Source organism: Uranotaenia lowii, chromosome 2 (genome assembly GCF_029784155.1).
Source record: "Uranotaenia lowii strain MFRU-FL chromosome 2, ASM2978415v1, whole genome shotgun sequence".
Lineage (NCBI taxonomy): Eukaryota > Metazoa > Arthropoda > Insecta > Diptera > Culicidae > Uranotaenia > Uranotaenia lowii.
The window spans coordinates 203,109,437-203,181,525 of record NC_073692.1 but is presented as its reverse complement, the minus strand read 5'-3'; the positions used below and the strand labels follow the sequence as shown (position 1 = coordinate 203,181,525).

General features: G+C 34.3%; 1 protein-coding gene across 3 annotated transcripts; it reads right to left on the bottom strand.

Annotated features, from left to right (window-relative positions):
- Positions 1-35,280: 35,280 nt before the first annotated feature.
- Positions 35,281-65,579, bottom strand: LOC129745044 (glucose 1,6-bisphosphate synthase). 3 transcript variants are annotated; one of them, XM_055737867.1, is made up of 8 exons: positions 65,416-65,579; positions 56,440-56,733; positions 56,086-56,348; positions 43,754-43,999; positions 43,273-43,683; positions 43,009-43,217; positions 42,412-42,943; positions 35,281-35,821 (listed from the first exon to the last, which is right to left on the bottom strand). In XM_055737867.1, the coding sequence occupies exons 2-8, from the start codon at positions 56,521-56,523 to the stop codon at positions 35,719-35,721; spliced, it is 1,848 nt and encodes a 615-aa protein (XP_055593842.1). In that variant the 5' UTR covers positions 56,524-56,733; positions 65,416-65,579; the 3' UTR covers positions 35,281-35,718. The 3 variants fall into 3 exon arrangements, with proteins under 3 accessions (XP_055593842.1, XP_055593843.1, XP_055593844.1); XM_055737868.1 differs by having other exon boundaries at positions 56,440-56,761; positions 65,416-65,573; XM_055737869.1 differs by having other exon boundaries at positions 65,473-65,555.
- Between the last annotated feature and the right edge of the window lie 6,510 nt (positions 65,580-72,089).

Below are 72,089 nucleotides of genomic sequence, written 5' to 3'. Positions count from 1 at the left end.
TGTACATTTGTTGCTCGATTTTAGAAATTAGCGAAAAAATTGAACAGTGATAAAATCTAAATACTACTGTAATAATGTGGAATGTTTTTGTTAACTCAGTTCATGGTGGTTTTAGCATTCGTAAGATGCTAGCCATCATATCCTCGATAGTTGTATTTACGCTTACGGAGAGTTAAGAAAAAGGAATCTCTTCGAGGAAACATCAAGTTTCATTGAGATCCTGTATGTGTTTGTGTTCGTTTAAAAAGAAATCATTTGAATTTAGGATTTCAAGTTATGTTTCTATTGAATATTTCTATCGCGCCAGCACTAAATTTAAAATTATGTTTGTACTAAATGCCGGAAGTTTATGTTCTACTATCAGTTCCCAAGCGACGCACAATATTTGTTTGATTGAGTTTAGTGGCAACTTGTAGCAAAGCTGTTTGACACGGTGTTGGTTTTTACTTTATATTGAAATGTTTAATAATATGGATTATTTTTTTTAATCGATTGTTGTGTACGTGTAAGAAAAGAAATCGTGTAAAAAAAGTTCAAATCATACGGGCAAAAATCATTGGTCATATCGTGTAAAGTGGCCAACTTCAACTGTAAATTGATCATATCCAAATTGGCAGACCTTTCTGAGGTGATTTTAATAAAATCGGGATGCTCAAATATTTGTTTTAGATACTATTTTCTGCTACTGTTGCTCCGGAACTTCCGCAGAGTCTCAAATTCCGGTCAAAGCTTCCGTCGAAAAGCTATGGCCGAATCAATTGACAACCCAAGAATAGTTTGTAAAAACAGCGGGAATTTCTAGGGCCAGTTTTTGACATGGACGAAAATCGTCTAATTTCGAAAAAATCGTTTACAATAAAATTGTGTTAAACAAGATAGTTTAAAAATGAATCCAGTGTATTTTAAAGCTATAAAAAAATTTTTATAGGAAAATAATTTTTTAATCTTAAAATAAACATGAAAAAATACTATATAATCTTTAACGTTGTATTTATGTCAGCATGCATTTTTAAGACGGTTTTCTGAGATTTTCATTCGAAAGGATGTTTCATCTCAAGATTTTTCAATCGCTATTTTTTGGTTGGTTTTATACTTCCACTTCTGGGATCAATGGTAAATGGACTGCTGGATGGAAACTGCTGAAATGTACCTAATCATCACACAATATATTATTTTGACTCAGCTCTAAACATATCGAGATTTACTACGGTAAATTAAAACTGGGGAAATGTATTTGAAAGAAATTGTTAAATAAATTAATTTTTTTAAATATTATCAAAACTATACTCTGGAAAAGTTTTTGACAATTTGTTCAGGACACAAAATTATGGCAAAAAAAGTTTGATAGAAAAAAAAATCCTTTTAGTATATATCAATCCTTTGATTTGACGAAAAAAAAAACAATTCGAAATTAACCTTGCATTTTTTAAAGTCAAGTTAAACTAAGTGCTTGAGGTAAACAATATTTCAATCAAAACGCTAGTTGCTTTAAAATTTAAAACCATGTGCAGTTTAATTATTTATTTTGAATGGATTGAAATGTTACTGAAATATTGATATTGTTGTTGATTCTGAAACATGATGTTGGGGAGATAAGGGCATAATGGCCACCTTAAGGAAAACGCTCATTTAACCGTAGAAAATAGCTATAATATGGAGGTTAAATTATTTTTTGTGTTCAGACACTTGAAAAGCCTATTTTCTAACGGGCTGAAACTTGAAAAACTAGATGAAAACGTTAAAAAATGCATTTTAAAATGTTTTTTTCCAAAAGCTGAAAACCAGTCACTGTAGGGGCATAATGAGAACCCCACCTGAGGTAGTATAAGCACCATTAATCAGGGCACGATGAGCGTTTTCTACCGGGAAATTTAGCAGCGAATTCAACTCAATGAAGTCAGGTGAGTCGTAGATTCATCAAACAAAGCAATAACAAAATAATCTAGATCTGTTTGTAGAATACAAACAATTCACACACGCTCATACATTATGTTTCTGGTGCTTTGTTTGGCGGATGATACTACTAGCCGAATAATGTAACAATAAAAAAAAATCGATCAATTACCTCGAACAGAAATCGAACTCTAATTTTTTGATTACCTCTCCGACACCTTACCAATAGGCTAAATCGTAATGTAAACTAGTCTTTTTTTTTTCTTTTTCTCGGGATTTTCATCCCGAAGATGTAAACTAGTCAAGTTGTGGCTCTATAAATCAATTTTAATCCAGTGCTAGATTCTACGGCAGAAAATGCTCATCGTGCCTCGATCAGTGGTGCTCACATTTAAATAAAAACTTGTTTTAAAATTGATAAAACTGAAAAATCAAAAATTTTATTAAGGTAAAAATTGAGAAACAATTTGTAAATCATGTTGCTGTGCGTACATTATAGATCAAGGTTATTTTAAGATCATAAGACCTTATTTCGCGATGCTAAAAAATTATAATATTCTCGTTACTTGAGAACCTAGCTGATTTTTTTAAATATCCCTGTAAAGATGATAAGGAGATTACTGGTTTTGTGAAAAATTAATGCTAATAAATTTATTTAAGGAAAATACGCACTTTGGTAGAAAAGAGTAGTGCTTATTATGCCCTGGGTGCTCGTTATGCCCTTATCTCCCCTTTTTCTAAGAAAAAGAAACACATGAAAGTGTTTTGAAGATTAAATTCAGTTTCAAAGTTGAGTTTCCATGTTTGAAGTTTGTGGTAGAGCTTCTTCTTCTTCTTCTTCAGGAAGAGTTGAGAAAATCCATAATAAATCTAAACGAGCAATATATGTGTGATGTATGTACACTCAAAATTATCTGCACGTCGTGGCTACGTGAAAAACTTCATAATTTCAACTGATTAGAATGTCAACGTGCCTCTATAAGAATTGGAGCATTATGAGAATCACCAACAACTTATGTGAATTTTTAGTTACTTCAAGGCTATGTGATGATGAATGCTGCATAAAATGTGTTCAGTATTGACATGATATTTCCTCGTGAATAATTTTTAATTTCCTCGTGGATAATTTTTTCCTTTTTTTTTACACTTTAAAATAAATAATATACATATTTTACTGTCGAAAAATCCTCAATTCCGGGAGATCTTTTCAGCTTAGCTTAGCTTAGCATGGTTGACTACTCATATCCACCTTAAATCATTGAACTTGAAATGCTGTATAGTCAATTCCGGGAGATCTTTTCAAAGGATTAACTCACAAAGTTCTGTAAAATGTAAATAAGAATATATTGATATACAACAAATTAATATCTAAATGATAAATAATTAAATTACCTCCATCCAATTCAGAAAGCTCCACCCAAGAAAGGTTGATTGTGACCGGTACCAGCACCCTTTTCATCAAGAAAAGCACACATTTTTGCAGCCCTCAATGATCAGCAAAGCATATCGACATAACCTAGATACTATCAAAGAAATTCGTAAATCGATAAGTTCTGTGCTTCAAAAAATAATTTTAAATCTTATAGATATATAAAAATGGAGGCGTTTTCTCTGTAACATCATCACGCATGGCCGTAGGAACGGGGGGGGGGGGGGGTTTTGGGGGTTAAACCCCCCCTATGAAGGTCCAAAAATGCCAAGTGATTTTTTTTCCAAGCATAAAATTTGACATTTCTAATAAAATTTTGAAGAACAACTAAAATGATTCAAGAGTAACAATAGTGTTACAATCTCAACTCCAAAACCTCGAAATCTCATTCCAGGACCACAATTCTACAACAGTTTTTAAAAAAATTTCTCACTCGTTGATAGTAATTGAGTCCCAAATATTGAATCCCACCAAAGTTAGACTAAGCTTACCGTATTGTCCGGATTTTGACCAGATTTTGACCAGATTTGCTCACTATTTGCAAAATCAAACGATAATTTCAAATGAGTTCTTAAAATTGTATGAAGCGTCCAAATATTTTTTTAAACAATTTTTTTGGCAACCTTAGTATGATTCAGAATTGGCTGATGTGTTTCGATAAAATAAAAACAGTTTTCCACGTGTTTGTCATCTTTATTATAATGGAATAGCTCCGAAATTTGCCTGCATATTGACTGAATTTTTCCGGAAAATTTTGAAACAATATGCCATTATTTCACCAGGTTTTGAGATAAAATTGCCTGAATTTGCCCAGCCTGGAAACTTGAGGAAAAATATCCAGGAAATATCCAGTATATTGTTCTTGATTATAAGTTTGGATCAATTTCAATATTTATAATTCGAACTATTTCTAAGATTTTGATCTCAAAAATTAATCCTCAAATTATATACAGATTTGAAACATAAGAAAAATTGATGAGTCCAGAATTGAAAAATGTGAAACAATTTCATCATTCACACATTTATTTATATTTACAAATTCAATTGCGAATTATTAATTGAAAAAATCATATTAAAAACCACAAATTAAGGTTAAGGGTTCTGTACAAATTTCACTTTTTTGGTTTTAAATTCATTGGATTTTTTATCTGGAATTTAGATTCAGGTTTTGAATTAAGGTTTATAATTCAGAATTCAGACTTGGCACAATAATTCAAAAATGACATTCAATTAAGCTCAAATTTAAGTTTTATAATTCATTTTTAAATATCATTGTTAGAATTTAATTAAGGATTGAAATTGAAGGAAATTATTAAATCTGAAATTAAATTAAATTAAAATTTTGAATGCAATCAGAGTCAGTTTAGAAACACAAACTTGGTTAAAATCACATTTAAAAGATAAGATCTAGATAAATATCAAAGATTTTTTTTTGAAAAATCTCTTTTTTAATTTTGTAAACTTTTATCACAGGATTTCAATAAATGATAATAAATGATGGTTTCGAATTTGTCTTTTATCCTCAGGTAAAAATTCAGCTGGAAAATTTATTTAACATTATTTACACATATAGCAGATTCTTTAAAATCAAAGGTTCTAACTAAAATCTTAAATTTTAAACGAGTTTACAAGAGTAGGAAATAAACCTTATTTGAACCGTTACCCTTATTTTTTACTTTTATTTCAGAATATTTGATACTTTTTCACCCATGTTTTAAATCGTAATGCTTGTGGTTCGAAAGAACTTACTTGCTCATTTGAATGAGTAAAAAAAAGTTTTTTCTTAATGAAGCGTTCAAAACCCTTTTTTTTTTGTTTCGACTATAGTCGTTTATACATCATTGTATCACTCGCGACTTTTATCAACGATGCAGTTGGCACACCAGTCATTGAAAAACTTTTCTGGGGGCAACTGACATATATTTAAAAGCTACATGAAAAAAATTTAAACTTTTAGGACTTATTTTTAAAATTAAATAACTTTTAATGCAAAAAAAAACTTTAATCTGAATAATTTGTACTCAGTACATATACATTTTTAAATTTTTTTCACTTGTACATGCATTGTTCAAGCAAAAATGTTCTAGGAAAAAAAATGTCATCACCCCCCCTGCCCCTCCCCCCCCCCCCCCAATAGCCGGTTCTTCCTACGGCCCTGTCATCACGTATAAACGAATGGTCGGAACGAAGTGAAATTTGGTATCCAAGGGCTTTTCGGGTCAGAGTTGGTTTGTTTAATAGCCTCGAGAATGACGGCACATTTAATGGAAGGGGAGTTCCCATACAAAATAAACTTGAAATGCGACACAACTCGAACAATTTTATGACGATTCTCATACAAATTGATTCATGAACACGAAGAAGTTAAAGACGTGCAGATGAAGTTAAACATTTTCTAACAATTTATTAAAAAAAGGTAAAACAAAGTTAACCGGTTGAGCTAGTATAATTCAAAAATCTCAACACTTACGTCATCAGCCAACAAATTGACTCCATGTGCACTAGAGTGCCCCAAATGACCCGACTTTTGAATAAGTTACTAGGAATAGGAACGGGTCGCTCAACGAGCCTATAGTTTGTATGGGATTTTGAGACATTTTGTTCGAGAGAAACATGAATTTTTCTATGAAAAATATTTCATCCGAAGACTGCATTTCGATAAGAGTTAAGTTAAAAAAGTTATTAGACTTCAAAAATGTGATAACTTTTTTAACGGTGGTATTCATCACTGTTAATGAGGTGTCAATATGTTCGACCGCTCCAACTCATTAACAGTGATGAATACTTGAAGCCTAATAACCTTTTTATCTTAACTCTGATCGATATGCAGTTTTCATAAATTAGGCTTTAAGAAAACTCGGCCGACGAAAACCAAAGTTATTGATGAAAAACTGATTTTTCATGTTTCTCCCAAACAAAATGTCTGAAAATCCCATACAAACTTCAGGCTCGTTGAGCGACCCCTTCACGTAATCCAATCTGGCCCAAATTTGGCATGAGATCTTGTACTAGGCCTAGGATCAATTTTAGCCTGCAGCGCATAACATTTCACAGGTTTTGAATTTCCCATACACATTTGGGGCCGTCTAATATTCACGGAATGATCACAAAGAAGTTAGCAAAAACGAATACAAAGCCCTTAAAAATTTTCACACAAGTCAAAAAAGTTTTAAAGACAATTCCTTTTTCTAACAAGAATTTACCATCAGACGCTTGAGAAAAAAAATGCAAAAAAAGCTTTCACTTAGAATTTACATGAAATTCACGAGCTATTTACGTAGAAAAGAATGAATTATCACAAGCCACTCGAATCGATGTAATGCAACTTAAGCCTAGTTTACGTGAAAAATGCCGTTAAATTAATTTCCCAAGAAATTGGAGAACGGTTGCCATGAACCGAGTGCATTTTAGAAATTTTGTTCATCAAGTTATGTCGTGAGAAGCAAAACTAAGGTAAATAAATAAAACTAACATGTATTTAAGCAAAAAATTTTTTTCTAGAAAACCATAAGCTTTTTTGTATGTTTGTATACAAACCTTTATTGCTGGGCCAAAAATATTTAACATCAGAGTTTTGATAAGTTTCGAATGAAACAATGAATGAATCTGTGCATAAATGTTATCATCAGTATGTTACACACATTATTGTTAAATTTTAGATTTTGTTTAAACAACTTAAAATTCCGGTATTTTATGCAACCTGTGCCATGATTGACAGGCAGCAGCCTGTGAATCCTTGAAGACATAGTAGATCGGCACCATGTGAATCCTTGAAGATGTCACGGATTGCTTGTCAATGATTTTGCAACCATTTATTAAAGAAATACGAGCTGATGATGATGATGATAATGATGATGCTGACGAGGATGACATAGCCGAAGCTGATGTTCGAATCCTTATCGAGTGTCGATATGTGTTCCACCACCAAAGTCAACCTTGACTCGCATCTCCAAGACTATCTGCGATTTTTTCTCGTTTTTTTTCATTTTGGTTCATCTTTCACTGACTCGTGTCCCATTCCGTCTCTCTTGTCTCGTTTGCAGGCATCCAAAGAAATCCGAATAGAAAGTGGCCAGGGAATCGCTGGCTACGTGGCACAAACCGGGAAACTGCTCAACATAAGAAACGCTTATCAGCATCCCCTTTTCTACAAGGGCGTCGACGAATCGACGGGATTTAAGACGCGGTAAGTGGAGTTTATTGTTTTGCCCTACAAAAGACAAAAGAGCGGCGGAAACGTGCACGGAAATCCGGCGCTGCTGGCTGACTGCTGTCACGGGCACAAAACTAGTGACTGAGTACGTGCCCGTACTGCCTTGTCCCGGATATCGCTGACTGGACTATGCTCCCTACTAAAAGCAAACTATTTCCCCCCCTTCTTTGCTATCGTCCTTCTGTATCTCGTAGGAACATCCTCTGCTTTCCCATCTGCGATGAGGCTGGCGTTATCGGTGTAGCACAACTCTGTAATAAGGTGAGTAGGTATATGGAAAACCATTCGAAGATCCTTCGGGGAGTTATAAGTATTTGTTAAGTTTATATTGGTCGGGGAATTTTATTTGCGAATGCTACAGGAATGTTGCTATTTATTCCACTTACAGGATTGTGTATAGGGTAATGGACTTATTTTCGACCAGAGGACTTATTTTGGATCACCTTATCTAGCTCTCTTGTAATGCTACTAATTATTGAAAAAATTAACATATATCATTGAAGCACTAAATATTTTTATGATAAGTTACTTTATAAGAGCGCCAGACAATGTGGTTCAACATAAGTCCGTTGCCCTATTTGTACTTGCAAATCTTATGAGGACCTTATAAGAGGAATTTAGCCTCCCCAACTTAAGAATGTGGTTCAGTAGAAATCATACTTTTGTTCTATCCTAAAGAGAAGATGAGTTCAACTATGGTAATCAAAATTGTATTAGAAAGCGGTATTTTGCCTTAACTAAATACGTATTTGTTGCTATCTTAATTTGTTCACCCTCTTTCTTTCTAGTTTCAAAATCAATACAAACCATAGCGAAGATGAAAAAAATTATTTCAAATTGATTGCTCAACACTGTTTAAGCATGTAAACAAACTTTAGCTTGCATGCACACAGAAAAAAGTTCACCCATTTTTAGGTAAACTTGTTTTAAAAGTTGCTAATGACTTTTCGACAGTTCTTACTGCATGAATTATGAATCCATTCAAAATCTTCGATCGATCTCATCACTATTGGTCACCCTGACATCATTCTTAAACGCCTGAAATGAGACTATCTACTTGAGATCTTCAACCACCGCTATAATGATGCCAAATTATTTGTTTTCCTAACCAGAGCAGTATAAATTTCCTGACGGTCCACTAAATCAACCAGGTTTCAACATTGTTGCAAAGATCCAATGTACCTACCTATCCAGTGTAACATTTGAGTTTAGTTTGATAATTTGTTGCTAAAATATTCGTTGCGTGTACCTGTCATCATCGTCATTTGAGTAATTTTTACAATTTATGGCTATGATATTCCTTGCGTGTACCGGTCATCATCGTCCAGCAGCAGAAAATAATAACAAGACAAAAAAAGACGTCATCATCCTGTTCACCATCGCATTTTTCCCTCGGTTTTCGCGCAAGTTTGTTGCTATTTCCCGTGAGTTTGCCGTTCCGTTGGGAGCATTGCAAAGATTCTTCGGGAGCTACCGTTGGATGAACCAGCAGAAGAACCAGCAATCGAAGGAATCCACAGGTCCCAAAGGATCGGGTGAAATCTTCGGATTCTGAGAGCTGACATTGTTAGATGACGGTTTGTTGGGTGAAGCCACACCTTCCGGACGAGTAAATAGAAACTGGCATATGAGCGTAAGCACACCCGCCTGAAAAGCAAAGCCTCAACCGCTCCCAGACCTCACATAGGGGTCTTTCTTCCGGAGCCGAAAGTTGTTCCGTTCGGGAACTGGTGCCGTATCCTCCTGGAAGCTGAAGCTGGATGCCACGTCGGCTGCCAGTGGTGCTCAACTGGGTTGGTCATCGGATGACAACATCGGTCGCTGTAAAGAAAAAGGTGAAGAAGAAAAAGAAACAAAGTAAGTACTAGCGCTAGTCAGAAGAAAAAGAAGAAGCTTAAGTAAAGCAAGAAGAAAATAAGAAGCAGGCAAGCAGGAAGAAGAAGCAGCAGTACAGAAGGAAGAAAAGAAGAGGCGGAATGGAAGAAGAAGAGTAGAAGCAGAATGAAAGAAGAAGAGTAGAAGCAGAATGGAAGAAGAAGAAGAAGAAGAAGAGGGTGATGATGAGCGGGGGGAGAAGAAGAAGGAGATCGAAAGAAAGTATGCGGTCTGAAAAAACAAGAAAACAATGATTGGAAATAGAAATAAGCAACAAATTTGTTTTGGTTTTGTTTTGTGGCGTAGTTTTATGTATGTTTTGGTGATTTGTGTTTCCTCCCCCATTGCTAGCCGGGAGAGAAGCAAAAGAACTTCAACACCAGCATTGAATAATCCGGCTCGTCTGATTATTTTCTCGTTATTCTGCAGTGGAAGAACATCTCATCTCAGGAACAAGTTGCGACCCATCCTATCCAGCGAAACGATTTATTTCTTTGACAAAGTTTGATCAATTTGCTGACAGACAGAATCAAAACGAAATAGTGCTAAGGTTATCAATTCTAAAACAGTCGTTTTAGGTGACCGGTATGATCGATCGATCATTCGATCTCATCACTATTGGTAACCCTCACATCATTCCTAAACGCCTGAAATAAGACTATCTAGCTAAGATCTTCATCCACCGCTATGATTTTTTTGTGTTTTCATTGTTTCTATTTATATTGTTCAAATTAGCGGCTGAAGTTTGAATGGAAAATGAATAAGAAATAAAATCTCTCTTTAGTTTTCTGAATTTCAACATAAAGGTTGTTCTTCAATTGTATCCGCATTCCTGAAATAAACAGTCTTATTTAGTTTAAAATTGCAACGATTCCTTTTGTATTATATTCGAAAATTACATAATTTTAGCATAGCTCAGATTTTTGTTGTTAACATACAATTGCGTAATATGACAATACTACAAAGGTACGGCTAGATAAAAAAAGAGACGACAGATCTTGCACCTCATGTCTAAGGAACTACTGAACTGATTTCTATAAACTTTACACTATTGAATTACTTGTAGTTTCAAGATTCTTTTTGCCATGCATTTTCATTGGGTTTCAGCATTTTGAACTAGATATCGAAATGTAGTGATAACTTTTTAAGTTTTTATGCGATTTTTTAATGTAGGTATCACATGGCGTAGAAAAACGGATAAAAGGGCATTGCATAGTTCAGTTTCCATATTCAGAAAAACAAAAAGTTTTGGATGAGTTTATTATTTCATTTGAATTAAGGTTTGAAGTTAAAAATTATATGCAAATATTTCGAAAAACTGATAGGAAATTTCGATTTTTACGATACGAAACTTTGCTGAAATATTAAGAGCTCTATCTGTGCATTGTTATGAAGCTTTTAATTTGAAACATTCTCAAAATTATTTTTTTATACTTAAGCATTGTTAGTTTTGATCTAATATAAACATGAAGTTCACAACATTTATTCAGACATTCAAAACGCACATTTTGCACAAGTTCTTAAGTTTCTACGAAGGAAAGCTTGAAAATGGAAAAATGAAAATGGATCCATGAACAAAATTCCACATCTTGACGCTTGATTGAGGTACTACAAACTTAGCCAGAATCTATTTGTCTCCACGCGCTTGTTTTTGAGTACGATTGGTATACATTTGTTTTTAACGAGAAAATGGAGATAGGGCTCTTAATATTTCAGCAAAGTTTCATATTCTGGTGCTATCTACAACTTTGTGGGACAAATTCTGTCTCTATCTTCTCAAACATAAAAGTTAGTGTTTTTATTTTTATCGTAGTACGCTGTGACTATGTGTTGATACTTTCACGTTATGAGGAACGGTCTAACAAGTAAATGTTCTGAAGACAAGAACAACGGTGATTCAGTTTACAGAGTAATTTCGTGAACGAAGGTTCGGTTGGAAGCTATCGCGAAAACGGATTGAGGAAGAAAAATACTCGGTCGGCCTCGACAAACCCGACACCGAGTCGTTCGCACCAAGCGTTCACGCAGGCAGTGATGTCAACCTTTTCAGATTTTTTTTGGATCTTCCAGACTTTTTGGAATTTTGCCAGACATTTTTTTAGGTTTCCAGACTTCCAGACTTTTGTCATTTCTTCCAGACATTTTCCGACTTTTGAATTTCAACATGAATTTTCTGACAATCGAAATTCAAAATTTTTGTTGCAAAATGGCAGGAAATGACTCGAATTAGTAATTGAAGAGTGAGGAATGCCACGAAAAACAGGAGGTAAAGCATAAAACGTAGTACCGCCGACATCACCACAACAGTCGCAGGCATTGAGAGTGTATAGAATGTATGAATATTATGAAGTAATGAGTGTTATTCCCTAGGCTGCAATATTGTGATCTGACGACCAAAAAAAAGGTCATCACTTAGATAGTTCGCCATTCAGACCTTCCAGACATTTCCAGCCATTTCCAGACATTTTTTCAAAATCTTCCAGATATTTCTGAAAATCAGTTGACATTACTGCACGCAGTCAGTCGGCGAGCGAGCAAGCTTATCAAGTTCAAGTAGTGTGGGTCGACAGTTCGTGATCCGGGGGTTCTCCGGTGCTGCTTCCGAGCTTCGGAGCTCAGGACAGTTCTGCACATTTGGCGACCGTGACTGGTGGTTTTCGTAAACATGATTAAAAGAGAAATTATTCAAAAGAATCGAAACGAAAAGAAAAACAAACGTGGTCAACGATTCACGCTGAATTTAATTGCATCACATTTGCTTGAAATCAAGTAGTTAAGGATATATCCATCGGGACAAAAATTGTGTCGAATACTCAATATGATAAATGTAGTTGGAAGTGATCATGATTGCAGTGGAAAAAGGAAAATGTGGCTTATGAAATAATGCCGAAACTGGAATTGATGAATTCAGCTTAGTTGCCAACATGAAACAAAAATGAAATTTTAAGCGACTGGTAAGGACAGCTTGACCATGTTTACAATTTCAAGCGGTTTGAGAGGGAAGCTTAAATTGGAAGGCGAATTGATCGACAGCCTGAACTTTTCGATAGGAATTTCAAGCGAGTTGAAAGAACTGTTTGAAATTGGAAAGCAAGTTGAAAGGCAGCCTGGACGTATCGAAAGAAATTTCAAGCGAGTTGAGAGGATAGCTTAAAATTGTAAGGCAAATTTAGAGGACAACATGAACGTATCGATAGAAATATCACACGAGTTGAGAGAACAACTCGTAATTAGAAGGCGAGTTGAGAGGACAGCCTAAACTTATCGATAAAAGTTTCAAGCGAGTTGAGAGGAAAGCTTAAAATTGTAAGGCGAGTTTAGAGAACATCTTGGACGTATCGATAGAAATTTCAAGCGAATTGAGAGGACTGTTTGAAATTGGAAAGCAAGTTGAAAGGCAGCCTGGAAGTATGTATCTAAACCAGTTGTGAGGGTAGCTTGAAATTTAAAGGCGAGGTTAGTGGACCGCCTGAACGTATCGATAGACATTTCAGCGAGTTGAGAGGACAGGCTGAACAAATCGATAGATATCTCTAGCGAGTTTAAAGGCCAGCTTAGAATTGAAAAGCGAATCAAGAGGACAGTTTAAATATCTTATCAAATTGATAATCAAGCGGATTGAGAGGACAGCTTGAGATAAGATTTAACAAAAATGAAAGTCGAGGTGCTAGAAATAATTGTTTTGAGAGTACAGTTTCAAAATGAGAAATAGCACATTAATAGGATAGCCCAACATCTCACCGATTCGCGGGTGATGCGAAAGGTTTGAGATAGAAACGAATTTCAAGGTGAGTTAACAATACACTTCAAAATGTAAAGCGAGTCAAATGAAGGATAGATATGAGGTAGCGATAATTCCTTGGAAGATTTTAGTAACGATCAGAATAACTGACCAGATGTTGTTTTCTGATCATGAGTACGAATTTAGACAAAAATTAACAAACTAAAGAAAAAATATAAAATGAGATAGTTTCAGTGCGAATTCAAACATATCCATTAAATCAATTTTATTTTCTAAAAAAGCGCGGATTATAAAATGTGTCCGCAGACAGTGTGAACCCGCCCTCGTATTTATCTGCTCACTCGTCAATCCAATTTTCATTTGTCCAAAGAACCATTCCATCTGGCTTAGGAATATTCAAATTCCATTACCCGAACCATGGAACATTCGGGTCAGCCCGAGGGCGCCCCCGAAAAAAAAAGTGAAAGGTCTTAAGCCATATGGATGGCATTCAAAGCGTTCCTTTCGGGGTTTCCAACCCAAAACAAAATAAAAATACGACAAGATTGTCCTCAACATGTTGAATCAATTTGTGAACCCGGGGCAAACGATCCGAGCGAGAGTGCTATGAAGTTGCTATCGTCAATCGTCGTGTGGCATCCATCTATCTACGAGCACGTGCCTTTGGCAGGGAAATGTTGCCATTTCAATGTCGTCTCTAACTTGTCTTGGATGTCCTCCGGTCGTGTGGTGATAAAATCGCAAAAAAATATGTACATAAGACTACACAAGAGGTAATAAAAGCCAATCGTTTGGAAAAGTTTGGACCATGCTTCGGGAAAACTTTTTTATTTGTATGGTTTTTTGACTTTGTTTCGGATTTGATGTTTTTTTATTTCCCCGATGACGGTGTAGGTGGCGGTGTTGGCGGTAATGATAAGGTTTAAAAAGTTTTAGGTTACGTAAACGTCATCTTGATGTTGCTTAGTGATGATAAATCTCTGACCTTGCGTTCCATTGAGAATTGTGTTTGATTTCACAATGAGAAATCCTTAAAAATTTAAATCTTTAGACTTGGTTCAACAGCAGCCGGAAATGATGAGTTGTTTTTAGTTGAATAAAGACTCTTAGAGCATTCATCATTTTTTTCTATTCCCATAATTAAAAAAAATTCTTCAAACTTCCTTGAAACTGTTGCTAGGACTATTAAATGTTTTCCAACCTAAAATTGAAAAAAAAAAATACAAAAATTCAGCCAGGATCACCATTCGTCACTCTATGGCTTTTCATTGGCTCAGATAATGTTTGACGAACAGTCATTATCATCAGCATAATCGGATGATTAATACTCGGCACGTCGCACAAATTAATTATCCATGGTTTTATGGCCAAACCCGCCCTATCTATCAATCATTGAGCTGAATCGAAAAGATCATAAATAATCACTTTGCTCCTAAAACCAGCAAAGATAGCCGATAAATTTCAACTAATCACGATACTTTCCTAGAATAAATGTTAAAAGCGAGCGAGAGCCAAAATGTATCGCAAATGGATAAAAGTTGTTCTTCCAAAAGAATGTCCAATTTTTTCCCTCGTGTTGGCAGCTGTTGAATTATTCGCTGGAATACTTTAGTGGCCGGCTTGGAAGAGTGTTATCCAATTTGAGTCTATCCATCATCAGTTTGCAGCAGTTTTAATCGGTCTAGAAGGGCTTCTCGGAAGGGAATTCGACATCTGTTTTGGTTCGGTTTCGTCTGGTTTGGTGTGTGTTGGCAAAAGCCATCAGCAGCAGCAGCAGCAGCGCCAAAATCAGCAGCCCTCTTATGCTTAGATCCAAAAAGAGCCAGAGCTTGGGGTAAAATTGTTTGAGCTGGGTCAATACAAACAACAACCCAAACTTTGTGCAAAATTGACAAACCCACTGCTGGGGACTTTCGTTAAACTCCCGAGAGTCACTGGACGCTTTCGTTGGTACAAATAAGTTTCTTTTTTGAAAAAAAATCATTCAATGGTGCACGCGAAATTGAGAAAATTTGAGCGCCGTTACAGATTTTGACACTTTTGAAAGTATGAATAACAATGTTCTTTAATCTTAATCATAAGCCGTCCATACATGGTAGTCTGAAAGCCATTTTGATGAGACGGAAAAAGATCCACGCAGCTAAAAAAGTGTACGCAACTTTCGAAACAGAAAACATATGAAGGGTGCCCCACATCGAATTGCAAAACGCTCTAAAAAATTACCCAATTGACCGATTATTTTCAGATACCATCAAGACGCCATTCACCGCCCAGTTAAGCGGTTTTTCAACTTCAAACATGTGTAATAAAAAAACGACGGCAGATTTTTATTCGCTTTCTTTTCCAATACATCCCAAAACTGTTCTACTTTAAATAAAAAATTTAGTGGAATGCGAAAAATGTACGCTTTTCAAAATAATTAACTAAACTTTGGGGTGTTCAACTGGCCCTATTACCGCCCACTCGACTTTTCCGGGTATCGATAATGTTTTCTCAAGGAAAAACTATCATAACAACACGGAAACTGTTCTTTTTAGTATTTTCCATACAACGAGCTGTCAAAACCATATTTTGGCTCTTTAGAGAATACATTTTGTGATTTTTTTTCCGCAAATTTAGTACAAATTTTAACAAAGTGCGTTGACTGACAAAATGATGATTCCCGGCAAACAACCTCAAGTAATCGGTTACTTTCAGCGATAAAACATCATTTTCTAACATAATCAAACTAAATGCTTCTTACAATTTACACATTTAACACAACATGCGTTAAAAACAAAGAAATTGTGCGTGACCGGTCATTAGGAACCCACACTTTTTTTTATACACCAATTACCGCCCATCACTAAACGGTTCAAAAAACAACAACTATTGAAAAAATCGAAAATTTTTTGATGCAAATCTATTCTACGAAAATAAAACTATCGTTTCAAGTCGATTTTAGGTCCAATAGGTACTATCTAGTAAACAAAAACCCTTTTTGCCCTAGGAGTACAGTAATGCCTAGTTCGCTAACAGGCGTCGAATTCAATAATTTGACCGGAAACGAAAAACCAAATATTTTATTTCTGGCTGTAGTTAGCATAATTAAGTGATGTTTTTTCAGTGAAATGGTCGAACAATGATGCCGACACAGAACACAAGTCTTATATTTGGAGAAAACATCCCAGTTTTTTCAAAATACACACAAAAGGGTGATTTTGGGCGGTAAATGGTGTCTGGGCGGTGAATGGCGTCTTGATGGTAATATATACTTCAAATCACTTGTAAACTTCAGGTATGTTTACTTCATTACAGTTCGAAACCATATTTGTAAATACAATCGTACATTAGGTCTAAACTCTAACTCCACCCCAAAGATTTTGTACAACAGCTGAAAGCAGCTTCATCTTTACAGAAACCCACTTTTCGTCATTTTTTTTTCTTAAAATTGACCTTTTTGAGATGCTTACTAAGTGCCTTTTCAAAACAATGCGGTATTTTTCAATGGGTCTTATGAAGTTCCGGTGCGTTGTGAGAATGTTGTTCTTGGATTCAAAAGTGACTGCTTTGGCATCATATCGCTTCTGGTGAAGAACGAATGAAAATTAGTCAAAAAGGTGCAAAAATTCACCCTACAGCTTAGTTTGGACTGTTACCTGATCAAAGAATAAAAATCCAGCCACAGAGATCATTACAAGCCATTTTTACGGGGAATCGGGTTTTGATGAGAACCAACATCATTATCAGGATAATTGCATTTGTTTTAAATTTTATGAAGAAGTTTTCAAACCTAATAACAACAGAGTAGCTATTAAGAAGATTCCAAAACGGTATTATTATTAAATAACGGTCCAGTAGTTTTGCAGCTGTAATCAAAACTGTTTTTTGGTAATTGTGTTTTTGATCCAGAAAATTGTTAGAATCACTTCCAAATGCTAGATATATGGATTGAATGCTGTACAAATTATTTTTGTGTAAATTTTTGTCATAAATCTAATGAAATACCATCAAAAATACAAAAAAAAATCGGTAAAAAATATTGTATAATAAAGAACTCTGTAGGTTCAAAGGTGAAGTATGAAGATTCTGCTCAAAACTTTACTATTGCGCTTGTAAATTCAGGTTCTTAAGTGATCTTAGAGCTAATTTTAACAATTTTTGAGCGCTTTTCCAAATAAGCTTGATCACATTCATGGATTTTGACGAAACTTGGCCTTGTATTAGATCAAACATTTTTACATCTTTAGACCAAATTTCAATAGTTTTCAATGAAAATTGTCAAAGATACAGCAAATTTAGTGAAGCAATTCCAAATTTCCTTTTTTTACGGGAATAGCTCATTGTTTCCCGTCATTGTGAAGACTTCAAAATTTGTAGAGTGTTAGTTGGATAGTTGAACTAGATTGTGTGAAATTTTCATGGAAAAATATAAAGCGAGAGAGAAATGGCAGCTTGTCAAAGTTGGAAGTGTGTGCGCAGCTTCACGCAATTTCATTTTTTTTAACGCTATATCACAATAGACTGAGTCGATTTGAGGTCATTTTCGAATTTCTCAAACCCTGGGGTCTTAAAAGCTTCGTCTTGGGTCAAAACTCATCCATGATTTTTTGCAGAATTTTTAAGTAACGTTTACATGAGTTAATTTGAACTTTTAGGTTTGTATGGGAAAATTGAATATTTAGTACTGAAAAAACAACATCGTTTTTGTTTCTTCTGTAGAGCCGAGCCAGCTGATGGCTTTTGTGCCAATTTATAAAATTCCTAAGGGAAATTTTCCGCTGAACAACTTTGTCGAAGATCGTAACTTTGTATCTTATTAGGCAAAAAAGTTATTAGCTGTTTAATAGGGGTATGTCTTTTCGCATTGATAAACCATTAATTCAATTGACATCACTGCAGGGTGCCTATCGAGGTACTGCATGACTACTTTTCATGCTATACTTCGCGAGGCTCCAGCAGTGATGTCAATTGAGTTTGTTCTTTATCAATGCGAAAAGACGTACCCTTATTAACCTGCTAATAACTTTTTTGCCTAATAAGATACGAAGTTACGATCTTCGACAAAGTTGTTCAGCGGAAAATTTCCCTTAGGAATTTTATAAATTGGCACAAAAGCCATCAGCTGGCTCGGCTCCACAGAAGAAACAAAAACGATGTTGATTTTTCAGTACAAAATCTTCAATTTTCCCATACAAACCTAAAAGTTCAAATTTACTCATGTAAACGTTGCTTAAAAATTCTGCAAAAAATCATGGATGAGTTTTGGACCAAGACGAAGCTTTTAAGACCCCAGGGTTTAGGAAATTCAAAAATTACCCCAAATCGACTCAGTCTAATATCACAAGCCACAGATGAGAATTTTTCATGAAATATCAATAAGTCACTTAAACGCAACCGGTTTGCAAAACAAAAGCTTATTGGGAATGATGGGACACCTACCCTATCTATATTTTGTTAAGTGTGTGTGATCCATTTGCCAATCCTTACATTTTGCCCTCTTTGGAGTAAGTACTTTTTGAACAACAAACGGTTAAAAAAACGTGTTCTTTATATTGGATATGCAATTGTCAATTCTTCTGTTTAAAAAGTATGGCAAATTTCAAACACATTCATGACTTTAAATACATTTTCCCTGTCTGTTAAATTTTCTAAAGACAAATCGAGAGTTATGCAAGATATTTTATCAATTTCATTGAATGCGATAGATCCTATATATCGAATTTTGTTTTTTAAACTGTCAGAACTTACTAATAAATTTATTGAAAAATAAATCTCGCGTGAGCTTTCATTACGTCCTATGAAACAAGATGTAAAAAAAGAGTTTTATTACGAAAAAATACAAAAACTGACATAAACTAGTCGCAACTTCTTTCCACTTATAATATTTGTAGCCTGAACAACATGTTCTATATGTCAGATACAAATTTTAAAATTGTTTTGATAACTTTTGGAGCAGTTTTCTGTGAATTCTTGAGATGTTTCATACGACGCAATGAAAGCTCACGCGAGAAATATTATTAACAAATGATACATTAAAAACGTGAAAAATCAAATCATTTGTTTTTTTCACTTTACATTATATTAGTCAAAAAGAGTCAAAAAAAGTTTAAAAAAAGTTAAAAAGAATCAAAAATCGTCAAAAAAAAGCCAAAAAAGCTAAAAAAGAGCCAAAAACATTAAAACAAAAAACCGAAAAGAGCCAAAAAGAATAAACAAAAAGTCAAAAAGAGTCAAAAAGCTTCAAAAAGAATCAAAAAAAGTCAAAAAGAGTAAAAAAAAAGTACGTACGTACGTCTTCGGTGGTCGAGTGCTTAGCGGTAATCGCTGGTCCACTGTTGGCATAGGTTCGATTCCGATCTCGGTACAGGGTGTTAAATGTTAATCTTAAGTTGTCCACGTCATTTATTCAGTCTGTAAAGCCTAAATCGGCTAAGACGGTGTATGTCTTTATAAAAGTCAAAAAGGGTCAAAAAGAGTCAAAAAGAGTCAAAAAGAAACAAAAAGAGTCCAAATGAGTCAAAATGAATCAAAATGAGCCAAAATGAGTCAAAAAGAGTCAAAAAGCGTCTAAAATAGCCAAAAGAGTCAACAAGAGTCAAAAACAGTCAAAAAAGGTCAAAAAGAGTAAAAAAAAAAAGTTAAAAAGAGTCAAAACGATTCAAAAAGAGTCTGAAAGATTCAAAAAGAATAGAAATGAGTCAAAAAGAGTAAAAACAAAGTCTTAAAAAGTCCAAAGGCGTCGAAAAGAGTTAAAAAGATTCAAAAAGAGTCGAAAAGATTAAAACAGAGTCGAAAAGAGTTAAAAAGAACCAAAATAGTCAAAAAGATTCAAAAAGAGTCAAAAAGAGTCAAAAAGATTCAAACAGAGATACAAAGATACAAAAAGAGCCAAAAAGAATCAAAAGAATAAAAAAAAACCAAAAGAATCAAAATGAGTCAAAAAGAGTCAAAAAGAATCAAACATAGTAATAAAAGTCAAAAAAAGATAAAAAGGGTCAAAAAAAATCAAAAAGGATTTCATAAAAGTCAAAAAGAATCAAAAAGAGTCAAAAAGATTCTAAAAGAATCAAAAAGAGTCAAAAAGAGTCAAAAAGAGTCAAAAAGAGCCAAAAAAGGGTCAAAATGAGTCAAAAACAGTCAAAAAGATTCAAAAAGAGTCAAAAAGAGTCAAAAAGAGTCAAAAAGAGCCAAAAAGAGTCAAAAGGAGTCAAAAAGAGTCAAAAAGCGTTAAAAAGAGTAAAACAAAAGTCAAAGAGAGTCAAAAAGAGTCAAAAAGAGTCAGAAAGAGTCAAAAAGAGTCAAAAAGAGTCAAAAAGAACCCAAAAAAATCAAAAAGAGTAAAAAAGAGTCGAAACGCGTCAAAAAAAGTCAAAAAGAGTCAAAAAGAGTCTTAAAAAGTCCAAAAGAGTCAAAAGGAGTTAAAAAGAGTCAACAAGAGTAAAAAAAAAGTTAAAAATAGTCAAAAAGAGTTACAAAGATTCAAAAAGAATCAAAGAGAGTCAGAAAGAGTCAAAAGGAATCAAAAGAGTCAAAAAGAGTCAATAAGAGTCAAAATGAGTCAAAATGAGTCAAAAATAGTCAAAAGGAGTCTGAAGAGTCAAAAAGAGTCGGGAGGAGACTTAAGGAGTTAGAAAGGGTCAAAAAGAGTAGTAAAGAGTTAAAAACAAAGTGAAAAAAAAAGAGTTCAAAAGAATCAGAAAGAGTAAAAAAAGAGTCGACAAGAGTCGAAAGAATCAATAACAGATAAAAAGAATCAGAATGAGTCAAAAAGAGCTAAAAAAAATCATAAAGAGTCAAAAGGAGACAAAAAGAGTTAAAAAGAATATAAAAATCTACAAGAGTCAAATAGAATCAAAAGGAATGAAAAAATTAGAAAGGATCAAGAAGAGTGAAAAGAGTGAAAAATGGGTCAAAAGAAGTCAAAAAGAGTAAAAAAAAATCAAATAAGGACAAAAAAAGGCGAAAACAGTAAGAAACAAAGTCAAACAGAGCCAAAAATAATCCGAAAGACTCAAAATGAGTCCAAAAATGGAAAAATGGAAAAAATAGAGATCGAAAGTTATTACTGCTTTAATAACTCTAAGAGTGATTGGCCTATTTGGTGTCTTAAAGCGTAGTTCTTTTAGAAATGGGACAGTTACAAATGCGTGTATCTAAAAAACCATTCGTTTGATCTAAATACTTTCTATGAAGGAAATGAAGCTTATCTTTTGATAATTCATGAAAAAATTTGAAAAAAAAATTTATCGTTTTTTGTAGGAAAATTTTTTACTTTATTCTTGGTACCTCCCATCGGTTTTTGCACACTTTTTTCAACCATGATATTGATCAGTTTTTCAAACTTATACTTCGTCTAATCTGTATTTTAGGTGGCTACATCCTTCTCCATCAATTTCTGCAAATTTTTGATCCAATACATTTCTTTTTCAAAGAAACTGAGGCCAATTTAGTGGATACAGCTGATTCGAAATTACCAAAACTTGATTATTTTTGAGCCACTTTAAAGCATTTTAATGGAATTTCTGCTGGCAAAATCTGACAATAATGAAGTTAAACCATCATAAGATTGAACTTAAAGTATAATCGGTTAGTATGATCGTAGATTGCGAAGGGTATATACAAGATTACACTGTTTAGGCTTTTAAAAACAGCGAAAACCAAAGTTATTCGTTTTGAAAATTGTTGTTTTTTCCACAGGAGCACAATTTTAGCAAATCATTATGTTTTATACAAAACAACCAGCAAATACACACTTTAATATGCACGGGATCGTGCCACAAGCAGACATTGAATAGGATTCAAACACTGGAATTTGCTTGAAATAGGGGTTTTCATAAGCTTGTCGTTCATCAGAAATCAGCTGTCCCATAGCCTCGGTACAGCTTACGAGCTCTGGAATGGGCAAAAAATTGTTGTTTGAGTTTAGTTTTGAATTATTCATCACTAGGAAACATCGTAAGCCTTTCGGAGAATTTTTTTTTGGAAATTTCAGCAATCTACACTAAGTTTTTTGCTTATTCAAAATTAAAAATGCTGATATGAGCCTTAACATCTCTGATGACCCTTAACCGTAGTTGCTGATCACGTGTTCCACTCCAATACTTGATTCGAACATTGTGGACATTTTTGACATTGTTTGCATACTTTTCCACCACTTACACACAGTTATTCTTTGGAAAATCAATGATTTTGTCAGCTATCGATTTAAGAATGATGGATTTTGAAGGAAACTGTGCAACATTATTTTTTTCTTTTTTTTTGCATCATAAATATCTTAAGAACGCGTAAATTTAAAATACAGGCAGCAAAATGCTGTCAAAATTTTGAATGTCCGATTACTAGTAAATGAGCTATTAGCAAAAGAAAGTGTCCCATTTCTAAAAGAACTAAGCTTTAAGATGCAATTTCAAATTGGCTACAAAATGGTATTTTCCGCTGAGTATTTTAGCTAGTCGGTTTTTTTAAATATTTTTTGAAGCTTCTTCATAATTTTGTGCTTCAGAAAAACAGTTTAAAATTGATACGGGAAAAGCTAACCTTAAATACACTTTTTATCTTAAATAGAACAAGCAATGATTTTTTTTTAAAGAAAATCGAAGTAGTCAGCGACAGGGAAATGACGTGTTTTTCCAAGTTCCTAATTTTCTTCAGTTTATTTAGAAATAGTGAAAATTTTTAGAAATAAAGTGTTATTTACGGCCGTGGCTTTAGTTTTTCGAAAGGTGGTCAGTTGGTTTCACATCTCAGGAAGGGCCCCATGAACTCAGCTGGGTACATAACAAAATTGGTGAGCTCGTTCCATTGTTTTTGTATTTATTTGTTTATTTTTGTATTTATTTGTAAATCATAACATTATTTTTCATCAATCCTATTTGCCATGATTACATTGACTTGCCACGGTGTGTATTGTGGTACCACACTAATACTCAATATCAGCACTTGAAACGAGTATTGAATCCAAATATGTACTTGATTTGGCATCTCGTGTCGGGATTGATCATTGGTTGTACCTCGTGTATCAGCCAATGCAAGATTTGTGTAGTCACCCTATGCTATGCTATGCTATGCTATGCTAGAACAAGCAATGATTTTTTTAAATTACATTTTAAGTTTGAATAAATTACGGTTATTTTAGAGTGTATTTATAATTATCGGAACGATCTATAGCCAGATAATAAAAAACCCCTTTATCATTTTTATATGCATGAATCAATGAATAAAGAATAAAAAAAATCCTTCTCGAAATTTTTTTCATTCTTTGCCAAAAAAAATTGTTTTCTTTCCTTGGGAATCATACCATGAGTTTTGAAGTTACCAAAACTTAAAAACTATGGTGAATTCTGTAATTTGTGTTTGTTCTTCAAATGATTTCTTTCTGATATAACTTACAACCAGACAAATAAAACCAAATCTTAAAACTATATTTGGACGTTACGAAATAGAGTATTTAAATTTTCAACCAATATTCTGATCAGGCTCAAGTTTTGTCGAAAAAAAATGTTAAATTGCATTTTAACAAGGTGGGTTTATTCAAAAGAATCAAATAATTTTTTTAACCAATTTCCTGTTTATTTCCACTGTAGAAAATTTGTCCTCTATCAGTCTTGTTTTAAATGTATTCCATTATTATTCTTTGTCGAAAATAACTTGTAAACAATACGTAGATTTCTACATCAATGATATGATATACTCCTTCAAGGAAACATATCCGTGAATTTTATTGGTATGATCTTATAAACTTTGCATTGGTAATTTCTTTTTCAATATAAATCTATAAATAAAGATGGGATGAAATACAAATATTACTAATTACAATATTACAAATATTACATTTAATGTAATAAACCTCTCTGAACTTGACGCCAAGTAAGATCTTCAAATGAGAACATGAGATTTATAAAAGTCAAAAATTTACATATAAAAAAAAACCTCAAATTAAAATGATATCAGTGGAGGTGAAAATTGATAACTATTCGAATGAAATTCATAAAAATACACAATCAGAATACGGATTCAAGAGATGTATGAAAGTAAAAGATCCGAAACTCAGAAAATTTGCTAACTAATCTCACAACGTAAACAGTTTCATGCCAACAGTTTTTTTTGTTCCCCTAAACCAACTTTTAATCCGAATAAATTGATCCTGCTACATGGGATTTCCTACCACAGTTTTCTCCTATCTGTTTCATCTTTTCATATCTGCTTCCATTTTTTCCAGCTGAACGGTTTCCATTTTGACAAATGCGACGAAGAGGTGGCCACAGCATTTTCCGTATACTGCGGCATCAGCATCATGCATGCTCTGGTCCACAAGCAGGTCCAGAAGGCGGAAGCCCGATACAAACTGTCCCAGGAGCTGCTGCTCTACCACATGAAGGTAATTCCGGTTGATGTTTTGCCCCTTTGCTTTCGGTTTGGCTTGGTTTGGTCGGTGGAAAATTAAAACAGCTGTGCTCCGGTGGCTCTAGGGCAGCGGTCGGCAACCCTGCGCGGCTCTCGAGTCGCATCCATTTTTTTTGGATGTGAATTTGCGAAAATCATGATTTAAAAAAAATGCATAAGAATTTTCCAGGTTTAGGTATTTCCCAAAGAAAAAAATCTAATAAATTGATGACGTTTGAAACTTTAATTATATAAAAAATATTGTTTACTAAGGACATTAATAATTTTCCATGAGAGAAAAAAATTTAGTCAAGACAACAGAATGTAGTTCTTTAAAACGAAAATATTTGGTAAAATCGATATTTTTGGCTCTTCCGATCCAAAAGGTTGCCGACCTATGCGTTAAGGTGATTCTTCCAATTGTTGTACTTATCGTCTAAATATAGTTTTTTTTAAGATCGATACAACTTACTTTAACAATAAGTTTTGGAACTATGTTTGACAATAAATAGTAAAAAAAAATCTTCTTTACCCCAAACAGGTTCCGGACATGGAGATCCAGCACATCCTCGAAGGCGTGCAATCCCATCATGCGGATCAATTTGCGGTTGATTTCCCCCGGTTCGAGTTCTGTCCCCGGGACGTCAAGGACTACGAGCTGGCGGTGCAGCTGTCGATAAAGATGTTCTACGATCTGAACTTCATCGCCACCTTCCAGATACCGGAGGACAAGCTGGCCCGTTTCGTCCTTCTGGTTCAGAAAGGCTACCGGGACACTCCGTATCACAACTGGTGGCATGCCTTCTCGGTGGCCCACTTCGCGTACTCGCTGATGCACAACCTGAGGCTCATCGAAAGGGGAATCATCACGTAAGTTTCGAATGAGGTGGCGGTTGGAGGTGGCGGAAAATTGAAAAAGCAAATTGGATGAGCGATGAGATGGTTGAAGGTTTTTTCTCTCATCAACCGAGAAAATTGTTTGATTTCTTAGCCCGGAAGATTTATCTATTTTTTCCAACGGGAATCAAATAAGACGCTTCAAGGTTTTTGACGATTTTAATCAAATGTTAGAATGTTCCATCAGTTTGTATTCTCTTTTTTCGTCTTAAAATATAACATACAACGTACTAAGTAAGAGCCTGAAATATTTAACAATCTTAAACAAAATTTAATTTATTTTATTTATTTTATTTTTTTATTTACATAGTATTCCGTCTCACGACATAACTTGACGAACATAATTCCTAAAATTCACTCGGTTCATAGCAACCGTTCTCCAATTTCTCGGGCACCCCACGTTCGCCAGATCACGCTCCACTTGGTCTAACCACCTCGCTCGTTGCGCCCCCGCTCGTCTTGTTCCTACCGGATTCGTAGCGAACACCTGTTTTGCAGGACAGTCGTCCGGCATTCTCGCAACATGTCCAGCCCAGCGTATCCGGCCAGCTTTCACCACCTTCTGGATACTGGGTTCGCCGTAGAGTCGCGCGAGCTCGTGGTTCATCCTTCGCCTCCACACTCCGTTCTCCTGTACGCCGCCAAAGATGGTTCTTAACACTCGTCGCTCGAATACTCCGAGTGTACGCAGGTCCTCCTCGAGCAATATCCATGTCTCGTGCCCGTAGAGAACAACCGGTCTAATAAGCGTCATATACAGGTTACACTTCGTACGAGGGCAAAGTCTTCTCGACCGCAGTTGCTTGTGGAGTCCATAGTAGGCACGACTTCCGCTGATAATTCGCCTCCGGATCTCACGGCTGGTGTCATTGTCTGCGGTCACCAGTGAGCCGAGATAGACAAAGTCTTCGACTATCTCCAGCTCGTCGCCGTCGATCATGACCTTGTTATTACTGGACAAGCGGGTTCGGTCGGTCTCGGATCCGCAGGCCAGCATGTACTTCGTCTTGGACGTATTAATCATCAACCCAATCCTTCCTGCTTCGCGTTTCAGTTTGCGGTAGATCTCCTCCACCGCCGCAGATGATCTGCCGACTATATCAATGTCATCGGCAAAGCAGATAAGTTGACTGGATCTGTTGAAAATCGTGCCCCGCATTTCGCCCACCGCTCGTCGAATAACACCTTCTAGCGCCACGTTGAACATCATGCAGGATAGACCATCACCTTGTCGAAGCCCCCTGCGCGATTCGAATGAACTCGACAATTCACCCGAAATCCGCACACAGCACTGCGTTCCATCCATCGTCGCCTTGATCAGTCTGATTAGCTTCCCGGAAAAGCCGTTCTCGTCCATAATTTATAAATTAAATCGTTTATTTTTCATCTTAGGCCTAAGCATTGTTCTTTTTAAATCATAGACGTTAATTCGAAATTCAAAACTCGGCTGCAACAGAGCTTAAAACGATTAAATGTCAATTTTTTTATGATAAAAAATAATTTAAATCAAATTTCTGTGAGTCTGCCTAAAAAACCATGTTGAAACGTTCATGTAGCTAGATGGTCTATTTGTGACTGGTGAATGTAGTCCAGTTCCGGTTTCTCCGTCAAAATATTATTTAAAAACAGTACATTTACTTAATGTCCTACGTTTCGGCCATGATTTGTTTTGATGTAGAAAGTTTAGCACGTACCTGAATTTTTAATTTGTTTTTCACACGTTTTTTTTTTTCAAACAAACTGTAAAACTCTACGATGTTTTTAATATGTCTTTCTCTTATCGTTCACTTCTTGTTGTCTGTATTATTTTTATAATTAGTGGTTTTATAAAGGTGGTGTGAATATAAAGAATTTACAAAAAAAAAAAAAAAATAAAGGTGGTGTTGGATTCTGTTGTGTTTTTTTCTGTTGTGATAGTATGTGTGTGATATATGTTTGTTTATGTTTTATTCGGATCAGTTTATTCGGCATTCGTTGTTGAACGTGTTTGGTTGGGGTTTGTTTTTATAAAAAACTAATAGTGATTAAATTTAAAAATAGGTTCGGAAAATCCAACAAAAAACCAGCCATAATAAATGCAATAGACACAAACAGTACACCAGGCCCGTGCGAAGGACCCGCTCATGGGGCGGGGGGTTTCAAAATTCAAAATTCAAAATCAAGTTTTTCAAAGTTTTGACTCATTGCTCTTTCCGGCAAGTCACCAATAAATTATTTAAAATGATGTTCCTGCTGAGCTAGACTTGTTTAAAAATAAATACTAAGCAGCCAAGTTTACGAATCTAACATAAACATTTCAGAAAATACAGAAAACAAATGCGATTGAAAATTTTGAATTAAACCAGAGTTTAAAGCTTCTGACATAGGAATAATAGAAATATAACTCATCAATTTTAATCCAGATTTAAAAAAGAAACTAAACCAGAATTCTTTAATAAATTTTAGACCAGATAAGAGAATAATCATGACTTGAAATTGTTCAGCAAAACTATAATAACACTAGTTTACAGCATTTTTCAACTTAGTAAACTGAAGGTCATTTTTAATGTAAAATCGGGCGCTAAATCCGAAAATGAAATTCAATTTCAAAATTATTTCAAAATAAATAAAAAATGTTTGTCTATAAAAATCGGTTAGTTCATGTAAAAATTCAAAATAATAAAAGCTTTGAAATTCGGTTACTTTATTTGAATATTAACACATAGGACAATAAAATAAGACATTAAAAAAGAAACGTTCCTAGTGTTCATGATATGGAGTCTATAAGTTTGAGAATGAATCAATTTTAAGTGAAACCATCATTGATAACTGATGCTCTAACTGTTAGAGTCTAACAAATCTTTATTAAATTAATAAAAACTGATTCCTTGTTTGTTTATTATACTTTAATTTATTTAGGAATAATAATGATGATGATGCATGATTTAAACAAGTTAAACTCTACAGATTTTATAAACTGGAAATAAATCATTACAAGCAAATCCGACTCTAGTGAACAAATTTAGAACAGAAAAGATGTTATTTAATGTTACCAGTTTGTTTAAACCTGCATTTATTTTCGCCTGAAAATATCTGAAATTAAATTTGATTTAAATGAAGTAAAGTGAACAAGTAGAAGACTGCTATAGCTTTATTCGCCGAAACCAAAATCATTTCAAATCTTAAAGTTTGTTTAAAGTTTTGTCAACAAAAATCAGAAAAAAATTATTTTTACATATTTTCAAAAGTGATTTCAAAAATAAAGCTCTTAGACAAAAACCCAATTGCATATTTGGATTAAGGGCACCAGAATTATTCAAAATCATCTCTTAAATTCTTTGCACCAAGAAAAAATGTAAAATTTGAGGCCTTGAGTAATTTGTCAAAAACTGTTCGGTTCTGAAGTTGAGGATTCATACTAATTAGAAACACAAAAAACAATTGAGGCAGAAATTGGTGTCTTTAGAAATGTTTCATATACACATCAAATTTGGAATGAATTTAGAGTTTGGAAGGAATTTACCCTTTTTTACAATCAAAATAGTTATTTATAAAGTCATCGATACTAGGATTTTGTATTTATCTAGCTAAATCTGTTGTCTATGGTAAGTGTTCACCATCTTTCACATGACTGCCAAAATGTGGTGTTTAAAATAGGTATTCTGTGAATGAACTTTGAAGTGCAAGTGGTTGGTGTCAAATTTTGAGCTTGTTTAGTTACACTTCTTAGTAAAAACCCATTTTGAACACGAGTTAGGGGTTTTACGTATCAAGATTTGAGTTTCAATACAAAATGTATTAACTGAATTGCAAATCGATATCTACAATTGATTGGTTTCAAATCGTGAACGTCATATAAAGCCGTAAAATGAAATGTCTTAGGCCTAGAGAGTGATTAAAGACGAAATTCCGCCGGAGGCGCGCCAAACTTCTGGCATGTTTGTCAACACTTATTTTTTAACACCTTTTGGGATCAAGTGATTTCCCGGTAAATTAATGTTTTGTACTGAAAATTTTACTTGGAAAAACTGTCCATGGGAGGGGGGGTTTAGGGGTTTTAACACCCCCCCCATCCCCACCCCGTTCGCACGGCCTTGCAGTACACACTCCGTAAGTCGAACACTTTTTGAAATGTAAAACAGATAATTTTAAAAAATAATAAATTTTTTTAAGAATGTCCCTGATGATGACAAAAATCATGACCGAAACGTAGGACATTAAGTAAATGTTGGTACTATTTTTAAATAATATTTTGACTTAGAAGCCGAAACGTCCACAATAAGACGTGCATGTAGCTTAAATAAGCTAAGCTTGGTTTACTCCTTAATTCCACGTGAAATCTTCGCTTCAATATTTCAGTTTGTCAGTCACAATGGAACTGTGGCTGAATTCGAAAGAATCATCGACTTCTTTGAATTCACAATCAGAACATGAATGTTGGACTTATTCTTCGCCAGCGAAAGAGTTTTTTAAACATTTCTATAGTGATACTTTTGAATCAAGATTTTATCATTCTTTTTTAATTAGACCCTTCGTTTCATAAAATAACAAATTTGACACCATTAATGTATGAAAAAAAAGTATTTTTTTTTGTCTTGATGTGCACATAATTTTCAACTGTCTAAAATTATGTTAAAGGAAAAATTAAAAAAATATTAAATTAAGTGTTAAAAGTCAATGCGTTAAAAAAAGCTTTTCAATTCCTTTTCTTTTAAATCATGAGTTTGAACGCATAGACACTGAAATTTATGTAATTGCTTACTTCAAAATAAAAAACTGAATGAAACAAAAAAAAATCGAAGGATTCATATCGTGTTTTTAAATTTGGTGTTAAGTGGTTTTCAACTAAAATTAAAATATCTCACCTGCTTTTATATGAATGATTCTTGAATGAAAACATTCTCAAAAAATATTTTGAAATTTTGGAACATAGATAAGATTTTTCACATTTGAGATCTTTTTTAAGCGTCAAGTTTCAAAATAATTAAAACTTAAAATTTCTACATCAGAGTAACCCAAGCAACCACAAGTCACTAAAACAGTTCCGTGAAAGCTTAATCAGCCTTTGCATTGAGCCGATGTGCACTTTCTACAGCCCAAAATCTATGTTCTTATTGTTACTTTGAAGTTCTAAAATCAAGCTGATGAGAACGCCATTCAGCCCTCATAGAGTTCTCAAAAATTCGTTAAACAAACGGTTTTCCATATTATTTTTTTTTATTTTCCTATATTTTATACTTCATCGTCGTCATTATACACTATATGTACACAAAGAGTCTGTCAGTGTCATTCCGATCGAGCGAAAGACTTGTTAAACTGAAAAATATGCAATTGCGAAGGGGAAAGTATTATTATCAATTGAATTGAAATTTTTGCGCCGTATCTATTTCAAATAACGTTAATGAAAACAAACCATGAAATAATAGAATATTGATCAACTTTGTTCGTTCATCCGGAACAACAGTCAGGAGAAGTTTTATTAATGCCAATCTTGGGGAAACACTGCAGCATGGTTGCTGATTGCATTATTTGGAAAGGGATCAGATGGTGACTCTAGTTTACAGCTCTTTGGTCGTCATTTCTAGGAAAATCTACCTCTGATCGTCTCTGTATAATTTTCTCTTGCTGAACCCAAACTTCAGGGCGGTTGACCTGAGCCATTGACGCATTTCTATAACTGCATTCATTTTTTTCTTCCAACTTGAGCATGTTTCCAATAATCGTTTGCAACGCCTTGAAGTCTTTTGCTTATGTCTCGAAAAAGTTACAATAATTTTTTTTGAGGACTTTTATCCAGAAGTGTCTTACATTACACATACTAATACCTTTTGCAACTTTCAAGTTCATTTATAAAAATATATAGTTCCCTCATGGAATTTGGGTAGAATTTTTCTAAGAATATGTTACAGCATGGATGGCCAACATTTTCAGCAGACAAGTCAAATTTTCGAAATAAATTAGCGGGCCAAACCACAATTTTTCATCAATTTAAAAAAAACGAAAAATTTAAAAAATTACCACGTGCTTTCAAGAATGATGCATTTTTGCATATGCATTAATAAGAAATTTCGGGTACTTATTTATACAAAATTTGCTTCGATTGATTAAAAATTATTTATAAACAGATTAATATTTTGCAAATAAGCTCATAGAAAATAAATTTGTTTTAAAGCTCAACACATACTGCATAAAATTGCCCTAATGGTATACGTCAAATAGTTATTCTCTTTTCGAGGGACTAAAAACCTCCGTGGTTTATTCATCCCATAAATGTCAAATAGTGCGATTATAACGAGCAAAGATATTTCATGGTCTCCAAAACGTAATCAATGTTATTCGCCCTCCTTTCAAATCAATTGGAAGATTTATTTAATTAATAAAAACACTGCAAACTAGAATTACTAAGAAAATAATACCGTTCATTTAAGTTTGGCATTAAAAGATTGACTATTTAATGTTCCTTTTTTATAACATTAATGAGGCCCCAGGATAAATGGGTTTAAAGCGAGGGACTGAGATGGAGAGAGAAGATACCCCAATTATCACACAAGTTGTGCAGCCAATGATTGAAATTGTGGTAAATTTTGGCTAATTATGCGGGAAAATGAGTAAATTTGTGTTAAAATTAGAGAAACCAATGCTCAGAGAGAAAGAAATTGTGTAAATTGTTGCAAATTGATGCGAATTGTGCAGTAATTGTGGAATTTTGATCATTATCATTCCAAATACAAAGAATTCTCTCTCTATCTCAGTACTCCGGTTGAAAGTGCTAAAGTTATCAATATCTTGACCAATATTGAGTTAACAATTGTTTTTTCATTATTTCAATCTACGTTTGTTGCAAAAGTCAATTTTATTTATATTTCTTTCAAAGCCTTTTTCGGTTGAAATAAAACTGCTGGAATTTTTAAAAATATTTAAAAATCGAGTACCTACTATGCAAACTTTGATGCGTGTTGTCTCGAAAATTCAATTTTGACAGTTACATCCCTAAGCATCTCATAAAAAAATTCGATGGATAAACGAAGTTTTTAAAACGGATAGTTACGAATAGTTGGAGTTGCTATTATAATTTTATTTTCATTATATGATGTGAATGTGGTTCGGTGTTTTTAAACGATTTTCAATCGATATTTTTAAATGATCAAACTGTCTTCCAGAAGCCCTCTAAGCTCTTCACTTCTCAAAATATGAAATAAATTACGCTTGAAAGGTCTCAACGCTCTTAAAACGATAATGAAAACTTGAATACCCTTTGAAGAAGCCAAAAGAACATTACAAAATAATTGATGAAAAGTACAGATAATGTGTCAAATTTCTCATTTTAGCACGTTGTGCCAACGTAGAAACACAAATAAAACACGACGTATTACGACCTGACACTTAACGTTCTTACTAATGGAATAATTGATCTAAAATTCCAGTATTCAACAATGTATAGGATCAGAGTATAGGACGCACCTGATTTTTGGGCAAAAATTTTTGAAAAAAAGTACGGAATTTGTTTTTAATTTGACACCGTTATAGAGGACGCAACCTCATATTTGGATAGCAAAAATTTATAAAATAACTGCGTCTTGTACACCGTTAAATACGGTTCCTTTCTTTACCGGTTTCAGGCTCGATGTCGCCCATATACTGAATGATCTCCGACTATCACACCCATTTTAAATAAAAGTTACAAATAAGGCTTCAAATAGTCTTCTATGGACTTGAAGTTCCAAAATGTTGCTCAAATAGTTTTTTTAGATATGTTCACCACTTCATGAATATGAAATGAGAAAGAAAATCACAAGAGGGCATATAATCAATAAATCATTAAGTTATTTTAATTTGCTCTAAAATATTCAACAAATCATCATAGCAGAAACCAATATCTATCCACTGAACGGAATAATATATTTGTTTGGGTGTATCCCATACCCATAACGCTTGAACAAATGAACGAGTTGCGTCGAATTAAGACATTTTATTCCACTCCAGGTGGCACCAAGGTGGCTCCAGAGAGTCATTTCCGCTGTCAATCAAAATGAGTAAACGATGCCAATTATTCAGATATTATTTGATTGCAATACTCACTAAACACAAAGTTCATTTTGGGCCCCCGGTGCGTGGTTATTGCAAAAACTTCGCCAAACAAAAATTAAGATTTTCTTTCAAGTATTGCTACTAAGCTTACAAGTGTTAAAACGAGTTTTAGCAGGAAGTTGTGTAGAGAACATATGAAATGCCTTATCTAAGTGGAAGCTCTAACAACATTACATCAAGAGCTTATTAAATTTTTATTGAATTGATTTATGAAAATCCTTTAAAACAAAATCCGTTAGCAGGGTTTATGTCTTGGGCAACACATGATCGCTGTTTCACTATTTTCTCCTTTTTAATAAGACTGTAAAAACCGAATAACATTTGTTAAAAAAAACTAAACATATTGAAATTGATTTTTTTTGTCAATCCACAGAAAAATCCAAGGCTTCTCCTTCCTGATTGCCGCCTTCTGCCACGACCTGGACCACCGAGGCACCAGTAACACCTACCAGACCCAATCGAGCAGCCCCCTGGCTCGGCTCTACAGCAGCGAAGGAAGCGTCAACGAACGGCACCATCTGTCGCAAGCCATCTGCATCCTCAATGACTCGAGCAGCAAAATTCTGGACGGCCTTTCGACGGAAGAATTTAAAGAGTGCATCGACTACCTGCGGGATCTGATCCTGGCAACGGATCTGGCCAACCACTTCCGCATCATACCGCACCTGAAACGCTTGCGACCGGACAACCTGACCGAGGAAAACAACCAAAGACTGCTGCTGTCGCTAATGATCACCTGTTGCGATCTGAGCGATCAGATCAAATCCTGGCGAACGGTGCAACATGTTGCGGTAAGAAGAGTTGAAGAAATTTTTTGAAAGTTCTGCATTCATTAAAAGCGAATTTTCTTTTGTAGCACCTCGTTTATGCGGAATTTTTTGCCGAAGGTGACCTGGAGAAGCAGATGGGCATTCGACCGAATGCCATGATGGATCGCAAGCAGGCTTGCATTCCGGCACTGCAGATAGAATTCCTCAACACTGTGGTGCAGCCGACGTTCGAGTTTCTGGTGCAAGCTTTCCCGGAAACCGACCACTTCCTCGAAACGATCGACAGCAACCGAAAGCAGTGGGAACAGATGAAGGAAATGGTTTCCTGTTCCGCCAGCAAGGAGTGCTGTGAATTTGAGGATCGCGCAAACAACGAATCAACGGAGTCCCAGTAGACTAGTATTATTATTTAAACCTTCCGAAAGGGAAGGAAGACAGTTTTGATTTCCATAAGAGATTGTCTTCGTTTAAAGAGGCACACCGTTTAAATGCTAGTGATTAGACTTAGAGACATGATAGATTAGTCGAAACTACTCAACTCTATGGTATATGTAGCTGGATGCGCTTGTTTCGCAAAGTTGGTAAACATAAACATATTTAGTTTTTACTCATTCCCTATTCTCGAGCACACTTCCAGGCACATAATGTGTCGCCCTTACTTCCGGGCGAACACTTGAACGGTTTACAATATTTATTTAAGATAATTTTTCCGATAGTCACTTTTATCTCCCCAACTTTGTTGTTTGCTGGCAAACGATTGTTGGTTATTTTTATGCCTTGATGCTGTATATTTTTTTAAAAAACTCGTCGATGTACTGTAGAACACCAAAACAATCAATTAGGAATGTGAATAAAGATAAGTGTAGAAGTTATTCTTGTAGAGGTGATACCAAATGTGCGTGTGTTCAATCTTCCTTGTGCAGCAAATATCACAAACCAGAAATCTTTACTAAATCCACCTAAGTACAGTTTCTTCTGTCTTTTAGAAGAATGAAAAGGATTTCTCAACTAACTCAGACTTCAAATCATCTTTCTATCGTTTCGTGTGTTTATTAAATCACATTCATTTCGACAACTGGTTAAATGCTAAGTAAAAAGATTCGACACACTGCAGATTAAAATACAACCACAGTGTTGTAAGCGTTGGAACGAAAAACTAAAGCTAGTGAGAGCACTAACAGGTTACTGGAGATTGAATGAAAGGATCAAAGCTTGACTTTGTCAATGGGGTCCTTAAAAAATTCCTTCGGAATTGCTAGGAAGCGTTTGCCGGAACTGGAACTGGTTTTCAACTGTAAATATGGTATCCGGCTGAGGTGAACAAAACTACAAACTAATCGATTCTAGTTGAGATTATAGAATAAGCACTGCATTGTCAATAGGTTGTCTATGAAACAAGATCCTCGTGTGTGTAAGCCTCGTGATTGGCTTATTCGTTGATAGTTGTTTTGTACGAGGGGATTCCGATTTATTCCGAGCGTGGCGTCAAATTGTTTTTCGTTGGTTCCAGAAGCTCTTCTACGATCAGGTCGACCATTTCGTTGAGTGTCTTTCTGGAGCCGCACCAGTCCCTGAAATTGAAAAAACATGAATGAATTATTTTTATTCTAATTTGAGCCTGAAGATGTAAATGTATGGTTGTAGAATTAATATTCTCCCATATTTCAAAACAATTTGAATGTGTTAGGTAAATATGTATGTATCTAATCCATCCAAAACTGTGTTGAAAAACAAGTGTTGAAAGCAAGCAGAGTGTCCTACCCGGGATTTCCCGGGAATTAGAAAAAATCGAGAATTCCCGAGTCCCGGGAAACGCTTAAAAAATCCCGGGAGTTCCCGAAGTCAGAAAAATTATTACAAATTTACACGATCTAAATTGGAAAAACTGAATCAGATTGAGCAAGGAAAATGATAGTTGTATCAGTTCTATGTTGATGGCTTAGTTTTGAATATTCTTGGATCTGGATAATACATTAAACTTATATATAAAAAAAAATTTCCAATCGAAAACTTAGTGTAAAAGTGAAAAACGACAAAGAGCCTCAACTATCCCAATAATGAAACGCTACGGAAAGATTTCGAATGCTCTATTTTGCAAGACTCATCATTTTGAACATCCGTTTTGGATGCTATCTACAGTAGCAAAATTATCATAAAAAAAAATGAAATAATGTAAAACAAATAGATATTTATCAGAAAATTTCCGATATTTGATGAATAACTTGAAGTCTAGCAAACTAACTTCTATCGATAGCGAGAAATCTTTCTCAATTATTTAAAATTTTTGCATCTAGAATCAGACCAGTTTGTCGATTAAAGTGCTTTGTTTTTGGGTCTTTGGTTTGCTTAATAAATTTTCTAGGCATTAAAAAAGTATGAAATGTTTTGCAATACTAGGTACTACCTTAAATTAAAAACACCATATTGATAAGAACTCGTACGCAGTACAGGGCTAAGAGCTCCATGTTTAAATCTTCATTTTCAAATTTTCCCGGGATCCCGGGAATTCCCGGGAAAAGGATCGTCAGATTTCCCGATTCCCGGGAACGCTAAAATGGCCGGGAAATGGACACTCTAAATGCAAGTCATAAAATTGGATCGCCTTTGGCGGTATTTAGTCCGCCTAAGTCACTCTTGGCCTCAACTAATTTTTAATTGTCAATTTCGATATAAAATTTAATAAACCTTCTGTATTGAAACTCAAGTCTTGACACAAAAATACTACCTCGTCTCTCAAATCGTTTTTTAGAGAATTGTTTCTAAAGAAGTTCATCCATAACTTTATTACTTATCACTTTGATATAAAAAAAAAACTATTATATCATTACACATTTTATGCTGATAAGAAATATTATTCAAGAAGTCAATTTCAGCCTTAATTTTATTTCGAGCTTTTTGATATTCTAAATGTTCAACTCCACGTTCAAAATGGTTTTGATGAATTACACAAGGTCATAAGCTCCCTCCCTGATGCCCTTAACCTAGGCTTACGAGATACTTTCAGAAAAAAACGGGTCATTTCCCGAAAAAAAGAAAGGACATTGCCGAAAAAAAGCGGGACATTTTGGAAGCTCATATGCACATAATTTTTATGACCATTCTCATTCATATATTTATATGTTCCTTCAGCGAAAATAGTTCATAGGAAGTAATTAAATATGTATAAATGAAATTTGTTTGAGAAAATTTAATTCTTTAGAAAAATTCCATCTTTGTAAACTACGAACATTTCAATCGAAAATATTGTAGTTCAGAATAATTTAAAATCACAAATTTGACGACAGTTTTAATATTTTTAATCAGCCGTTTTTGATCATCTACCAAGTTTATTCAATTCCATTCATTCATTGTTTGATTGAAAATAATTTTTTTTCGCTCGATAGTCCAGTTCTATGTTGTCTGGCGTTTGCTTTTTGTTAAGATTTACATTCAAGGGATTTTCAAGTTTCGGAGAAACAACTTGATCCATAATCATTTGGAATCAAATTAAACAATATTTTCTACAATAGAAAAATATAGGCATTTCTAGAACGTGCTCAGAAACGCTCAACTGAACCCAATTTTTATGATGGTGCTAAGATAAGCTTTGACACAAAATTTATGGAAAGTTAGGTTCGGCTCTGTCCATGGATTTCGTAGCAAAATGCCAGGATTTTGATCAGATATATTCACTTAATTTCCAAAATTTAAAAGAAAAACTCAAATTGAGTTATTATAACTTTACATTTTTGCATCCAAAAACGATTTTTTAGCAAGTTAATTCTAGGTAATCATGTACACATTTTCGAAAGTCTAAAATACGATTTCAAATATGTTGATGTGTTTTGAGGTAAAAAATCATTCTCATGTGATTTTTTTTTTAGAATAGATCCGTGGTTTTGACCAAATTTGATTGTATATTGCCCGGATTTTCTGTTGAAAATTTTGAATTCAGATGCCCTGAATTTTCCTGGTTCTAAGATAAAATTACCCAGATTCGCCAGGTTCGGGTATGTTTGGAAAACATTCTGGCATCCTTAAATACAAAAAACTAAACGAGTTGTCTTGTCTTATGTCAACTTTGAAAAAATGCTGCCAATTTTTGAGAAATAAACACATGAAACATTATATTTGAATGAATTTCTTTGTTGAACCATTGAACTTAAATTGAGGTTTTTCCAATGTAAGTCAGTGAAATTTCAAAAATATTATACTTATTTTATTTTTACAGCCATATCGTTGAATGTCATGCTCTTTAAGGGGGGGGGTAGGGTCTAACGGGTATAAAAAAAACACCATTTTCTCGATTTTTTTCTAGAGCTATCGTTCAAACAAATGTATTCAAATTTTTTGCATTATACAAAGCATTGTTAAAAGAACATTTAGTAATTTTTTCGTAGAAAAATATTGAAAAATGAGCCGGTGACGGAACACTTTCGAGGATGCCTTTTAGAAAACAGGATTTGCGGTGGACACTGTATCTCAGCACAGAATCATCTGAAGTCAAAAAACCAGAGCAAAATAATTTTAATAGATGTTTTTCTGGACCCCAACGTTTTTATTTAACTTAAAAATATGTTTATGAAATTTTTGTGGCTGTTTGAAGTAAAAACTACGATTTTTCACTTAAAAATTCGCCATTTTTCACCTGTAAAATCTCCCCAAAGTAAAAAAACCAAAAAAGAAAAACGTTGGGGTCTGGTATTTTATATGTAGAAAATATGTTTCAAATTTGAAAAGAATCGGATAAGTAGTTTTCAAATGACGATGTCCACGGACTTTAAAAATGTGCTTTCGAGAAAATCGCTTTTGAAGTTTCTGCTCTTGCTTTCTTGCAGTATTAGATAGCAGGAGATAAATGCCTATAACTTCTACAGTTTTGCTTCAATTGACTTGAAAATTTGACACAACATTCATGAAATGTTTTACAATAAGAAAATAAAAAAATAAAAAAATCGATTTTTTGAAAGTGTTAGACCCTACCCCCCCCCCCCCCCCCCCCTTGCGGGACATTTTCTAAAAAAGCGGGACATGTCCCGGGGATGGAAACCCTACCTTTACCTTTTGAAAATAGGTCTAAATAATTTGAGTTAAAAAATAATAAAAAATTTTATCAACTTTCTCCAAGACCGCAGGTAATTTTTACTTCTGCGTAAACAAATATATAGAAGTTTTATATTTGTTTTCTTTTCTCAATAATGTAAAAAAATAGATTTTTTTAAGAAGTGTCAACTAAATTGATTTTAGATATTTTTAAGTGCAAATTTCAAATAATTTGTTAAATGAAATAAAACATTTTTTATGTTCTTCAAAAAAGTCATGAAAATTTACTCCAAATTTAAAAATACAGTAGAATTCAGCGTCATTATCAAAATAATTTTTCTTAATTGAATAAAACATAATAAACAAATTTAAAATCAGTATTTTTCCTTCCTTTTAAATTAATCGATTCATCAGTTTTCAATTATTGATTTTACTTAGAACTGATTCATTTTTTAACTTATAATCTTTACATCACCAAAAAGAGAGGTGAGAGACAAAATCTGAAAAAAAAATCGAGTTCAGGACGCTAAAATTTTCCTTATGCATCAAAATGTTGTCTTTTAAATTATAAATGAAATTCCATAAAAAAAATTGAATAAGGTAACACTTAAAAAATTTTTTTTTATAAAATGTTATCTTATCGTTTTCAAATTTATAAAGAGTTTAATCAAAGTTAGTTATAAAAAAAATAGAATTGAAAGATATTGAAAAAGAGCGAATCCTCGTAAAACTAATTTTCATTTTAATAATTTTGAAATGTTCTTACTAAAAGAGCATAATTTTCACTAGTAAGGCCGATCAACTAAATTAACATTTTAAATTGATTTTCGAATAAATTAACCAAATTCTATTGTATTTTTTTTTAATTTTCGAATAAACTTACCCAATTTTATAATCAAAGAATTGAAATATTTTTCATAATTTTGTCTTTCTGCTTTATTCTAAGTATTGTGTTCTGAAGGTATAATCCCAAGCCTATATATTTAAATTTTTAATAAGAAAAACTTAGTTTCTTGCTTTTGTCGACAAAATGTTCATAGCTAGATATTTTTAACTTTAACCGCGCTGGAAAATTTACAAACGTTAAATTTTTTTTTTTATTAATTTAATCATGTTTTTTAAATTAATTATGATTTTAAAATGAAATGTTCAAAAATGGTAAGAAGCAGCAAGTTTGAAGCATGATTTTAATGTATAATATTAGTTTAACTATTATTTGCTTTTTGATTTCAATATTCATACAATACTTAAAATTCTTATTTTTATTTTAAGCAGTTTTGTATTCGATCATTCAAGAAATCACCCACTTCTTAACCTTTACTTTGTCAGTGATGATAAATTGAACATGTTGTAATTTAAATATAAAAAGTCATTATTGAAAACTTCAATCATCTTTGGTAGCCTTTTATTTTGATAACTGGATGAAATTGAATATAATAAAAAAAATCTCTGACTTTGATCCCTGGCACTCTAGATTCTTTTTTTCATTTCATCAAATTGAATTCAATCATCATCTAGGTAAGTGTTTTTAATAAATTCGCTTAAGTTCAAAATGGATTTTTTCCTTATCGAAAGTTCACATTTTAAACCTTTATCAAATACTGTTTAAAATTAAAAATGATACATAGGAATTTTTAATCAATCTTCAATTGACTTTCAAAACTGCCTGCTGTAAATTATCGTGGGATACCAATTCTGTCTGCCATACCCAAACTGTTCGAGAGCATAATTTATGACCAAATGTATCCTTGGTTAGAAGGGAAAATTTCGGACTTTCAGCATGGCATTTTGAAAAAGCGATCAACTGTTACGAACTTGGTAGAATTCGTCTGCTCTGCTGTCAGTGCTGTGTAGAAATTTTATCACCGGAATTTGCCTTCAGTGGATTCGTTCGTACCTGAAAGAAAGAGTCCAATTTGTGAAGATAGGAAATGCGAGATCCAGGGTATTCTCGGTCAACAGCGGCGTACCACAAGGGAGTCCCTTGGGACCCCTTCTTTCCGTCACTAATATGAACGAGTTTCCCGGAGTGCATGACGTGTTTGTGTTGATATACGCAGATGATCTAAAACTGTTCCTCCCTGTGCGGCACCCAAAGGATTGTTTGATTCTAAAAAACGCGCTTTAAAGATTTTCAGAGTGTTGCAGCAGTTTCGGATTGCAAATCAATGCCTCAAAAAGTAATATTGTGCACGAATATTGTTTCGAGAACAGCTGTATCCTCCGTGAAAGATCTGGGAATCGAGTAAGATGAAGAACTCAGTTTTTTTAAAACATATCTATAGAACAAGTCATAGCCAAAGCGAACTCTATGTACGGAATGGTAAGCAGGATTTGTGTTAAGCTAGACAATATTGTCTCTATTTATGTTGGACTTATCCGAACCACTATTGAATAAGCCAGTACAGTGTGGAACGTATTATAACGTTTATAAAAACAGTATTGAAAGAGTTCAAAAAAGATATCTGAGATACGCCTTGAGGAACCTTGGATGACAAGAAGAAATGCCGGAATAGCGATCTATGTGTATGTTAGTCTGACTGGAGTCAATCGAAACTCCGAGGAAATCAACAGATGCGCTGTTTTTAAAGGACTTGACCAGTGGAAATTACTTTTCACCATATTTAGTATCACAAATTTCTCCGTAGCAGCTAGCGCAACGTGAGACTGTTTCAGCTTTCAAATCGAATACAGAACTACGCTCGTAATGAACCAATCTATATAATGATTGCACTTTACAACGCACATGCCGATGAAATCAAACTGTGCAATCAGCACTTCACTATGTCCAGAGATAGTCTTAAAATGATTTTATCATAGATGTGTTGTAACTAGTTAGGATCAAAGACTGAAGCCTAGAATCTGATAAATAAATAAATAAATAAATAAATATAGATTACAGGTTGGAGGCTTGGAGCAATAGGTTTTGTTTTCCATTTCTTTGAATATCTACCACTTACTTGGCCAAGAAGGTCAGATCTTTGAATACTTCTAGGTTACTCTAGGTAACTCTAGGTTACACAAAGTATTAGAGAAATAACTTAAAGAAACTTTCTAACTCACACCTAACTATTTGCTTGATTTCAAAAACTATAATAGAACCCTAAAATCCAATAAGAATATTGGTACAATCACTTACCTTTGACCAGGCTTGGCGCACATCTCGGCATAGTACTTAATTTTGGGTTCGGTCCCGCTGGTCCTCAAAGTGATAACGGCTCCATTTTCAAAACTGAACGTGATCATCTGAGAACTTTTGCTGGACGGTAAAAGTGCTTTCAAATCCGGTTGCTTCGAATCGTACCCGGTCGTCAGATCCCGTATCGATCCGATGGGGAACCTGCCCGCTCCAATGGTTTTAGGATAACCACAATCCGGGCCAGTCAACGTTCGGATCCTTTCGAATATTGTCTCGATTACAGGGGGTTCATAACAGAAATGGTACGAAGTAAACGCACAATGGAAACCGTAAATGTCGTACAGTTCGTTCAGCTTATCCGATAGCGTTTGGTTGGAAGTTTCCTTCAGATAACAAGCCATTGTTGCCAACTGCCCTGCGGCACTGACTCCATCTTTGTCCAGCACCGTTGGAGAGCACATGAATCCGATGGCTTCCTCAAATGCGAATAGTACGGTTTTCCCGGCGGCCATCAGATCCACTGAATGGTTACCTGTTAAAAGTACAATTTGAAATTGTAAAATTTTGATAGTTTATATTTAACATCGTTTAGCATACCCATCCACTTGAACCCGGTAAGGGTTTCAACAAAATTCAACCCTTCGACGTTTGCAATGGATCGACACATTTTTGAGCTTACAGTACTTGCCAGCAAGTAGCAATCACTCATACTTCTATCCGGAAATTGTTCCCGGTAGCACCGGATAGACCACCAACCCAACAAAGCGCCTAATTCGTTTCCACTGAAAACTCGCCATTCGCCAGTCCTGAAAATAGTCTCAATAAGTTTTTTTATTTTCCTCAATATCGTGAAACACTTACGTAACATCCTTTTCTGCACAAGCCAATCGATCCGCATCCGGATCATTTGCTAGAATTATACTACAATTCGAGTCATTGGCCAATTTAATCGATAGATTGAGTGCTGATTTTCCTTCTTCCGGGTTGGGAAATTTTACTGTTGGGAAATCCGGATTAGGATCCCGCTGTTCCTCAACAGCAATCACCGGTTGCAAACCGATTGTCTCGAAACATTTTTCAATGAATGGATACCCAACACCATGCATGGCACTATATACAAATCTCTGCGGGCATTTACGGTTATAATTGGCTACGAAGCTTTCCGGAACATTTTGCTTCAACTTGATAAAGTAAAGTTGAACCATTTCATCGTACGGGTCTTTCAGGTTGTTCGATTTCAAAAGATTCAAATCCCATGAAGTGTCGAGAGGCCTTAAATCGAATAGTAAAAAATTAAAATTCAAGTTACCCAGTTACAATAAATTATTTAAAAAAAACTTACTCAAGGTTCTCCAAAATAGACGACTGAATGTTTTTGTCGTGCGGCGCGATGATTTGGGCACTGTTGGTCCAGTAGACCTTGTAGCCGTTGTCCTCCTTCGGATTGTGGGATGCCGTTACCATCACCCCAGCCAGACAGGACAGTTCCTTCACCGCGAAGGGAACGAACGGAGTGGCCACAGTCCTGCTGTACAGCCACACCGGGATGCCTTCGGCAAGGAAAACGCAAGCACTCAACTCGGCGAATCTGGAAATGGAAGTATAAATCAAATGCATATAATGTTGAATGATCATATTCTTTTTTATCAGAGGAGTAACATGATCCTAAGAACACGGGATCCTTATTTTAAACGATTGTCGCGTACGTTTAAAAAAACGTATCGAGAAAACCATGCGAAAAAATATGTTTTATCGTCATGTCATCGTTCGTCTATCACTTTAATTTTAAACTTTTTCATCGTGAACAGCTTGATATCTAAATCCTTAGTAATGATGTAACATTGCCTGAATGATTCCCTAGAATAAACTCAAAAATGTAAAATCGGCTTATTATTTTCCAAATAATTGATAGATCATTGATTTCATCTTACGATTTACTACACATTTGAATTCAATAGATTTAATCTAATTAACAAGAAACTGCTTCGATGTCCTTTTGGATTCCATTCAAACGCCTCTCTGCAACTCTCGTTCTCATCGTTACCTTCGTTACCGCATATGTGCACCAAGTTTCGCACTCGTACAGCAATACGAATTTGACGTTTGAGTTCAAGGTTCAAGTTTTTGATCGTAGAGATATCTGACGTTAGCGCCACATGTTCCGGAGACTCGCAAATGCGAATCGGGCTTTTCTGATTCGAGATTCGAAGTCTTTCTTGGTACCACCATCAGACGTTATCTGGCTACCAAGATACTGCCTGGCTACCACTTTCTCACCTGGTTGCACAGCTACCATGAAACTGGAGGGATTTTCTGTGTTGATCTCCATCGACTTGGTCTTTCCGACATTGAGCTTTCGGTGAGGTCGTCAAGTTTGCTCTGTATATCCGGTTGTGTTTGGGCGAGCAAAACAATATCGTCAGCCAGGTCGAGCTCGTTCAGTTGCTCTATTTATTTATAAGTTTATTATCAATGATCCTAGGCTAAGGTTGATGTCATGTTGAGGCGACAAGCAACGCAACACGTTCACACGACATACCAGCTCTCATTTGATCTCCATGGAAAAAGCGCAGACCTGTCATGCTAAGCGCATTGGAAAGCGCGACAAAGCTGATGCCAGGGTGTTTTGAAGCGCGACAAGTAGGAAATCCAGTGAGAATATTGTTTTTTCTCGGTTTGAAGCAGTGATTCCGGGTTTTAAGCACAAAAGTTCGAAGATTAGTCCGAACTTGTGATAATAAACTAAAAAACATCTTAATCAGCAAGAAAATTTTCCTGAATTCTTAGTTCCGGCAAAAAAAACAAGGAATTTTGTCGGTTCAAATTTCAGCATTCTTGCAATCCGGGACATGATTTGATGAGTTTTTAATGGCTCCCGAAAGAAAGGAGACAATTCCAAGCATTATCAGATGTAGAGAAGTGATGATTTGTAGTGAATTTCAAAGCGACATGGCGCGCCAGCATGACATACCAATGCGTTGCATTGCTTTCTTATTGGAACGTAGAACGCAAAGCGATCAGCTGACATCAGCTGAAGAGTTTGAACTTCAAAAACATCGTAATTTGTAATAAAACACTTCTTAATACTAGTTTTAATTTGATTTCTGGACATATTAAAGTTGATTTCCTCTACATATGCGTTGTATAGTGCCACCTTTACATTGGTTCGTTTCTTGCGTAATTTTGCATCCTGTTTGATAGCTGCAACGACCTTATGCTGCGCAAACTATTGCGTCATTCGTTGTGAGATATCTGTTAATACAAGTACGGCGAACAATACCTTCCACTTGCCAAATCCTTCAAAAACAACGCCTCGATTGACTTCCTTCGAATTTAAAGCGAATCCAGTCCGACCACATGCACAATGCACAGGGTTCAATAAACCGGCATTTTCTCTTGCCATCCGAGATTTCTCAGCGCGTAGGTATTTGAGAAAATTCTTTTAGACTCTCTCCAGTTTATTGACGTGAACGTTGTAGTATGGTTGCCATACAATGCTGTCGTACTCAATTGAAGTCCGCACTAACCCAACATAAGTTGAGACGATAGGGTCGTTCAATCGATTAAAAATTCTGCTGACCATTCCAAACATTAAATTTGCTTTGGCTACCACTTGCTCAATGTGCTTAGAGAAATTCTGTTCTAGAGTTTGTTTTGATTTAGTCGTATGAGCCACTCAACGAGATTCTAGAAAATCCCAGTGGAAGTTCCGAAACACCTTTTTAATTCTAGATTTGAAACTATAGTTTAGAATTGTCTGAAAACTTGGTATTAAAATGCGAATATGATTAAGAAATCACCTATGTATTAGACATGCGCATTAATTTTGTTCTTTATTTATTTATTCCGCCAAACAGTGTAGGCTACATAGATATAATAACTTAAACCTAGAGATTACAATGTTCAAATAAGCTTAATAATAATAATTTTTCTTTACATTTACAAAGTCAGGTTCTTCGGTGCCTGTTACCGTAAAAACCTTTTTTCAGCTGCTGTTTTGACATAGTTAAGTCTATATTCTCATAATGTTTATTATAACTATACATTAAACAATTAACAGGACTATATTTTCCATAATCAGTTCGAGTAGAGGTTATAATGAAAAGATTTCTTGTTCTTAAATGACGGCAAGGACAATAAAAGTTTAATTGATTTAGTAGATAAGCAGACTGAACGCGCTGATTAATTATGTCGTTTACAAAACAGATTGCAGCAAACTCTCTTCTTACACTTAATGTTTCCATGTTTATAAGCAGGCAACGTGATTCATAGCTAGGTAATTGGTTCTGAGACCATCCTAAATTTCGTAAAGCGAATAGAACAAATTGTTTCTGGACTGATTCCAAACGGTTTTTATGTAAAATTTGAAAAGGCGACCACACAACGCTACAATACTCAAGAATAGATCTAACATAAGCTGTGTACAATGTTTTTATTGTGTATGGGTCTTTAAAATTATAACTGAAACGTTTTATAAATGCTAACATACCGTTTGATTTCTGGATTATTGAGTTATAGTGATCTACAAAGGTAAGTTTTGAGTCCAATATAACTCCAAGGTCTCTAATCTTGTTGACTCTCTCGACAGGATCATCTCCCAATTTGACAATTTCATATGACTGACATTTTCTTCTGGTAAATACAATATTTGAACATTTTGCCACGTTAAGTTTGAGCAGACTTTTAATGCACCATTTGTTAAATACATTAACTTCGTTTTGAAAGATTCTAAAGTCTTCTTCGCTATTCACTTTCATATAAAGTTTCATATCATCAGCATAAATTAGCACATTTGACTGCTTGAGAAGACAAGTTATATCATTTACGTATAAAATAAATAATAAGGGGCCGAGATGGGAGCCTTGAGGCACACCAGAAGTAACGGAGATACTTTTTGAAAGTGAACCATTAAATCTAACAACTTGTGAGCGGTTCGTTAAATAGGACCTTATCCATTTCAGTAGGTGTGAACTGAAACCCTGTTTATTTAATTTAAAAATTAACATGGGGATGTCAATTCTGTCAAAAGCTTTACTGAAGTCCGTGTATAAAACCTGTACAGAATTACCGCGATCCATACAGCTAATATTATAGGTAACAAACTCGAGTAAATTAGTGGCTGTAGATCTTCCTTTAACAAATCCATGTTGCTTTTCAGTAATGAGTGTTTTAATTTGGTTATATATTTTTGCATTCACTATAGCTTCGAAAAGTTTTGGTATGCACGATAAAATGGCTATGCCCCTGTAATTGTTTATGTCAGATTTTTTTCCTGACTTGAATATGGGTACAAGAAATGATTCTTTCCATACTTGAGGAAAAACACCTGATTTCAATGAAGAGTTAAATAGAAGAAACAATGGCATACTCAGTTCATTTACTAGATTTTTTAAAAGAAGTGGAGGAATTCCATCAGGCCCGGGCCCTTTAGTGCTGTCTAAGGAAGAAATGGTTTTACATATTTCTTCAAAGGAAATTGATTCTACTACAGTAAGTACCGTTGAATCAGAGAGATAACTAAAAAACGAGGTATCACGATCTTGCTCGCAAAAACTAGTGTAAACATTTTGGAAAAAGTCGGCGAATAGATTACAAATTTCGTCGGAATTTTGACCTTCTATGCTGCCAAAGTGCATGCGAGATGGAAAACTATTATTTTTTAATTTTGTATTGACATATCTAAAAAAGTTTCTTGGGTTCGATTTTATGTTTTGCTCAATTTTTATATTATAGTCTTGGAAAGAAGTATTTAAGCGTATTGCTAGTCGATTACTGGCTTCTTGGTGTTCTAACTTAGTGACTAATGATGGATTCTTTTTCCAGTTTTTATGTGCCTTCTGCTTTTTATTTCTTAAATGCACAAGCTCTTTCGTGAACCATGGCGGATTTTTGTTATTATTTGTTCGTCGCTTTAATTTTGTTGGAACGTATTCATTGAGAATATTACCAAGAATTTTGTAAAAAATCTCCACTTGATTGTCTGTTGAGTTTTCAGCTCGGAATATTGTTTGCCAATCAACAACTTGTAATTTTGTTTTAATCATATTATAGTTAGCATGAAAAAAGTCAAACGTCTCTATAAACTCGTAATCATCTGGTAAACGTTTTTGATCAGGACATATGATTGAGAATTCGATAGCAGTGTGGAAGACCTCGTTTTTCCAAATTGGATCTGAAGCTTCTACAACACAAAAATCATCAGTCAAATTGGAAAATAATAAGTCCAGATATCGACTACAGGCATTTTTTACATGATTTATTTGATTAAGACACAAAGAAGCCAGATTATCAAAAAGAATTTGCAGTGTTTCATTATCACCACAGATCGGCAAGAGAATGCTTTCATTATCTTCATCAATTAAGAATTGGAGACTTGATTGGTTAAAGTCGCCATAAAGGTGTATTTTAAATTCGGGCTCAAAATTTGCGAACATTTCAGTAATGTCAAACAGAAACTTTTGAAAATATTCTTTAGTGGCATATTCTGGCGGAAAGTAAATCGACCCAAAAATATGCGTTTCATTGAAGATGCGGGCTTTGACCCACACCTGCTCGAATTCTTTGTGTTTAGTCGTAGGAATGAGCTCAGAATCGAAGACAGAGCTGATTGCCACAACCACACCACCGCCAGATTTCTTGTCAGAAAGAAGAAAGTTTCTATCATCTCTAAACACGTTGAAACTAGAACCAAAAACTTCTTCGCTCTTTATGTTTACATCCCAGCTTGTTTCTGTTCCCAAAATTATAGTATAACTACTAGCTGCTAAATTTTTATAAATTATATTCAATTTCGATGCACTTCGCATTCTGTTAAAATTTTGACAATAAGCCACAATTTCATTATTATTTACTATAGCGGATGTATTCAGGGCAGAAGATGTTCTATGGTCGCGCGAACGAATTGTAACGCGATCCGCTTGGTCAACATTAATCAAAGAGCTAGTACCTATAGTGGCACGCGTCGATGGGGCAGAAAATATGGATACATTACCGGGTTGTTGAAATCAAATGCATTAGGGCCATGGTGGTAGCAGGGGCCGGCAAAGGGTGCACTGAATGAAGTGGGACACGGATTGAACGTTGCATATGGCGGCATGGAAGTCGATGGATGATGTGTGCACATATTTGCATGGTACGGTGAAGTCGTTGCCGCAGCAGTAGTCGGGAACCTAGCCGGTAGCCTATCATGATGTGGTGGCGTATTAGGTGACACAGAAGAGGGTCCAGGGTCCAGTGGTGGTGTATTTGATGATACAGTAGAGGGTCCAGGGTTTAGAGTATCTCCACGTTGAAAATTGATGAAGGTCGGGATCTTTGTTTTCGGCTGAGGTTTCCTATTAAACGTGACCTTGGCGGCAGCAAGCAGTTCTTTGTCAGTGGAAGGCTTTTTGATCGGTTTGATTTGACGTTGACGTTTTCTTCGTTTTTTCGCTTTATCAGCGTTTTTTTGTTGCTCTCTGCGACGTGACTGGCGAATATCGAACTCTGCCCAGTCAGCTTTCCAAACCTTTTTTGTACCCAGAAGTCGCCAACCTGAGTCATTTAATTTTAATTTTCTGTTTAGCTCGATATCTAGGCTTGGGTAATCTGGTGTCGGAGGTGAGGGAGAACGACAACGGGCAGAGGCTATGTTGGCTGATAATGTTTTTAACTCATCCAGTATATCAAGCTCCAATACTGGGTTTGACGTAATCGTGCAACTTGAGGCGATTTCCATCGACAGCTGTTGTAGCTGACTGAGTTCCTCATTTATGTTGCACAGGTCTTTGGAAAGACCTGACGTCACTGAATTAATTGACTTTGTTAGGCATTCCTGCGAAGTCAACATAGCCGTGTCGAAAAGCGATGTCGCATGGTTTTTCAACGCAGCGACAGATCCAGCTAAAGTGCTGTTTTTATTAATTGTAGTGAGCTCTAATTTAATGGCCTGCATAGCTATTTCTAGCCCTTCGATCGCCTCTAAGATCATGTTTGACTGATCATGCTGAAGCGCAAAGCGATGCGCCACCTCCGTGTTTTTGTGAATCAGCTCAGCTAGTTTTTTTTGTTCTTCAGCTAAACTGTTGATTTCTAGCTTAGCATTAACGAGCTCCTGGCAAGTTTGACAGCACGGTAAGAGGTACGCACTGGAATCCACTTTTTTGCTCCTCAATGTGTTTCTTTGAATAACAACTCCCACACAGGATGCATGGAAAACTCGCGGGCAACCAATGCACTTCCACATGATTGAATCAGTGGCAGAGTCCAGAGAACAAATTTCACACTTCATTTTAATTAATTTAAAAACAGCGGGCGATAAAAAAAAGTTAAACGCAGAGTACGGAGGAGCGGAAAAAACACGTCCGAATCGATTGACAACTAGTAAGCGAAAAAAAAAAAAAAAAAAAAAAAAAAAAAAAAAAAAAAAAAGTTCTCATTAGCTAAAATGTACTTACAACCTTTTGCATTGATCGTTTGGCACAAACGTCGTTTTGTAATTTGAAGAATCCATTCTGAAAACATGATTGCATTTGTCCATGACTTCGCAATTCCGTTTGAAGTTGTATGAAGAAAGGATCAAAAGAATCGAGAGCACGCAGATTACTCGGAAGTGCCCATTTAGATGTTTCTTGGATCGGGTTTCCTGGGTACTGTCCATCGCAGCAATATTCCTACTAAACTTGACACTGCTGGCTTTCACCTGTGACTTTGTTGACCGACCTAGGGCAGCATAAACGCATCCAACTCTGACGAATGTTTAGGATGCATCTGTTGTAGAACATAATAATAGTTAAACTTCTCGCCAAGTGAAAAATGACAATTATTTTACTTACCCAGCCACAAATTCTACCTCAAAATTCAACTAGGATAGTTAAAATCACTCGTACAAACTTTTTTGTATTACTTAATCATCATTTTTCACAACATTTCAACACTTTCCTAAAGACTTTCAGCGAAAGTGCAAAAGGACCGATGAACCAAATCCCCGAACTTTTGTTTTGCGACCAATTGCATGCACGCCAATACAGAGCAACGCAAAACGTCGTTAAAACCAATTTCACTCGAAAATGGAAAATGTCATTATACGTCTTAAATTCAAATAATTTTGCTGAAGTAATTTATCGACTAAACTAAACCAAGTTTTTACCGAAGATAGATTACATGATTAATCACCATTTACAGTCAAAAACTCAGTTTTGTTTATAATGGTTCATACGACCTAATCAAAACAAAATCTAGAGTTTGTTAGAATCGTTTTGACCCTACTTCCCGGCGCTAGCTCAACAGGGAAACAAAATTGATCACCGGAGAAACATTGAACAACAAACAGAAAAACTGTGATTAATGGGCGGACTTTACAACCTAACAAAATTTTACAACAGGAAAATCAAAACTAATCGGAAATTCCAAGGAATGCACATTCAATTAAAAAGACTCTACAATTTGGATGAAGAATAGACCATACAAAATTTATTCGAATTTTCTAATATCGTGTTTCTTTTCTATTCACGATTTCTTGAATTTTAAGGGTTCATTGACCCAATAAAAAAACTAAGGAAAGATTTTGGGGTTTTAATTTTAGTACTTGCGCATTTATTCTGAGCTCGATGGTTGACACTGGTCTCGTTGCGGCCGTTCTCGGTGGTCGACTCGTTGGGGGACTGGCTAGGACGTCGGACGGGATCAATGGCGAAAGCAGGAACAGGGCGATTTCAGGAACCAGGTCGAAATGCTCAGCGAGCAATTCGAGCAACAACTCGGCCTGTGGAGCGTAGGCCTACGTTTCACTAGTCGGTCCGGGAGCGTTCTGTGTGCACTGTCACCACGCGAGTGTCTCACTCTATCGAGGGGCTTTAGCTTTTCGGTCGGCCCTAGAACACACGGACGGAATTCCCACCAGGCCTCACCACAGCGCTGAGTGCCCCGAAGGGGGTTGTAACGGGTTGGGGCACTTTCACTGGCACGACCTGACGCACTCACGGGACACCGGTGTGTTCATAGAATTGCTGATGATGATTAGCAGCACTGGGGGAATTCAATTGTTCCGAGGTTCACTACACGGAAGCTGCCTCGACCGACTAGCTGGGGAAAAACGAAGTGTAGTCTTCCAACTAGCCGTTGATTTTCTTCCGGGTCACTGCCGGAACACTTTTAACGGGGAAAGGGGTCAAAGCCGCCTAATTACGGGTTGAAACGTAAGGGTCACGTTGAGTGTGTGACGTCGCTGTTGCAGCTCAACCACGGACCGGAACTTGCAAAAAAAAGCCTCGCGTCTTGCGAGCTCCTCCTATTTATACCTTTCACAGAAAGGCATGCCTCTCATTTCAGCCCTTTTCCCATTTCCCGTCTGTGATGTTCTCGTTCCCTTCGATGACAGCAACATGACAGGAACAATACAGGAACTGACATATAGAGGGCTGGTGTCTTATTTTCTAACATCTCTTTTTATGGCGTGCATTCCATAACATAATATATTAAATAAACAAACTAATACCTAACAAATAACTATAAACTAAATGAATAAATAATAAACGCGAAAATGAATAAATATGCAAATGAATAAATAAATAAATAAATAAATAAATAAATAAATAACGGAAAATTAAAATTTAAACAAATAAATAAATAAACAAAAACTAAATCCCTAAGTGACACCAGCCGATTGCTATTAAAACTAGGACAAGACACCACACAAACATGTAGATATCTTATCCTAATTTTAGACATTTACGAACAATAGTTTTTATTTACAATATTTACAAATTTTCATCCAAACTGGCCCAAAAATCACAATTTTTATTGTAACCATTAAATGAATGGTTACAAGTTCTCTGTCTATCTCCACTAAAAAATCTTTTACCGACGTCTTCCTATTAATGATAAAGCTGTTTTCGAGGCATCAATCCTTCTGGTGACAAACAGGAAGAAATATTTTCAGATCATCAGCGTATATCAGCACGATCATGTCGTGCAGAAATTCGGGAAACTCGTCAGAAGGGGTTCCAAGTGATTTCCTTGTGGGACACCACTGTTAACTGAAAATGCACCAGATCTGACATTTCCCAGCCTCGCGTACTGAATTCTTTCAATTAGGTAAGAATGTATTCATTTAAGGCAGTTACCAGCAATTCCATTCTTCCAAAGTACGGAGAGAAGAGTGTTGATTTCGATCACATCAATGCTTTCGACATGTCCGTGTATATAGTATCGACTTGAAAACCTCACTGTGAATCAACTGTGAAGTTCGCGATACAATTTCACCGAGATTTGTCACGGTCGACCGCAGTCTCAGAAAGCCATGTTGAACGTCCGACATTTTCCTCTCCAGCCAAGGGTTTACATTTGGTCGTAAACGATGCTCTCAAAAATCTTTGGTATGGCAGAAAGTATAGCCACTTCACGATAATTTTCAAGTTAAAGCTTAGACGGACTTTTATGTATCGGTACGATGTGCGAAATCTTCCAAAACTTCGAAAGTATTCCTTCGTGAAGTGAGTGATGACTACTTACAGTAGGTTGGGGTTAACTCCGTTTTCTCTAACGGTCCATATAAGTCGTCGGAGAGTATCACCAAGGGGGGTTCAAAGTTCCTTCCTTCAACTGCAGAGCTGGATTTCTACATGGCGTTCCGTTGGTTCACGGGGATCCTTCGGTAGCGATTTTTGGAGAACGTGTCGCAATTTCAAAAGAGGTGAAGGGAAGGAATATTAATGAAAAAAATTATTTTAAGATCAGGTTAGAAATTGTCCTGGAACAATTTTTATTCAGCAAAATTTTAATAATTGTTATTTCTTAATAATTTTGATTCACATTTCTTGATAGAAAATTGATAAAAAAAATTCCGTGGAAATATCTTAAATAAGGAAAAAAAAATTAATCACGATTGAAAATGTGAATTGTTGATTAGGATAGTATATAAATCTGGACTTTAAAAGATTGATTCGAAACACATATGTAGTTGATGATTGAATAAAATTGGGGCTTGTGATATAGCTCAGTTGGCAAGTCTGTTGTCTCCTGAGCCGATGTCCGCGAGTTCGAGCCCAAGAGTAAACATCGAACACAGTTGTACCGGAAAAGTTTTCAATAACGATCCGCCAACTGCAACGTTGATAAAGTCGCGAATGCCATAAAGATGGTAAAACAACTATAATCGAAACAAAAAAATTGAATAAAATTGAATGAAAAAAGAAGAGAATATTTTATTTTATTGCAAGAGTTGCAGTGATAAAAGTCTGAGATAAAATAATTTTTCCAATTCAAATTCATCCAGTTAAGTTTAAGTATGCAGAATTTTCTCAAAAGATTTTCATCGATTTTAAAAAGTTGCATGCTTGGATTTAGAAAAGCCAAAATTAGCATAAAATTCTTTGTACCTCGAAAAAAGGAGTTTTATGGCTTTATTCAATTTAGAAAACCCATTTGAATGTAGAGCTGAACATTTAGAAGGCGCTTGTCGCCTGTCATATGGCTACCAACTTGTAGAAGTGTTAGATTAGTATTTGATGAATAAATTTTGAATTAAAAATGGTTGATTTCAAATTCTGAGCATGATTAGTGTGTGTATGGATTGAACCTACACTTGGTCACCCCACACGAGTGTGTACGCAAGTCAGTCAGTCAGTCAGCGAGTGCGAGCGGGTGAGCGAGCTAAGCACGACAGCGCGTAGTTGTCCCGGTAAGACACGGTCAAGTGATCCGGTGGTTCCACTACGGAAGGCTAAACCAGTCTGCACATTTGGCGACCGTGGCAGGTATTTGCCAATCAAATTGTGTTTTGTTACAAAGTTTGGAAAAAAATCGAGCCGAATAAAAACAAACATCGTCAAAATTACGCACGCTAAGAAAGTTCTACCAAAAGTTGGGAAAAAATTAAGTACTTTTGATATTTAAAGTCCAAAAGTGAATCAGACTTAATTTCAAATGTGCTGAAATGCTGTTCAGAAAGGAAAAATAAATGAAAAACAGGTGAATTCTTTAAAATGAAATAACTAGCTAGCGTATTCGGAAGACTGTTCGGTGTATAATAATATTCAAGCGAGTTGAGAGGACAGCTTGAAAAAAATTGAATGACACCAAAAAGCGAGTTGAGAGGACAGCTTGATAGCAATTGAAAAAAAAACACCAATATGCGAGTTGAGAGGACAGCTTGGTGATCAAGCGGGTTGAGAGGACAGCTTGATAGAAATTGAATAACACCAATAAGCGAGTTGAGAGGACAGCTTGGTGATCATGCGGGTTGAGAGGACAGCTTGATAGAAATTTAAAAAAAAACACCAATTTATGCCTCTGCAGACACTTCTTAATAAAATCCCATGCTAAAGACGAGGTAGGGTTTTTGAGTTGCAATACAAAAGGTTCATTGAATTGCGAATCGAAATTAAAAATTAAATCAGCTTTAATTCGTGAACGTTATACAGTATTGTGAGATGAAATGTCTTAGGCCTAGAGTGATGTAGGACTAAAATCCGTCGAGCCAATTTTTTGACATTTTTGTTTACATTTATTTTTAAGCACTTTTTGGGAACGAGTCATTTTTCGTTGCTCCGGTAAATTCATTCATTAACTGAAAATTTTGGCACACTCATTTTGGCATCTTGTGTTTTTCTTCTATAGTCATCTTATGCTACTTATACTATGGTAAACTTTAAAATTCTGTTCACAAAAAGCTAATCCAAAAGAACATTCACTCACCTTTTGCTATTGTAACGACCATCGTATCCCAGCACAACGCCTCGCTTACGATCGTCCGCCGATTGATAACACTGAAGTATGTATTGGCAGAGTCCTTGGGCTGATTGTATCACCACCAAATCATTCATAGCATTAAACCCGGACTGCATTACTCCTCGAAGCCCAGCCGTTCCAAAGGCCAGCCGCTTCAGCAAACGTCCACTCAAGGTGGCCCATTCTTTAGCCTTCACCAGCGACTTAATTTCATTTGAGGAGTTTTCGTTCTAAAATTGAAAAGGACAGAACTTAATAAAGGTGTATCAACTCGAGGAAAGAACCACAGAAAGCAATTCCCATCCCAAGTCCAACACGTACCTTATCCCATCGCAGCCATTCGGAAATTTTCTGGTTCAATTCCGCGTTCCCCGAATCGAACTCGATTCCATTGGTTGTTTCCATCTGGCTGCACAATTAATTTCGCCTGCGGAGGTGTTGTGTTTTCCAAGCTCGGATGGAAAGATAAACGGCTCCCTGAATACTTACTTCAGTGGAAAACTTTCTGCGGTTCGAAGGATTTTCGCGAACTCGAGCTTGCTGATCTGCCTATCTCTATTCAAAGGCGGGTTCCGACTCACTATTCTCAAAGAAGCGTTCGGTGGAATCGCGAATCTGCGGGAGAGAACAAAAAATAAAAACACTGTCAAGACGTGGGAATTAGTTAAAGGTTAGTGGTGTTATCAGTAAACTTGTGTTGACGTAGCATTTGTGATGTAATTTCGGCATAGAAAACAACAATGTGGCGTTTGTGTTTGATTACAAATCCATCCGTCGGAAGCGCTTATCGGAGTTTTGGATTAAACCTGAAGTCATCCGACCGGAGAAATATTTTGAAAATACTAGCTCCCCCGCAAACAGAAAAGAATAATGAAATGCAGTTTAATAGAAAATAGTGCTGAGTCTCAACATAAAAATGCTTTGTTTTAATTTTTGAAATGTTGTTGAACACTATTTGACGGAGTCAGCTAAATATTCTCGTGCTTTGTGACAAACTTCTTTTCGAAAGCATGGATCATTCTAGTCAATTGGATAGCACATGGGGAGTCGATTGAAATGTTTATTCAGCTGTACTATTAGACACCAGACAAAGCGTAGATGTGTCTGAAATGGAGTATTGATTTTTGAAAATGTATTGTTGGCAAATTATAATAATTTTACTTTAAAAGGTAAATAATGAGTTCCTAAACGGCTAATAGATCATACTAAACTTTTGCTGCGATTTTTCGATTAAGTTAAGATTCAGAATCGTATTTGATAGAACATTTTACAGGTCTTTAAGAGAAAAAGTTCACACAACGCTTTCTATGACAAATTCGTGTCACTCGGGTATTTGAGAAACTGTAATCATGTAAAATAATACTAGAATGCATTGCAGAAATCTTTTCTTAAAATACTCCTGTGTTAGCAAATTTTATAACTTAATGTATCTAAACAAGTTCATCGATAACTTCATTATCAATCATTTTTATAACGAAAAAATCGTTTGTATCATTAGAACTTCTATTTAGATAAATATAGTTCAAGAAACCAATTTAAGCCACAATTTTATTTTGCGTTTCTTGTTCTTCAATTCCACATTCAAAAGGGTTCATAAATTAAACAAGGCCACACAATTCACATTAATCTGTCAATAATTTAATGCTGAGTGACTGATTTTGGTGCCTTGTAAATTTTGAAAGAAAAAAAGTAAGAATAAAAAAAATTTGCACTTTTCTGACAAAACTTTAAAACATTACAAATAATAAAAAAAAAAGGTTTTCATCAACTTCCTCCAAGTAATTTTGACATCTGCGCAAAAAGTTATAGACGTTTTCTATTTGTTAACTTTTTCCAATACTGTGAAATAAAATATTTTTAACATATTTTTAAAGAAGCTTTATCTAAATTGAACGTAAGATATTTTTAAAAGCAAAAATCGAATCGTAATGTGGACTTTTACAAATTTGTTATGTGAAATCAAATCTTATATATTTAAAAACATTCTTCAGTAATGTCAAAAATATTTGTATTACCAAATTTAAAAAAAAAACTGTAGAATTTACTTTTTAAAATCATGAATCACCATCATCACCAATATTATTCTTAAAATAAATAAAGTATAGTAAGAAATTTCAGAATCAGTTTTTTTCTGTCATGTACATTTCTTAGTTAATCAGATTGATTCAACTTAGAACTAATTTATTTTAATCTTATAAACTTCATCAAAACGAAGGATAAATGACAAAATTAGACAAAAGATTCGAGTTCAATACGCCAAAATCTACCAAATCAATCATTCAAACGTGGCTCAAAAAAAATTTCTTTTTCATCTTCATATCCTATCTTAATTTAATAAGAGTTTTAACACCGTAAGATGTTTGTTATTTCAATTTATCGTCCTTATTGGCGAAAGTCATATATTTTTAGTAAGATCATTTCAAGATTATGCAAATAACAGCAAATAGAAAGTGAAGAAATGAATAGATCTCGCGTGAGCTTTCATTACGTCGTATGAAACAAAATGTAAACAAACAGTTTTATTACGAAAAAATACAAAAACTGACATAAACTAGTCGCAACTTCTTTACATTTAGAATATTTGTAGCCTGGACAACATATTCTATATGCTTTTAAAGTTATTTTGATAACTTTTGCAGCAGTTTTCTGTGAATTCTTAAGATGTTTCATACGATGTTATTGAAAATGAGCGAGTAGAGTTTGATAAGAAGCATTTTAAACACTGATCCTCATGAATCAAATTTTTAGTTTTTATTATCTTTAAATGTTCTTACTGAAACAGCTAACTTTTATCGCTAAAGCAGATGAATAAAAATTACATTTTATTTTAGTTTTCAAATAAATTTACGGATTTTTATAGTCAAACTAATGAAATTTTAAGAATATTTTAAAAAGTTCGCCATTTTTTCAATTCCAAATTTTGGTGTTCTGCAAACATAATCTTCTTGGAAGTGAAAAAACAGGTTTTTAATATGAAAATCTAAGTCATCTATCTATTTCAATTGACAGTGAAAAAAAAAATAGTGCTTGAAATAGTAGACTATAATTGCGCTTGAAAATGTATGAACGTTTCACTTATTTTTATTGTTTCTTAGGCTGGAACAAATATCAATTTCTTCTTTTGTCACCCCCCCCCCCCCCCCCTTCGAAATTTCCAAAATCCCGAAGGGAAGAATAAATAAAGTTTGAAATATTTTAGGTAAATTTCAAATAAAAATTTCAAATATCCGAAAGATGGAGTAGCAACCATTATTGGCGATGTGGAACTTGTTCTACTGAGCCACGCCAGCGATCGTGGAGCTCGAAATGATTGTTATCATAATTAGATTTTTGAACAAGTCATGCATACATTTTCTTCAACCATGCATTTCGGGTTTTACGGTTTAAGGTGGATGTGAGTAGTTAATCAAGCTAAGCTAAGCTAAGCTAAATTCAAATATCCGAAAGATTACAAGACCAAGAACCAAATTTTGGAAGATGAAAGTTAATTAACATTTTGTTTTAATGATTTTATTGAATTTTTCGATAAAAAAAACATGATTTATAAGTTTTATGCAATAATATAGCATGCAATTCGATTGCATACAAGCTTACGTGCAATTTATTCCACTTTATTTGTTTTTCGCATTATTTTTTATTGACCCCCCCCTCGCGATGTTCCAACTCCGAGTGACAAAAGAAGGATTGGAAATTTGTTCCGGCCTTGTTGTATTGTCAATTAATCTTTTTGGAATCGTTCAGGACTTAAAGAAAAAAATCAAACTTTTGTAGTCTTTTATTTTGAGAACTAGATGAATTTTAATATTCTTGGCCAACAATGCACGAATAAAAAAAAATTAAAACGAGTTATGTTTGTAACTATATGTTTACTCATGTTTAAGTTAATAGTTTACGTATTAAATCGAAACTTTAGGAAATTGGCCCTTAACCTAAAATGTCAGCTAATGTAATGCTTAATATAATGAAACTTAAAGTAACAAAATATGGAATTCAGTTTCATCGCTGGTTGAAATCTTAAATAAGTTTGAGAGCCTGGTGCATAAAACTTATTAGATTTGAGTTTTTTAGGAGAGCCTTCAATTTCTTTAAATAAAATTATTCTATACTCAAATAAAACACGTTCAATCTTCCAAACTCTTTTAAAAATTCAAATATTTGAACCTTTGATGAAAATAAATAAAAATTGAAAAAAGGAAAGAGATGAACTGAGAGCACCGAGAAAATATAGAATTTTGTGTAAATTTTTCAAGCGAATATCAGGTACATGTTTCTTTACCAGCAAGTAATTTTCAAAAAGAATCAATTCCATAATGAAAATGGATGATTTTTTTTAAATAAAATTTGAGTTTTTGCATAGATTTGCATGCATTAATTTAAATTCTACTTTATATGAGTGATTTTCTGCTGAATTGTGTGGACAAACTAATTTTGATTAAAAATTTCAAATCTATAAATTGAATTGACAAGCAAATTTTAGAGTTCATGATCTCTTGAATTTCTCAACAATTTTATGAAACTCATTTACAAGCTAAATCTTTCAATCTGTTTCCGAATTTATATATGATTTCTGAATAGAACAAAAACTACGAATTACGAATCTTAACTCCAGATCAGAATTTTATGAGCCAAGGTTAAGAATGCTTATTAAGGAATCTATTATACTGATTCTGTAGTTTTTGTTTAATCTAAATTAATCTATAAGTTAGGCCGGAACAAATATCAATTTCCCCCTCCCCCCTCGAAATTCACAAAAACATCGATGGTAGAAATAAATAAAGTATTAAGTATTTTATGGAAATTTCGAAAAATGTATCAAATATTATAAAGTTTACAAGAGCAAAACAGCACATTGTGGAAGTAGAGAGTTTTAAAACCTTTTGTATTCTTCATTTTATTGATTTTTTCTATAAAAAATAACTAGACTTGAAATTTATTCAATGATATAGTCTGCCATTTTATTGCGTGAAAGCTTTCGTGCAATTTATGCCGAATTATTATTTTTTTGCATAATTTTTTATTATCCCCCCCTCACGTTGTTCCAACTCCGAGTGACAAAAAAAAAAGGGTTTGAAATTTGTTCCGGCCTTATTTATTTTAAATCGGTGTTGTGAATCTGAATTAAAATATTAAATTCAAATGACGAATCTGAATCTGAGTTTTCAAATTTGGATCTCCATTAAAAAGCCGAATTTTGTGTAAGAATTAAGTTTAAGAAACTTCGAATATGAATAAAATACAAAAGTTTTGTTTTCAAAATTATTGACTCACTTTTTCAAAACTATTTTCAAAATATTGAAAATGCACATGATTTTCGATAATAAGATTCAAATTTTTCATAAAATGCAAAACCAAATTTGAACCTGGATTTCAAATCAGCTTTTCATATCTAATATCTTATGAATATTCGAACTAAAACTCAAGAATTCTTATCCTGATACTGAATTCGGAATACGAAAATAGAAATTCTTCTTATATCAGTTATGGGAATATTGAATCAGAACCTCCGAAATGGGTGTAAAATAATTTAAAATTAAATATTCAGACCTTAATTTCTTTGAACAAGTGAGAAAATGTTGAAAAACTGTAGCAAAGTTTTGAACTTGGAATGGGGTTTAGAGGTTTTAGCATTAGTTTTTAGTCTAGATTACTCTTGAATATCTTCACTTTGTATGCATGATTTGATTATGAATTAAAAATTTAGAGAGTAGAGTAGAATACCATACATGCTTTTTTGGACCTTCTTGAGGGGAGTCTCCCAACAAATTTCATGATCTTAAAAAAACGAACACAAACACGTACAGAATTTCAATAACACTTACTGTAGATGTTCTTTGTAATGTTCCCTGTAAGAGATTCTTTTCACTCAACATTAAGCGTTCATCTTCACAAATGCTAAAACCATTAACCCACAGAAATTGTACTATGTATGCCGTGACCGAGATTTGATCTCATGACCGTTGGCTTAGAAGACTTAAAGGCTATCCTCCACGCCACGAGCTTCTACGCTGCTTTGGTGTGAAATTTTTGTGCACAATTTTACAGGAACAAGCTCCAGAAAACGTAGAACAGATTCCTACGGAGATCGCCCGTTTGATACTAGAATTTCTTCTCCACCAGAATGCTAATATTCCAGGAGTTGATCTTTATATCAATGGCAATACCAAATATAAAGAAAAATGACCAATTTTTGAACAAACTTCAATTAGCAACCTGTACATAGTAGATTAAACGTATATAGTACGATTACGTAGTTTTAGTTGTACGTAGTAGATTCAAGAAGAAAATTTTTAAATTCCAACAAATCATTTCCACTTAGATGGTCAAAACAAACAGGTAATCAAAGATTGAACATTGTAAATATTAATCAAGAGACTAAAACAGTGCTGAAAAGAGGAAACCCGCAAAATCAAATGTAAAAATGAGTTTGAAACCAAAATTTGATAATAAATATTAAAATTTCAAATCATTTTTTTTTACTCGGAATATTGCATTTTCTTGAAATTTACATTTGAGACCATCAGATTCAAAAGGATACAAGTGTAAAGATGATCGATTTTGAGTTAATATTTCAAGCCAAATGATTCTTTATATCACAAACTATATGTTTTGATACAGTTTTGAGATTTTAATTTTCAATTTTTTTGCTTAGGTAATTTTGTTGAAAACTACAACTTTTCGAAAAGAATATTGAAATTTACGAAACTCAGAAACTTCAAAGTGTGTTTTCTTGCGAAAAGTATCTATTCTAAGCTCGAAACTGAAGCTTTTTCACATTATTTTGAACTTTTGCGACTATAATAGGTTTGTTTCTCAATCAAAAATCTTGCAATTTTGATGATTCATTTGATTTTATTTTATATGTACAAAGGTACAAATAATTCAGGATGCAATCATTTGAAACTTTGCCACCCTACCCGGCTTTCAGTACCGAACTTCAAAGATTTGATCGATCAACGTACTAAAATGCCATCTTGGCAATTTTCATCCATTTGCGTTTTTCGGTCCATCGACAGACCTTTTTATCTGCATACCTCAATTAACCATCTGGTGGATCCATCAAAACCACGCTTCACAGGGATTGAAAGTATTTTCCCAGAATTTCCGTCCCATTGCTGGCAACCGAGAGAAGATGCCGGACGAAGGATGCTCACAACAAGTGACACAAACAGGAAAATGTCCGGAGAAAAGCCACTAAAGCCACAGACCATCCATTCCATTCCGTGCCATTCCGGGAGACTTTTCCAAGTTGACTTTGTACCTTCTGTAGGTGATGCTATCTTTCACTTGATTTAGCATTTTCAGTAGTCCCGCTTTTTCGCCTTCGCTTTTGCTCGAGGGTCAGAAAGGAAATCTTCAGATCGTTGAAGTGGTATTGAACTTTAAGGTGCTTCTTTTGGTGAGGGAGCTTTTCAGGTTTTTGTTATCTCGAGTGTCATCTTTTGTCTAGCAAATCCCATTAGAAATGTTTCAAACGGTTATAAAATGTGGAGGTAAGGGATACTCTTTTATCGGTTGCAAATAAAGTAGCTATTCAAAGGCTTTAAGTAAATTCAATATATTGACTAACCTTCTTCAACAATCTGAATTGATGTTGAAAGTTTTTAATCATAATTGAGATAATCTAAGCTTTTATTTAACTGTTACATCTTTCCTGGTTTATAAAATATTTATTGAAATGTTTCGTAGAATCTTTATAAAGATTTCAGGAGCATCATTTTACAACTAATGGTTTTTGTGCCAATTTATAAATTTACTTGAGGAAATTTTCCGCTGAACAACTTCGTTGAAGACTGTATCTTCATATCTTATCAGGCAAAAAAGTTATAACTATTCATTTGATCAAAAATGTTTGTATGAAGGAAATGAAGGTGTTAATATAATATTTAATGTAAAAATATAAAAAAATAATTTATCGTTAATAACAAGAAATACTTTTATTCTATTATAAAAAAAAACATTTTTTATCTTTGCACACTTTTTTCAGTCATGTATTGATCTATTATTTTACCACAGAAGCAAAACCTTTGCAAAATCATGAAATTTTACCTAAATTCACCTTGAAAAACCAATCGAAATCTGGTTCGAACTTTTTCATGAGTTGGCATCTCGAAGAATTTGACCTCTTAAATTCGGTTTTTAAATAAATTTCTTTGTCCATTGGAACACATCTGTCACATTGCTTCAAAGCCGGTTACACAGATTTCGATCTATGGAACTGCTCAATATTAATTTTATTTGGTGTCTACTAGTCAGGCAACACTTATTGCCTGCTGGAATCAGGTTCTACAAAAGAAACAATAATGATGTTGATTCTTCATTACAAAATATTCAATTTTTCCATACAATTCTGCAAAAATTAATCGGTGATGAGTTTTTGACCAAAACGAAGCTTTTAAGAACCTAGGATTTAAGAAATTCAAAAATGACCGCAAATCGACTCAGTCAAATAGGCCAGTTACGAATGAGTGTATCTCAAAAACCATTCGTTTGATCGAAATACTTTCTATGAAGGAAATTAAGGCAATCTTATGAAAATTCATGAAAAAATTAAAAATAAATATTTATCGTTTTTTGTAAGAAAAATTTCAGAAAGATTTTCAGATTTTTTAAATTATATTCGAATACTTTTACGCTCGAACAAAAATTGCAAATGTTCGAAAAATGTATGGAAAATGAAAAACACAAAACTTTAAAAGCGTGTTAACTCGAAATTAGTTTTTATACCCTTTGACCACTTTGGTTTGTAACAATTTAAAGAGATTTTTAGATATTTGTTTTGAATTTAGTTAGTATAGATTCTGGTATATTTATCCAAATGATGTATACTGACCAAGAAAAATGTTCAATTCTTAGAACATAGTTTATCCAAAAAAGCTTCGCGGGCCACAAAAAGTAAGTTTTATAGTATTCGAGTCTATTCTTACCAAACAGGTGTGTGTGTGTGTCCAACGTCATAGAAAAAATATTGATAAAACATTCTCCCGCATTGTTAAAGTCAGTTAATATATCAATTCTCTGCCATTTGCTGCTCTTATTATCAAAAATTCGCTCCAAATATTTCACTATTCTAAGAAAAGTTCAGCACATGCTTCAACAGAAATGTTAACATTCATGCTTTGTAAAAAAAAACATCGGACATCCGACGAATGTGCGCTCCCCTCCACTGTACAAAAACAAATCGATTTTTTCTTCCCTGGGATTCTGTCACAATGTCACAAGGTCAACGAAATAAACTTTTTCGGAAACCACAAAGGGTTGAATGTTGAACCGATCATTGGAAATAATCTCCAAACTTACCGTTAATATTAATCACCAACAAAACAACTTTTAACCTTTTATTTTTGTCAACTTCACTTGTTAGTCCGTCCGAGTACTGCGACGAACATAATCACATTACATTTATTATCGTCGAATTAATAGCAGCTGCCAAACACTGCTCGCAACCGACCCTTGTGTTTGTTTGAAATTTATCTAGCCTAAATAGCATAACATAGGAAGGGAGTTTGCGCAGTCGAGACGGTTGATGTTTACATTGGATCGGCATAGGGCTGCCTTTGACAGGGCATCATTCAGTGTTGACAAAAAGAGGAAACAGAAAGTTTTGACGTTGAAGCAACTCGTAACTTAAATTATGATTCAAATGAACTTTTATCTCAATAAATTATTTGTAAAGATCTTTAAAGCGATCATTGGAAGAGAATTGGCTGATTTTGTACCCATCTTCTCGTGTTACCTCAATTTGATATCATATATTTTGAACGTTTGAAAAATTTGGAATTTCAGAAACTGTTTGACAGTATATGTTCCGAAGGTAAGCTTGCTGAAAAAAAGTCAATAGCAAAATAGTAACATATAAAGAGACTGTAGTAAACAAAGGTGCACAGTCTGATCCCTTTCAAAATAATAAGCTTACAACCCTGCTGTAGGGCTGCCTTTAAGACTGCTTGGTTTTGCTCGATTGGAATGACACTGACAGAATCGAAAATTCCAATCGTGACATTTCGTCTCTTAGTTTACTATAGGCTCGTTAGTAAAATATTATAAATGTTCTTGGATTGTTAAAATACGTAAGCAACTGCGAATCAATTGAACCCATGAAGTTAAGAAGATTTCCCGGCGGCGATTAAAATAAGATAACACCGTTTTTTTAAATAAGAAATAAGGCTGAGTAAATGCTTGGAAAATCAAGTTTATTTCATGAAATCTTATACATAAAACAAATAAATAATGAAAGTTTTTTTTTATTTAAATTGGCACATATTTCTGGAAAAAAAACGAATTTTTCTTTGTAAGAAATTCAGGTTACTGTCACTCCAGGGACCAAGTTTTCATAAGTGGTAAATTTCTCACCAAATACATTAAGTTCTACAGGAATATGATGAGTTGAATAAAGTTATATCTATGTCAAGGTCAGAATTTGAAAAAATCTGAATTTTTAAACATAATGCCGATAACAGGGCCGTTTGAAGAACCGGCTCATTGGGGGGGGGGGGGGGGGGGGGGGGGGGTGGGCGGTGTGTTTAATGGTTTTTTTTTCTAGAACATTTTTATATTGAACAATGCATACACAAGTGAAAAAAGTATCAGTATGTAAAGTACAAATAATTCAGGATAAAGTTATTTTGCAGTAAAAGTTAAATATTTTTGAAAATAAGTTCCAGGAGTTGCCTATTTTTTTCATGAAGCTTCAAAATATATGGAGACTAGTGGTATAGCTCAGTTGGTAAACCACTTGCCTCCTGAGCTTATGAACGTGAGTTCGAGCTCAAGAGTAAACATCGAACACAGTTGTTCCAGATAAGTTTTTTGATGCCTGGTGCGCCAATGGCATCGTTGATAAAAGTCGCGAGTGGACAATCACGTAGAAACTACTATAATCAGAATTTGGCCCTGAGGATAAAAAACAAGTTCAAAAATTATCATTTATTATTCTACACTTCATAATTTAAGTCCTGTAATTAAAGTTTTCAAAACTAAAATCTTAATTTTTCAGAAATCAAATTCTTTTGAATGAATGCAGATCTTATTTTTAATATGTAATTTTCACGAGGTTTGTGTTTCTAAACTGATATTGCTTTAATTTAAAATTTTAATTTTTAATCAAGAATCAAAATTATGGATCAGCTATCTACTTCAATTTGAATCCTAAATGGAATTTTGAAATTTTAATACTGATTATAAAATTTAAATTTGGGCTAAATATGAATACAAACCTTGGATTGTAATCTGATTTTTGCATTTTGAACCCAAATTCAAAATCAAAATCTTTATTCCAGATAAGAAATCCTATGAATTTGAAACCATAAAGCGAAATTTTGGATTAGAACCTTTAACCAGAAATCTTCCATTGGATTTTGAATTTATGGTTTTCAATACGATTTTTTATTATTTATTGAATCTATAAATTTAAATAAAATTGTGAATGATGAAATTGTTTCACATTTTTCAATTCTGGACTCATGAAACCTTCTTTTGTTCAAACTCTGCATCTTTCAGATCCAAATCTCAAAAATAGTTTGAACTTTAAATATTTTCTTTTTTCATATTCCGAAAATATAGGTGAAATGCAACACCAAAGATCGAAGCTGGATTCTATACCAATGATGATTCAAACTGAAAATCAAGAACAATAAACTGGATACTTGCTAGATATTTTTCCGCATGTATCCGGGCTGGGCAAATCCAGGAGATTTCATCCTAAAACCTTGCGAAATAAGGACATATTGTTTCAAAACTTTCCCAAAAATCCGGCCAATATGGCGGCAAATTTCGGAATCATTCCATTAAAATCAAGATGAAAAACACATGGAAAACTGTTTTTAATTTTTTTGAAATATATCAGCCGATTCAGAATCAACAAAAGAATCAGGCTTCCAAAAAATCGTTATGTTTATTCTGACAAAATATGTTTTTTTTTTAATTTTCGTTTTATTTTGCAAATAGAGTGAAAAAAACCTGTTAAAAATCCGGACAATCTGGTAAGCTTAGTCTAACTTTATTGGGATTCAATATTTGGGACTCAACGATTGGGAATTTTTTCGAAAACCCGTTTTAGAATTTTGGTCCTGGAATGAGATTTCGAGGTTTTGGAGTCGAGATTGTACACTTTGTTACTCGTGAGTATTTTTAGTAGTTCATAAATAATTTAAGATTAGAAATTTCAAAATTTTTGAGTAGTAATACAATTTTACTTGGCATTTTTGGACCTTCATGGGTTCGGGGGTTAACCCCCCCCCCCCCCCTCCCCCCTTCCTACGGCATGGCCGATAGTATTATTCATTTTTTTCTAGCATTCGCAGGTCCCTTTTGGTAAGAACATTACAAGATTATGAAATTTTATAGACGGTTAGAAAGAAAAAAAAAAAACAGTGCAAAGTTAAATTTTTGTAGCTGATGATAACGCTTCTAAATAAAATTCTCCTCACCTATTTTCAACATCTATCATATTGATAGTAAATTTTGAAAAAGGCAAATGCGCCAAATGAAAACAATTGAAGTTATCAGCTGGATCAAGAAGTACGTTTTGAGATCTACATTTTGATAGACCAGTAGTTTTTCGATTTTATCACGCTTTTTTTTAGCTTTTATCTCACCATGAATTTCGCAAAACTTAAATTTAAAGTGGAAAATTGGATTTTTATCGTACTAAATCATTAATAATAATTTCTTAAGTAGTGGATACGTATTGTATAATTTAATTTTGACCATAAGATGTATTTATCAAAGTTTACTAAAGATGAAGTTTTCTTTTAAATTCCAACTATTCTTCTCTACAGAAATTTTAAGATTTTTCTTGAAGAAAAAGCAAGAAAAATATTAATTTGATAGTGTTCAATTAATCAATTGTTATCTCTCATGTTGATTTAAAAAAGATTTCATTCAAACTCCATCATCTTCTGCAAATTTAATATTTAAATATTAAATATTTATATGATAAATAACCTTTTTGAAAAATATTTTGAAATTCGCACAACTAAGACTTTTGAAGTGTGTTTCTCGAAAATCATGTTATGTTCAGATAATCCTTTCTATTTCATAGATTGTACTAACGAACTCGCGAGAGTTTTTTTCGTCACCTATAAGTCAAACCCTTTCACTTGACTGGTCGAAAGTTGAAATCGGAGCTTAATTAATTTCGCTGTACTAACACTAATAACTTCTACTAGCGATCTGCTAACATTAATTTTGTCACCTTCAAGCAAAACCCTTTAACTAGACGGGTCGCAAGATACAACCGGAGGTTAAACAATCGAATCCATCTATTAAATTAAACAACCAAATCTGAATGCAACAAAGTGACCAATCTTCTCTTGTTACTACTTGCTTAACGTTATTTTTACCGATAAGTTTGAATCGGATTGCAAAACTAATCGAGAGCAAATTTGTTAATGATGAGTATGAGTACAGTACACTGGTGGATAAAAATCTCCTTTACGGGTGTTTTCATCGGCAAGTTCTAACGAAAAATAACGATTTTTTTTATTCCCTGGTGTTACCAAATCCAAATCTGTACTTTCGAGCAAAAAATATTTCATTAAGTCAGTATCACTTACATGGTTCATTTAAAGCCGCACTGCTGTACATTACACCAAATGCCAAAAATCTGTACAAATCTGTACCAAATTTTAAAAATATGTCATCTGCACGTACTGAATCTGTATCAAAAATAAGTCCTAAAATCTGTACTTTTCTAGATAAATCTGTACATGTGGCAACCATGGCCCTAGTGTTTCGGTCTTACACGACCTCATTGTAAATAGAGAAAAAAATATTTCGACTCCCATCACACAACGTTCATACAAGAAATAACAAAAATTGCTCTCGACCACTCTAATGTGTTGACAATCTAACTCTTGTTTACATTGTGATTTATCACTCTCCTCACAGCTTGGAAGAAGCTGACGAAAAAAATCTTCTCAGTTTAAGGTATATTTGCGCCACATCAAACTCCCCATTCGAAAGTTTTAATAAATTTAGTTTTCAAACTTGGAGCTCTCATTCAACTAAGTTCAACCATTAATCTATGTTCAAGTTTTCTATCAATGAGTTTTGGGTGTATGTGAGTATTTGTTAATTCTAAATTATTCTTAAAAGGAAATCTCTTTCCATTGAGATTCATGGTGTTAGTTAGTTTAATTAGTATAGTCACATTTCCCCGCATTCAATTATCTATTATTGCGTTCTCAGCATGAGTAAAATTTTGCTCGCGTATAACTTTATAATGCCTTTTGCTGCCAGACATGCTGAGAACAGTACCGTCCATTACCAGGAGGCTCATTTGAGCCTTTTGGTGTGGGGGAGTGTGGTGGGCCGCTACTACTTAAAAAAAAGAAAAAAAAATCTCAAATTGAATTATGAACCCGAAGTTAGATTAAAGATTCTGATATTCACTAGCACTGCCTCAATTTGCAAGACTGTCCTATAAGCATTTTCATCTTTTCTCAGTTCTTTTCAAAAATTGTTGTTACACAGTTTGATCTTCAATATAGATTAAAAAGTTTCATAATTATAATTTCACCAATACTCGAAATATTCATTCATTGAAATAACAAAAATTAGACTAGATAATATTAAGATTTAATATCAAAAGTTATAATTTGCTCAAATTTTATGGGAAAGTAAGGCTAAAATGGGTAAGTTACATTAAAATGATTCAAACATGTTTATTTTAAATTCATTGGATTCTGCGTTGTAAAAAATAGAAAAAAAAATCTACTACATGGAAGCGATATTTATTCAGTTTTGGTCTCGCTGTTACTTTCTGACTAACTTTTTCCATAAACTAAAATACGCGTATCTTATTGAAAGTAGCTACTCAACTCATTTGAAAAAAAAAATTGTAACATTATTCCACACGTCGTAAACTTCATTTCAACCTGTTTTTAATAAGTAAACAATCAGTAGAGTAAAAAATATAGTTCAGATAGAAGGAATCAAATGATCAACAGACAAAATAATAGCCGCATATGGGACAGCTTTGTGGGTACATTTTGTACGCATGCAAAATACACCCGCAAACTGTCTAACAGGTTTTTTCACCTCTGCATCAGCAAATTGAAAAAACAATAAACGATATTTTCTAACAAATATCTTAGGGACCGTTCAAAATTACGTAACGCATTTTTCGATTATTTTTGAACCCCCTTCTCCCTGCGTAACAATTTCGAATAAGATTGTTTTCTAAACTCCACAGACCGTAACAAGCTGTTAAACCAGCCCCCTAAACGTGTTACGTACACTGAATCCGAAATCACACTTAAAATACACTTGAGAATTCACTAAAAAGTGAGAATTCAGTGATTTTTTCTTTTCCATCTTGAGGGACTCATGTCCATTTCACTTGCTCTAACTTTAATTTTAAACCAGCTAGTCAATAATTACTTGATCACTTGAGTTTACTTGAGTTTAAGTTGACTGACACTTGAATTCTATATGTTTATATGTTTACTAGCTGACCCGGTGTGCTTTGCTACACCTTTCAAAATCAAATGATATTTTCAAAAATTATTCAAATTTTTATTGTTTTATTGGCATTATTTTAAATCAAATTATAACATATCCGCAGCTGGAGCTGGAGTTTCGAATTGCAACAAACAGATAACTTTAACTAATATTCTGAATCTTGCTATATAAATTTGTGTTAATGATCTGATAATTTTAATCTGTCTGAAGGGTCTCAAATTGAGCGTACGCAAACAATCTAACTTATATAATATGGTTGTTTTTTTTATATGTTCTGGATTTATGCTAAAAAAGTGATAAGAGAGCCCCCTCCCCTGTCCTTCCCTTCACCCCCTGCTGAATTGAGGTCCTGATCTTTAATAATCATACCCATTTTTTTCGTTCCCAAAAATTCTCTTATAACCAATTTAGTTCCATTGGTTGATGAGTTTTTAAGTTTTACAACAAAATGTATATGGAGCCTCCTTCTTTCTTCCCCTCTCTACACTGTAAAGCGTAATGGTCTATAA

Bases quoted from the DNA above. Each gene is read 5' to 3' on its own strand.
- LOC129745044 (XM_055737867.1), bottom strand. From the start codon at position 56,523: ATGGAAACAACCAATGGAATCGAGTTCGATTCGGGGAACGCGGAATTG. The intron at 56,349-56,439 runs GTACGTGTTGGA...TTTCAATTTTAG, and splicing joins AATGGCTGCGATGGGATAAG to AACGAAAACTCCTCAAATGA. The intron at 43,684-43,753 runs GTAAGTTTTTTT...ATTCGATTTAAG, and splicing joins TCTATTTTGGAGAACCTTGA to GCCTCTCGACACTTCATGGG.